Source organism: Zea mays, chromosome 5, assembly GCF_902167145.1.
Source record: "Zea mays cultivar B73 chromosome 5, Zm-B73-REFERENCE-NAM-5.0, whole genome shotgun sequence".
In the NCBI taxonomy this organism is placed as follows: Eukaryota; Viridiplantae; Streptophyta; class Magnoliopsida; order Poales; family Poaceae; genus Zea; species Zea mays.
This window is the reverse complement of record NC_050100.1, coordinates 3,831,139-3,902,804: the sequence shown is the minus strand read 5'-3', so window position 1 is coordinate 3,902,804 and position 71,666 is coordinate 3,831,139. Positions and strand designations below refer to the sequence as shown.

At 49.0% G+C, this 71,666-nt stretch overlaps 1 protein-coding gene and 1 pseudogene across 2 annotated transcripts; one reads left to right on the top strand and one right to left on the bottom strand.

The window, feature by feature from the left end:
• Positions 1 to 19,778: 19,778 nt before the first annotated feature.
• Positions 19,779 to 23,243, bottom strand: LOC100286114 (Brain protein 44-like protein). 2 transcript variants are annotated; one of them, XM_020553424.3, is made up of 5 exons: positions 23,069 to 23,243; positions 22,781 to 22,897; positions 20,484 to 20,538; positions 20,252 to 20,387; positions 19,779 to 20,072 (listed from the first exon to the last, which is right to left on the bottom strand). In XM_020553424.3, the coding sequence occupies exons 2-5, from the start codon at positions 22,874 to 22,876 to the stop codon at positions 20,036 to 20,038; spliced, it is 324 nt and encodes a 107-aa protein (XP_020409013.1). In that variant the 5' UTR covers positions 22,877 to 22,897; positions 23,069 to 23,243; the 3' UTR covers positions 19,779 to 20,035. The 2 variants fall into 2 exon arrangements, with proteins under 2 accessions (XP_020409013.1, NP_001152474.1); NM_001159002.1 differs by having other exon boundaries at positions 19,849 to 20,072; positions 22,781 to 22,903; positions 23,069 to 23,237.
• A 1,124-nt stretch (positions 23,244 to 24,367) lies between these two features.
• LOC109939415 (uncharacterized) lies at positions 24,368 to 61,559 on the top strand (annotated as a pseudogene).
• The last annotated feature ends 10,107 nt before the right edge of the window (positions 61,560 to 71,666 follow it).

Here is a 71,666-nt window from a genome sequence, read left to right as displayed (position 1 = left end):
TACAGACTCGATATTATACAACAGGATACATAACCCATTTTACAAAAGTTTACCCTATTTTACAACAGTACATCCTACAATACATTACTCTATTTTTACTACACTACTAGTCCTGCTTCCCATTGCTTTTGGCGGCTTCATTGTCAGGTATGGGAGTCCAGACGTCCGCCAACCTCAAAGAAGGAGGGGGTTCAAACAGATCCAACTCCCCACCCAACGCGCGTCCCGCAACGTGGGAGGGTCCGGCTTCTGCCTCAGCAGGGTAAGCAGGCTCACTAGGGTGCAGTTGCGAATATAACACATGGACTTCCTCGTGCAATGTATTGCAGTAGACCTGCAGGTTATCAACCGATGAACTAAGTTCCCTGATTCGGGCCTGAGCCCTTGCTTCCTTAGCACACACCAACATGTGTGACTGGACTGCCCAGTCAAGTGCTAGGTCCCGGTCGGCCAGCTGATCCCGCAGGTGACGGAGATCCCTTCTCAATTCATTTATCCTATCTCCGTCGGCAATCCACGCATTGGTCCTGTGTCGCAACGTCGCTTGGAGTCGACGCACTTCGGCTTCCAAATCTCCTATGGGATCGTTACTCCCACTGCTACTACTTTCATGGCGAGGGGCCAGTTGGTGCCGAGGTACTCCAATCGGTCCCGTTGACTTGCGTGCCGTTAGCCTCGTGCGTGGCGGCATCTTTTCTAAGGGGGAAAATGTTATTAGAATAGTGCTTAGCATGATGCATGTATAATTACAGAATCAACCTTAGTCGATTCAACCTTCTATATGTTGCACTCTACCTATCTGGTCTTTAAGATAGACTCTTCAGAATACTTAGGTAAGAGGAGAAAAGAATTTTTAGGTAAGACTCTTAAAAATCCTTTTGAAGATGCTTCATAATATCTGCCAAGAAGGGCTACGCTCCGATACCAGCTGTGACGGAACCTCCCAAGTAATTAGGCCCACCTACAGTTGTCCTTGTCTCTCAGACATCAGACAACCCTGTAGGTGCCCCTGAACTACTTGACAAGTTCGGTATCTTTCCTTACCTTACCAGGAACGTTTCACCCGTCTTGCAGACATTACAGATCATCGGAGATAAAGGTATGCGGAAGCGAATTACATAAACTTACATTTATTTCTAAAGTAAGCTCAAGTTAAGTTATTACAGACCAGTTCTAAAAGTGAGTGCATAAAAGTAATAATTATACAAACCAGGGAGACCCAAACTTCTCCCGAGAGACTATAAACAAAGATCCTAGATGGAGGACCGAGTCCTCCCGCACTTCAGTCTTGATGTTCTCCCTTGGGAACCACCTTAGTACAGAAGCAGCAAAAGTCTGCTACTTCCTCACCTAAAAACAACAAAGGGATAAACCCTGAGTATGGAATTACTCAGCAAGTCTTACCCGACTAAGGAAAAGACTCTCAAGGGTATGCTGGTTATATGGGAGTCAAGGTAAGGCTTTTCAATAATCAAAGACTCTGTTTTGCAGAAATGCTTACTAAAGTGGATCCTTAAAAATCCAATTTTATTCGTCAAGTTAGGTAGAATTACCTGTGCTAGAGTTCTTTCTATCCTAGTTCAATCACTGGTCCTACACTAGCCAATTTCTTAACCAAAAACCCATCATCTTTAGTGGAATGCTACGTGTAGGTCAGTGACCAAGTCTTCATAACCGCGAAGGTACGGCGATCCGAATCGATTATACTCAGCTGAGGATCTCCAATCACACGACATATGTAGCACTTAACCCTTGCATATGTCAACCCGCCACCGGGGTTCTTAAGACCGGATCAGGTTCACGCAAACCGAGAGCACAGATACACCACCGTCCAGCCTCTTGCCACGGAGGGTACACGCTACTCTCGCCACCGCTCCACTCCCATTTCGTGTTATCTTATTCCGGCCTTAGTCTGCCCGAGGCAAGGCTTACCCATGACGAGGCATGTGACCAGCTAAAGGGTCCTCGATCATCAAGCCTACATCGAGACGGTCCTTAATCGACTCAGACGGAGACACTACACGAGACTCTCTTTCTCGTGCAAGTCACCCGCCCGGTCTCAGCTTAATCCTTTCAAACCCAAAGTTTGGTACCTGGCAGAGGTACATCTTTTCCGATGTTGAATCCATCACGGCCGTGATGGATTCACCATCAAGTTTTATTTTCGAAAACATCCCTCCCACTTTGCCAAACATCTTTTGTAAAACAAATCCTTTTGTTTTTCTAGAGCAATACTAAGCAAAGTAAAACCTTTTTGTAAAAACAGGATTTCAAGGAGGGTAATCAAAATCAAGGAAGGCAATGCAGGAATTGTTTAATCAATCAACTCCTATCACCTAATGCAGCAAGTAAGTGAGAAAGATTTTTAAAAACTTCAAGGAAGGTGGCAAATGCACCGGGGCTTGCCTTTGTTATCAGAGGTGTCTTGCTCGGATCCACAGATATCAAAATAAAAGCAGTTGTCGGCCTGAGGATCAGAGGTGGGTGGTATCCCTTCTTCGGAAACTTCTTCTTCTTCTTGCTCTAATATAACCATATACATACATAAGGATGGATGTCATGGAATGCTCATGAGGATGCAAAGATAGCATAAACTTGTTATTTATGTCTTGAGTACAACTTTCCTTCACGGTACTCCGAGAACCTAGGGTTTCCGGAATCGGTAAAGGAGTTCATGGAGCAGGAGGGGGGGGTGGTTTTGGGTTTAGTGATCAAACAAGGTCCAAATCAAACCAAACTCTACCCATGGCTTCTAAATAATGTGAAAAGCTCACATAAAAAGTTTGGGGAATTTTGGACTTATTATTTATTTTCTAAAAATCCAGAACCATTGGTTTAGGCTGTTTTAAATATCCTAAAATTCCCTATTCAAACTAAAAATCATAAAACTATTTTTATTAAATACTATGGAAAATAACAAGCCTAGGAAAATTGGTCTCACAATTTTATGATTTTTCTACAGTTTTCTACAAATTTCTAAAGTTTTTCTGAAAAAGAAAAGGAAAAGGGCTAAACAGGACTGGGCCGGATTCAGCCCAGCAGCCCAGGTCCAGAGGGAAAGCGCTCGCGCCCGCGCGCGCGCACTGGCGGCTTTGCAGAAAAGCCCTCGGGGTTTGGCTAATTGGAAAACGAGCTTCTTCACTGTTACACTGTGTCGCTGACAGCTCACGAAAAGACCCCTGGTTTCTGGTCAATTCACAATTACAAGTCCACGACGGCGCTCAGCGCGGCCGCGCTCCGGCGAGCGAGCAGACCGGCCGATTGAGGCAGCGGCAGAGCTCTCCGAGCGGCATACACGAAATTCAACCCCTAAGGAGCATTTCCCCTAACCTAATTGCACTGTTGGTGGCTCATGGAGCTCCGGCCACGGTGACCGTAAGCACAACGGCAAGGTGATCGTGTTCCCGGCGATAGGCGCCGGTCTAGTTCGTTTACAAGGCTCGGCAAGCATCAAGGAGACATGAGCATGCTCAAACGAAGGCGCAGAGGGCAGGAACGGACCTGTGGAGGGCTGACCACGGCGAGCTCACAACACGGCGGCGGAAAACAGGTTTGGGGGCAACGCAAAATTACGGCGAGCTAGTGGACGATTGAGTGCGGGAGCGGGTGCAATAGTTAGCCAAATACATGGCGCAGCCGGGGGGGCTCAATTTATAGGCTCCGAAAGCGGTGGCGATCAATTGGAGCAAATTGCGCTGGCGGCCGGAGACGGGGAAGACGCACTGGCTTCGCGGGTACGTGGCCGCGACGTGGCGGTAACTCCGGTGAGCCACGGAGGGGTCAGAGAAGGTCCTGGCGACACGGTGAAAGTGTAGAGCCACGCGGCACCCGGCCGAGAGGCGGCGGTCGACGGCGAGGTAATCCGCCAGCCGCAAAGTTGAAGGAAGACAGGGGGGGTGAAGTCGTCGGAGTGGTGGCCAGCTCACCGGTGACGAGGCCTTTACCGCGGCAAGCTTATCCGGTGACCGTTGAGCACGAATCTTGGCGAACGACGATCGACGGCGGCAGCAACCGGCGGTGAGGACGAAGGGATCTTCTTCAGTGTATTCGAGCACTGTACCATCAGAACACTGGTTCAGAGTGACTGACAGTCCATGTTTAGCGTTGATTTACTCCGGATTTCACATAAGAACTTCATAAACTCTCAGTAGCAAAGTTGTAGAGTTATAAACCAGCTACAACTCAAATATAGGACTTGATCACATTTGAGCACTGGATCCAAATCAAAATCAAGCTCAAAGTTCACCCCATAGCACTGCAACTCTGAAATTCAGCTCCAACAGTCTGACAGCCAGTTTTGGACTGGGTTTTTCTCCAAATTCTTCATAACAACCATGCTTGCACCCTTTAGCAAAGTTGTTCTCCTATTATTGGTCTTCAACTTTGATGTGGTGACCTAGGGCAAAAACCCTATAGTTTGCAAGTTATAAAGCTCCAAAGTTGAGCCAATTCACTAACTTTCAGACTTAGAAATAAACTCATGTGAGGTCCATTTTGCACTTTAGTCCAAAACTTAGGGTTTGGCTTTCAAGTCCACATATTTGTGATCCAATTGACTTGAAACACTTATTTGGCTTGGTTTTTGCACTTTAGCCCAAAAGTGGGCTAATTTTGCACATAAGCCCCTAGGGTTTTGATTTAGGGTTTTCCAGGGTTCCAATTAGGGTTTCTGGCATCCCAGGGGTATAAATGTGATTCAACTTAGTGTTTGGGGATATTTTATGACTTTTCTCACAAGCCCTAAAGTTTTTCTCAACTTGGGTTAAGTTCTACCCCTTTAACCACTATTTAGGGTTAAGTCCTTAACCCAGGGTCCTGTTTGCAAAACAGTAAAACACTACAACTTGTTTGAAATTTTTGCCTAGTGAATGCACTCTAGGTGTATCAAACATATGCAATGCCCATGCTCATGATGCCATGCTCAAGTTTTAGTTAGAGTAACACCAGGGATGTTACATCCTTCCCCCCATAAAAGAATCTCGTCCCGAGATTTAAAGTCCTAGGGTGAGTAATGGAAAAGGAAATGCGGAATATTTTTATTTCCTTAATTTTGGTACAAGGCAGGGGTGATGTGGGGGTTACTTCTTTATTACAACAGCTATACAGGCTTTACAATTTACATGAGGCTAGGAAGCCTGGGAAATTCTTATCTAAGAAGTCTTGGGTTTCCCATGTAGCCTCCTCTTCCGAATGCTGGTTCCACTGTATCTTATAAAATTTGAGAGTTTTTCTCCGGGTAACCCTGTCCTTTTGATCCAGAACCCGAATGGGATGTTCCGAGTACGTTAAATCTGGCTCCAGGACAACATCAGTCACTTCAACGGTTCGATCGGGAACCCGAAGGCACTTCTTCAATTGTGACACGTGGAACCACGCTGTGACAGCCCTCCCAAGTTATCAGGCCCACATGCACCAATCCTTGCCTTACTGGCCTCAGATGGCTGTGCACGTGTACCGGTAACTTAACAAGGCTATCGAGTTCGCCAACTGGAACTCATCATCCCAAGGATCTCCCACATAACAGGTATATTACAGTAATCACATTTGATACACACACATTGGAGATAGAGCGGAAGACTTTTACAAAGTACACTTTACATTCCAGAACTCAAGTTTTACATGGTAGAATGAGATGTATTTATTACAAGTCCTGATAGTACTCGAAGTGCATAACTTATTACAATAATTGGAAGGGTGAAGCCTTTCCATAAGAGATATATAAAAACCTTCTAAGCTTCAAGTCATCCACATGAAGTAACTAACCCGAAGATAAAGGAATAAAACTTCTCCTACAAAAACAACAAGGGATAAAACCCTGAGTATGCAATTACTCAGCAAGACTTACCCGACTAAAGAAAAGACTCTTAAGGGTATGCTGGCTTTTGGGAATCAAGGTAAAGCTCATCAAAGTTCAAGGACTCATTTTGCAGAAAAGCTTACTAGAAGTGGGTCCTTAAGCCAAGTTTTATTTCACAAGTTAGTTTATTACCTGAATCTTCTAGCCTGAATCTAACAATTTCCTAATCTAGATCATTCACTTGTCCTATACTAACTTTCTTTTAAAATCCAAATTTTGTTTCGCTTGTTATCTACGATGAAGGTCGAAGATCCAGTCTTCATATCCGAGAAGTTCGGCGATCCGAATCGATTAATACCCAGCTGGGGATCTCCAACCACACGACATATGCCTGCCTTAACTCTTTTGCACATGTCTACCATTCCCACGGATCCTCCACCACATGAACAGGTCCGCGCCACTCGAGAGCACACCACCCCTTTTAGGCGGTCCTTTGCCAGGAGGGTACGTGCCACTCTCGCCATCTCTCCACTCCCAGTGCGCGATTGTCTTTTCATGTATGGATTAGCCGGGTTCAGGCTTACCCATGACGAGGTATGTGGCCAGATAAAGGGTCCTAGATCAGCAGGCCAACAATCGGTACGATCCTTAATCGACACAGACGGGCGACTTTTCCTGCTCAGCGTCTGGTCCCATTTTAAACTATTTCAAAATTTTGGCGCCTGGCAGAGGGGCCATGCCTGAATAATGAATTTATCAACGTCTTGATGCCTTCATTATCCCAAGCCCATTTTCTTTTTTGTAAAAACATGAGTCATAGATCAAAAACATTTTTCTTAGTCTATCAGCATGACTAAGCATCTCTAGCTTTTATAAAATAGGTGACAAGGTATGGTAATCAATCTTTCAAGGATGGTAATGCATCAAGTGTTTAATCAATCAACTCCTATCACCTAATGCAGCATATAAGTGATAAAATTTTGTAAACATAAGGAAGGTGGCAAATGCACCGGGGCTTGCCTTATTGCAGGAGAAGGTCCCAAAATTCTTCTACTCTAGTAAGTAGTTAGATGAAACTCCACCACTGGATCAACAGGCACTGAAGTGAACTCCTTCTTCAAACACCACTTCTTCTAGGTGTTCTACAAATCAATTACATGTAGATGAATGCTTGCTATGGTATGGAAATGCATTTCATAAAGAAGGTAACAAACAATACATCATGAGTATACTTTGCTACAAAGTGCACGAAACTAGCCAAAACACTAGAGGATTTCCAAGGGCACTTCAAGACATCTTCACTTACAAATCTCCAGAGAACTAATCCATGTTAGACTTAATCCAAAACTCAAACCTTCTTAAGCAACTTCATTACCTAATTTTCCAAGGGTAAAATCCTCTTTCTTTTTGGGCAACAATCTGTTTACTGAGCAAATCACTTCTAAATAAATTCAAACTTGAACCAAGTGCTCAACTGGTCAATACAAGGTTGCCCAAAAATTTTCATAATTTTTGGAACACAACTTTTATTTCTAAAAATCAAATAGTCCTTCTAAGAACATCTGTTATTCTCTGAAATTTGGTGTATGCTGTAAAAACCCTAAATCCATTTGTAATAGGAAGTATATGATTTTACACACCTTAATCGGGGAACCACGAGGAGACCGGTCGATGGAGAACTGCGATGCGACGACGTACACTGGCGGCGAGCCCTCCGTTCCAATAACCATGGAAAAATTTGGCCACGGTGAGGAGGAGAATTGGTCGGTATGGTCACCATTATTGTCGATACCATGATGACGCCGTGACGACGGCCTAGCGCGGTCGAGCGGTCAGTCGATGGCGCGGCATAACAAGTGGAGCACACAGCGATGCGAGGCTGGACGAGGGATCAATAGTCGACGACCAATGACAAGTGTGCAGCGACACACACCACGGACCGGGAAGAGCCGGAGATGACGTGCGTGAACCCCAGGGGATTCGCGGCGTGGACTACACGCGGGCGAGGTCCGAGAATGCCGACGAAATTCTGGACGTCGAGAACGGTGGATCAGGGACGAGCACCGGGGAGCTCACGCGTGTGAAGAAGCTCGACACCAATCTGCTGCTGTTCTGGCGTCGAGAGGCGAGGCGATGGAGAGCCGGCGTGAGGGATGGATGAACGCGAGCGACGGTGATGAAGACCGGGCGTCGGTGAGGTGACAGGAGTTGGTATACAGGGCCTGGCAAACTTGGAGATAAGAACGATCCCTTCCTTTCCCCCCTCCGGCTACTCTTTATATGGATACAGAAAAGCTCCAGCAGTGGCTGGTTTCAGGGAATAAACAGCGAAGGATACTTAGGAGATGTGGGCAACTGCATGGGCGTGAGTGCGTGGCGAAATTTCAAGGATCCACGCCCAACTCTGAAGTACAGCAAAGCAATGACCAAGGCAGATTTTTACCACGGCAAGGGATACAGATAAGGCTGTCTAGATAGATGCTCTCCAGTTCACCTGGGATATTTCAGTGTTGGCTAAAGTTCTAAACACCCGTGCAATTCATCTCATCTCTATCTCCACTTCAAACCAAAATAAGATACGACAAGGAGAAGAAAATCAGTGGTAGATATTTCTGATCAATAGTATCTACAACATTCGACTGACTCCTCCCTGTTCAGCCACTCTTTTCTCTTTACCTTGATTAAGAACAGATCAGTCTCTATTAACAAAACTTGTTCACTAATCAAAGATCTTCAAAGTCACTGTAATATGCATGTATGGTGGGAGATCCTTGGTATGATGGGTTCAAGTTGTTGAACTCGTGATAGCCTTGTTAAGTTACCTGGTACACGTGCATAGCCATCTGAGGCCATCAAGGCAAGGATTGGTGCACGTGGGCCCGATAACTTGGGAGGGCTGCCACACCCCACGTCGCCCTGCCTAGGGCACAGACCGCCACGTCAACAGGAGGCGCCATCATCATCCCACCCCGAATCGACTCGGGTCACGGAGAACAAGACCGGCGTCTCATCCGGCCAGCTCCGCCAGAGGGGCAATGATGGCGCTCCACAAGCTCTATGACGACGGCGGCCCCCAGCTCTCTTACGGAAGCAGGACAACGTCAGCAGGGACTCGACCGCTCCAACAGCTGTCCCTCCGTCAGGCTCCGCCGCACCTCCGACAGCCACGACATCACGCCAGCAGGGTGCCCAGATCTCTCCGGCTGCCACATTGGCTTGTACCTAGGGCGCTAGCTCTCCCTCCGCTAGACACGTAGCACTCTGCTACATCCCCATTGTACACCTGGATCCTCTCCTTACGACTATAAAAGGAAGGACCAGGGCCTTCTCAGAGAGGGTTGGCCGCGCGGGACCGAGGACGGGACAGGCGCTCTCTTGGGGCCGCTCGCTTCCCTCACCCGCGTGGACGCTTGTAACCCCCCTACTGCAAGCGCACCCGACCTGGGCGCGGGACGAACACGAAGGCCGCGGGACTTCCACCTCTCTCACGCTCGACTCCGGCCACCTCGCCTCTCCCCCCTTCGCGCTCGCCCACGCGCTCGACCCATCTGGGCTGGGGCACGCAGCACACTCACTCGTCGGCTTAGTGACCCCCCTGTCTCGAAACGCCGACAGTTGGCGCGCCAGGTAGGGGACTGCTGCGTGCTGACGAACAGCTCCCCGTCAAGCTCCAGATGGGCAGTCTCCAGCAACCTCTCCGGCCCGGGACGGTGCTTCGTTTCGGGACTCTTGAGCTCATGTCCTTCGACGGCAGCTACGACATGACACTTCTTCCACCGCCGCGCAACTACGACAATGGCGGCCGACAACCCGCCCGCCGGCGGCGGAATCGACGACGTCTTCCCCGCGTGGTGGAAGAGCAACATTCGGGCTCGCTCCGTTCTCTCCCCCGCCAACGGAGGAGGAGGCGGAGCCGTCAAGGCCAGACGGGAGGCCGCGCTTCGTCGGCCGTCGAGCGAATCGACGCCCCCGACGCCCCGACGGAAGGCACGCCGGACGTCGACCTCGCGTTCGAGACGGAGACAAGCGCCGTCCCCCCGCGGCACGCTGACCTTGAGCAAGAAGACGACGCCGGCGCGCTCGCGGAAAGCCTGCAGGACGTCGCCCTCGAACCAGAGATGACGGCGCAACCAGTCCCCGATGTGACTACGTCGCTCCTCGTCGACCAAAAGGTAACGACTAACTCCCATCTTGCGTCATTTCGACTCGGCCTCAACCCGCCAAACGACCTCGTTTTGGCGGGCGCTCTCATTGAGGCGAGTGCAACCCCACTAAGGTTCTGTATGCGGTCGCCTTGGGACCGACTGACGGACGTCTCGACCTACGGGCCCTCTGGGTCCGAGGAAGATGACGATCCCAGCATCGGTTGGGATTTCTCCGGGCCTGGCAACCCCAGTGCCGTGCGGGACTTCATGACCTCATGTGACTACTGTCTATCCGACTGTTCCGATGGAAGCCGCAGCCTTGGCGACGAGAGCTGCGGCCCAAGCCGCGAATGTTTCCACATCGAGCTAGGGGATCCCACCGAAGGCAACCGTCTTGGCATGCCGGAGGATGGTGATCTCCCTAGGCCGGTGCCTCGCGCCGACATCCCACGGGAGCTAGCTGTGGTCCCCGCTCCGGCGGGGGGTTACGACCCACAACTCGAGCAAGTCCGCGAGGCGCAGGCCAGGCTCAACAAGGGAACAGGAGCGCTTGAGCCGATCCGTCGGGACGTCGGACAGGCATGGGTGGGCCAACCCCTGGCCGGAGAAATACGTCATCTGCCCCAAGGTCTCCAGCACCGCGTCGCCAACGATGTCAGGATCAGGCCGCCGCCCGCATCCAGCGGGGTCGGTCAGAACCTGGCAACCGCAGCAATGCTCATCCGCGCGATGCCGGAGCCGTCAACCACCGAGGGTCGGCGAATCCAGGGAGAACTCAAGAATCTCCTGGAAGGCGCTGCGGCCCGGCGGGCCGAGAGCACTGCATCCCGGAGGCAAGGATATCCCTCGGAACCTCATGCCGCGACTTCCCGATTCATGCGGGAAGCCTCGGTCTACACCGGGCGCACGCGCAACACCGCGCCTGCGGCCCCGGGCCACCTCGGCAACGAGCACCATCGACGCGACCGTCGGGCTCACCTCGACGAAAGGGTGCGCCGAGGCTACCACCCCAGGCGTGGGGGGCGCTACGACAGCGGGGAGGATCGGAGTCCCTCGCCCGAACCACCCGGTCCGCAGGCCTTCAGTCGGGCCATCCGACGGGCGCCATTCCCGACCCGGTTCCGACCCCCGACTACTATCACGAAGTACTCGGGGGAAACGAGACCGGAACTGTGGCTCGCGGACTACCGCCTTGCCTGCCAACTGGGTGGAACGGACGACGACAACCTCATCATCCGCAACCTCCCCCTGTTCCTCTCCGACACTGCTCGCGCCTGGTTGGAGCACCTGCCTCCGGGGCAGATTTCCAACTGGGACGACTTGGTCCAAGCCTTCGCTGGCAATTTCCAGGGCACATACGTGCGCCCCGGGAATTCCTGGGACCTTCGAAGCTGCCGGCAACAGCCGGGGGAGTCGCTCCGGGACTACATCCGGCGATTCTCGAAGCAGCGCACCGAGCTGCCCAACATCACCGACTCGGATGTCATCGGCGCGTTCCTCGCCGGCACCACTTGCCGCGACCTGGTGAGCAAGCTGGGTCGCAAAACCCCCACCAGGGCGAGCGAGCTGATGGACATCGCCACCAAGTTCGCCTCTGGCCAGGAGGCGGTCGAGGCTATCTTCCGAAAGGACAAGCAGCCCCAGGGCCGCCCATCGGAAGAGGCTCCCGAGGCGTCTGCTCCGCGCGGCGCCAAGAAGAAAGGCAAAAAGAAGTCGCAATCGAAACGCGACGCCGCCGACGCGGACCTTGTCGCCGCCGCCGAGTATAAGAACCCTCGGAAGCCCCCCGAAGGTGCAAACCTCTTCGACAAGATGCTCAAGGAGCCGTGCCCCTACCATCAGGGGCCCGTCAAGCACACCCTCGAGGAGTGCGTTATGCTTCGGCGTCATTTCCACAGGGCCGGGCCACCCGCCGAGGGTGGCAGGGCCCGCGACGACGACAAGGACGAAGATCACCCAGCAGGGGAGTTCCCCGAGGTCCGCGACTGCTTCATGATCTATGGAGGGCATGCGGCGAATACCTCGGCTCGGCACCGCAAGCAAGAGCGCCGGGAGGTCTGCTCAGTGAAGGTGGCGGCGCCAGTCTACCTAGACTGGTCCGACAATCCCATCACTTTCGACCGGGCCGACCACCCCGACCATGTGCCGAGCCCGGGGAAATACCCGCTCGTCGTCGACCCCGTTGTCGGCGATGTCAGGCTCACCAAGGTCCTGATGGACGGGGGCAGCTGCCTCAACATCATCTACGCCGAGATCCTCAAGCTCCTGCGCGTCGATCCGTCCTCCGTCCGAGCAGACGCTGCGCCCTTCCACGGGATCATCCCTGGGAAGCGCATCCAGCCCCTCGGGCGACTCGACCTCCCAGTCTGCTTCGGGACGCCCTCCAACTTCCGAAGGGAGACCCTGACGTTCGAAGTGGTCGGGTTCCGAGGAATCTACCACGCCGTGCTAGGGAGGCCATGCTACGCGAAGTTCATGGCCGTCCCCAACTACACCTACCTGAAGCTCAAGATGCCGGGCCCCAACGGGGTCATCACCGTCGGCCCCACGTACAAACACGCGTTCGAATGCGACGTGGAGTGCGTGGAGTACGCCGAGGCCCTCGCCGAGTCCGAGGCCCCCATCGCCGACCTGGAGAACCTCTCCAAGGAGGTTCCGGACGTGAAGCGCCATGCCGGCAACTTCGAGCCAGCGGAGACGGTCAAGGCCGTCCCCCTCGACCCCAGCGGCGACATCACCAAGCAGATCCGGATCGGTTCCGGGCTCGACCCCAAACAGGAAGCAGTGCTCGTCGACTTTCTCCGCGCAAACGCCGACGTCTTTGCGTGGAGTCCCTCGGACATGCCCGGCATACCGAGGGATGTCGCCGAACACTCGCTGGATATTCGGGCCGGGGCCCGATCCGTCAGGCAGCCTCTGCGCCTCGATCATCGAGGAAGGGTCGGCCTCGCCATGGCGGAGCCCGACCCTCCCTCGGGGGGCTAAAAAGGGGGAACCCCTCTGCGTCAAGATCTTTTTAAATCAAAAAGGGGGGGGGCTCTTGCGTTCTCCCAGCTACGTTCTCCTAGCTATGTCAGAAGCCGGGTCTCGAGGAGCGAACGCGGGTTCATGAAAATGGCAAGGCCGATTGAGCCGAGGAACTCCCGTACCTCCGGGTTAGGGATACCTCACTCATCACCTGCCACGAAGAATGGCCCAACTCGAGAAGCCACTCTATTATTGACGAGCTAGGACGAACATGCAGACGGAAAGAAAGGACAGTACGACTCCATGCAAGAAAGACAAAAGTGTTCAGGCCTCAGCGGCCGTGGTAAGACACACGTTCAACAAGAAACTGTTCAAACAAGAATCAGGTGCCGCCTTGGGAAGGAGCCGCGCCTTCAACTCCACCCCCGCCATCGGTGGGGTCCATCTCGGCCTCCGGTGACGTCGCAGGAGGAAGGACCTCCGCCTCAAAGGTGGTCGCCAGCACCGCGCTCGGGCCGGCGGCAACCGCGTCAAGCCGCTGCACCTCCGCCAGAGCAGCATCGTCTTCGTCAGGAAGACAGTACCCCTCACTAACCCGCTCCAGATCCACAACGTAGTGAGAAGCGAGCACGGCGAAGGCCCGCCTGACGCCATGGTGTAGCGCTTCGCGGACTCTGCCGCGGGCGTGACCACCCAAGGCTCGAAGGCGGCTCTGAGGGGAGCTTCCTGAAGGGACGTCATCAAAGCCGAGGGCACGGTAAAAGTCCGAGACGGCCTCGGACATGGCCGCAAGGTCCGCCTCCCTCTGCTCGGCGGCTCCGGCAAGCGCCTCAGCAAGCGCCTTGGCGGACTCATCAAGGGCGGACTCAAGCTCTGCAAGTAGCCAGGAGAAATACCTCAAGCACAAGCAAGGGAAACGGACAAGAAAAAGAACTAGGGGGGACCAAGACGTACTCCCAGCTCGGGCACGGTGCTCCGAGGCCGCGACTTGGGTCGCAGCTAAGTCGGCCGCGAGGGTCTCGGCTCGGCCTTCGGCCTCGGCAGCCCGGCCTTGAAGTCGGTTCCGTTCCTCGATGACCTGGGCGAGCTCCGATCGCTGCTGTTGCGCCTCCGCACGCGCCGCTGCCGCCTCGGCTCTCAGGTCGGCGCATAGCAGCTGGAGATCCGCCACCTTGGCATCTTGCTGAGAAAGGCGCGTGGTAGCCCCGGCGAGCGAAGACCTCAGGGATCGCAGCGAGCCCCAGACATCAACCTCACGGCGGATGAACGACGACTTAGCGGCGCTCCGGTCCGTCAGATCCTGGGAAAGGGAAACAGGGCGTCACAGCGAGTATCACACAGAAGGAAAAAAGGGATGCCCGAAACCGCTACCTGGAGGATTTTTGGGACGTCTCTGCAGAAAACCTCCAGCGACGCCCGGAGCGACCCCACCGTCGCCTCTGCGCACTCGCGGAGCTCACCCCAGGACTGGTCCTCCTGCTCATCATCAAGAACGAAGACGGGGTCCGAGGCCTCGCGGGTCCGGAATCGGAGCAACGGGCGCCGGGCCTCGGGGCTCCGCCGCACAGCGATGAGGCTGTCGCCCGGCTGGACGGATTGCGCGACCGCGCCCACCTCTTCAGGGGTCTTGGGCACCGACGCATCAGCCATCCCGGCGCTGGCGGCGGCTGGACACCCTTCGACAAGGACGGCGGCAGCCTCGGCGGTGGCAGGCGCCGGCATGACCGGCACGACAGGCGATCTCAGAGCCGTGTGGGCGTCAGCCGCCTCCTCAACCACGATCGCCGCCTCGGCTGAAGAGCCGGCCTCGGGAGCCCACTCCTCCGAGATTGGCGACGCCCGAGCCCCCGATGTCGGGGTACCCCGCGAGAGGGTCGGCTGAATGGCGCTGGCCGCACAGTTCGGCGCCGTCTTGAGGGCCTTCCGGGGTGCCAGGTCAGTCTGGCCGTGACTTCGCTTGCTGGATAAAAAAGGAAGGGGATCACAACCGAAACATACGAATGGGAGGCCAAGACGAAGACATTCCGAGGTACTCACCCACTCCGGGCCATGATCCACCGCGCCTGGGGAGAGCCTTCTTGGACCCCGGCTCTCGAAGCGGCCGCCGAGGTCCGCTTCGCCGGCGCTTGGGGCGCCCGGGAGGCAGGTTCCCCGGGCACGACAGCGACGACCTGAGGGTCACTCCCATCCTCCACCAGCGCAAGCGGCGACCTCTGGGAAACAGACGCCTTGGTCTGGACCTCCGGAACTACTTCAGCTCCTCCGGCGGAGGGGTCAGGTGCCCTCTCGGTTCGCCCCCGCGCCTCGGGTCGGGAGCCCGGCGCCCCGACTTCGGGGGCTGACGGAGTCGGTTCACTCGGGGGCTGGCTGGACGGCTCCTGGCCACACCCCAGGCCGAGGCTGAGGCCGAGACGGGCGGCCATGTCGTCGTCATCATCATCATCGTCGTCGTCATCGTCGTCGGGCGTCTCTGGCGACGGCTCCCTCGGGAGTCCGTCCCTCTCCTGCTGGCGGCGGCGCTTCTCCAAGGCGTCCCGAGCCCGCCTCCGCTCGCGGGCCCGGGCTTTCTCCGCGTCCTTCTTTTTCTTCTTCTCCTCCGCGGCGACCCGCCGCGCTGCACGGTCCACCGCGTCCTCCGGGACCCGTGGCCGGGAGGGTTTGTGACACCCCACATCCTAAAAAAGGAGGGGAGAAGGGAACCCGATCATAAGGATCTGGAGCAACCAGATATACGAAGAAGGGAGGAGCAAACGCTCACCAAAGTCACGCACCCCTGGTCGGGGCGCATCCGAAGCTGGGAGTATGCGTGGGGGTCCGGCTTCCCCATCGCAGCCGACACCCGCCATTGGAGGGCGTCGAAGGGAAGAGGGTCAGGCGACATTCGTGAGCCCTCCCAGTCGGCTTCCGGGGTCATCTCCCAGAGTGACAGCCGCCGCTCCGCCAATGGGAGCACCCTCCGACGGTGGATGGCGGCGATCACTCCCGCGGCGGTAAGTCCCCCCTCCCGCAACTCCTTCAGGGCCTGGAGAAGGGGCTCGAGATTTTTCTGCCTCTCGTGCGGGGTCCCGTGGCGCCAGGCGTCGGTGGCAGCCGTAACCACTCGCTGGGAAAACGGTGGGAGCAACTCACCGTCATTCCGGAGGTAGAACCACCGGCGCTGCCACCCCTTGTTCGAAGACGCGAGAATGGCAGGAATATACTGCAACGCCCGCGACTGCCTCAACAAGAGAATGCAGTCGCCGGCCCGCACCGCTGCACGGATCCTCCTCTCCCCCGTCGACAAGGCGAAAGGCTCGGCGAGAAAGAAGTAAGTCCACAGATCCCAATGAGGAGCGATCCCCAAGTACCCTTCGCATAACGCTACGAAAATAGCGGCCTGCGAAATGGAGTTGGGGGAGAGGTTGTGCAACTCCACCCCATAGTGGAATAGAATGGCCCGCATAAAGCGGCCCGTCGGCGCGCCAAATCCCCGCTCATGGAAGGAGACGAAGCTCACGACATACCCCGGCGGCGGGGACGGAGCGGCTCCGCCCACGGGAGGAATCCACTCCGGCCGCTGCTTGTCGGTGAGGGGGCGGAGCAAACCTTCGCCGACCAGTTCCTCCAGATCACTCGCCGTCACCGTGGAGAAGGGCCACGGATCGCGCGGGGGGATTATGGTCACTCGATCCGCCATCACCAAGATGGAGAAGATGGCGGCGCGGGGGGCAGGGAGGGCGGTTTCTCTCTCCTCCGACTAAAGCTTCCCGGGTTGCAAAAACCTAAAGGAAAAAGAAGGGAGCAGGGCGAAGAACCGTCACCGGACCCCCTCTCAAGTATATGAAGGCCAAGGCGAAACCGTTTCCAGCACGCCGCCTGGACCGGACGCAGGATTCGAAAAGCGCGAAGCGGCACGGCCGTTCCTCGAAACGGCTCGCGCACACGTAACGGCCGCCCCGCCAACCACTCGCCCCGTCGCATTAACTCCGCGACGGGACACGCGGCGCCTCTGGCAGGAGGAGCGCGCGACGCTTCACCTTCGCCGTAATAACCGCGTCAGAAAAGGTACGCCACGTCGTCCGATTTCGTATCCTTTTCCGTTTTCCTCTTTCTCTATCTCTTGCAACAGGGACCGGGAAAGGGGGATACCCCGAAAGGGATCCTTCTCCGCGAAGGAACCGGGCTCCGAGCCCCCCATTACTGATCAGGGGTTCGAAGGCTGGCCCCCCGAGGGTTCAACAGTCGCCTCAGATCGCGTGGGCCCGACACCCACTACTGGTCAGGGGTTCGAAGGCCAGCCCCCCGAAGGGCTCCATGGCCGCCCCAGGCTACTCGGGCTCCGCGCCCATTACTGATCAGGGGTTCGAAGGCTGGCCCCCGAAGGGTTCACAGTCGCCTCAGACACCGAGCAAGGGATGACCAGGGGTACGTTCGATACATAACCGAGCCTCGGGCTGCGCTCCCGAGGTACCCTAGGACATTTCCGAGACCAGCGGGAACGATCTTGTAACGGAATCCCATCGGAGGGAGGCATCGAGCCCTCGGACCCCGTCGCCAGGGGACCGGGTCCGGCAAATCACCCGCAGGTACTTTTGGGCGTGCCTCTGGGCCCCTAGCCGACCCCCAACGAACGGGGCACGGACGTCCACTTGGATTACCCGCTTGCAGCTCACCGGAGACACCATGTTCGGTGCCCATCGAGGGTAACATGGCGCACTCCCCCCCTCCTCCTTGCGGAAAGGCGACGTAGGGGCGTATGTAAAAAGTCGAGTCTGTCCCTGATCGTCCTCTCGTCCTGTGCAGAGGCTCGGGGGCTGCTCTCGCAAAAACTGGCTCCGACCAAATCGTTGACAGCGTCAACATACCAGCCCGAGAACTTGGGCCCCGACCGTGCACCCGGGCTACGGCCAGTTCGCATGAGGGAACGACCAGACCAGCCGAAGCGTTAAGCGAAGTATTAAGACCTCGAAGGAGTGTAACCACTCCTCCGAGGCCTCGGGGGCTACACCCGGCGGGTGCGCTCGCGCGCACCCGCCGGAACGAAATGCAACCGAGAAAGGCTGGTCCCCTTGCAAAAAAGTGCGACAAAAGCCTCCAAGCGAGTGCTAACACTCCCTTCGAGGCTCGGGGGCTACTGTCGGGGACCATAATTAGGGGTACCCTCAAGACGCCTAATTCTCAGCTGGTAACCCCCATCAGCATAAAGCTGCAAAGGCCTGATGGGTACGATTAAGTCAGGGATCAGTCCACACGAGTGACTCGATCACGCTTCACCCGAGCCTAGCCTCGGCCAAAGGCAGCCGACCTCGAGAGACTTCCGTCTCGCCCGAGGCCCCCTTTTTATGGCGGACACATCACCGGCTCGCCCAAGGCCTTGGCTTCGCTCGGAAGCAACCTTGACTGAATCACCACACCGACTGACCAAATTGCAGGGGCATTTAACGCAAAGGTGGCCTGGCACCTCTATCCTGACACGCGCCCCCGGCAGAGCCGAAGTGACCGCCGTCACTCCACCGCTCCGCTGGCCAGTCTGACAGAAGGACAGTGCCGCCTGCGCCACTCCGACTGCAGTGCCACTCGACAGAGTGAGTCTGACAGGCAATCAGGCCTTGCCAAAGGCGCCACGGCGAACTCCGCTCCACCCGACCCCAGGGCTCGGACTCGGGCTAAGACCCGGAAGACGGCGAACTCCGCTCCGCCCGACCCCAGGGCTCGGACTCGGGCTAAGACCCGGAAGACGGCGAACTCCGCTCCGCCCGACCCCAGGGCTCGGACTCGGGCTAAGACCCGGAAGACGGCGAACTCCGCTCCGCCCGACCCCAGGGCTCGGACTCGGGCTAAGACCCGGAAGACGGCGAACTCCGCTCCACCCGACCCCAGGGCTCGGACTCGGGCTAAGACCCGGAAGACGGTGAACTCCGCTCCGCCCGACCCCAGGGCTCGGACTCGGGCTAAGACCCGGAAGACGACGAAACTCCGCCTCGCCCGACCCCAGGGCTCGGACTCCGCCCTGGCCTCGGACGAACGACTTCCGCCTCGCCCGACCCCAGGGCTCGGACTCCGCCCTGGCCTCGGACGAACGACTTCCGCCTCGCCCGACCCCTTGGCTCGGGCTCGGCCACGGCAACAGAAGGCAGACTCGACCTCGGCTTCGGAGGAACCCCCACGTCGCCCTGCCTAGGGCACAGACCGCCACGTCAACAGGAGGCGCCATCATCATCCCACCCTGAATCGACTCGGGTCACGAAGAACAAGACCGGCGTCTCATCCGGCCAGCTCCGCCAGAGGGGCAATGATGGCGCTCCACAAGCTCTATGACGACGGCGGCCCCCAGCTCTCTTACGGAAGCAGGACAACGTCAGCAGGGACTCGACCGCTCCAACAGCTGTCCCTCCGTCAGGCTCCGCCGCACCTCCGACAGCCACGACATCACGCCAGCAGGGTGCCCAGATCTCTCCGGCTGCCACATTGGCTTGTACCTAGGGCGCTAGCTCTCCCTCCGCTAGACACGTAGCACTCTGCTACATCCCCATTGTACACCTGGATCCTCTCCTTACGACTATAAAAGGAAGGACCAGGGCCTTCTCAGAGAGGGTTGGCCGCGCGGGACCGAGGACGGGACAGACGCTCTCTTGGGGCCGCTCGCTTCCCTCACCCGCGTGGACGCTTGTAACCCCCCTACTGCAAGCGCACCCGACCTGGGCGCGGGACGAACACGAAGGCCGCGGGACTTCCACCTCTCTCACGCTCGACTCCGGCCACCTCGCCTCTCCCCCCTTCGCGCTCGCCCACGCGCTCGACCCATCTGGGCTGGGGCACGCAGCACACTCACTCGTCGGCTTAGGGACCCCCCTGTCTCGAAACGCCGACAATCCCTATCCAGGATGACATTGCCGAGGACCGGACCAAAATTTTGCAACGACTGGTCTTTTACAAAGCACTATGGGCACATGAGCCAGGTAAAACGAAAATAGTGCCCAAACTCATTGCGTGTTTGGGGGAAACTCATTGCATAACGCATTGTAAAAACCAAATGCACAGAAAAGTAAGCAAGCAGAAGCTTGTAACGGCGCTAGGTATATGAAATCTCCTCGGCATACTGCATGGTCACTAAAGGAACAAGTCACTGCAGTGTTGCATACCCTCTTTACTGTTGTGTCTCTGGCTCTTTCTTCTCCAGGTACCTGCGAAAATCAAGCAGCTTTTTTATGCGCTAGCTTCAGTACTATCAAAAGGAAGAAAAAAAATAGTACAGGAACTGGAACTGAAGGGTAAAAAAATGTGGAAGGAAAACAGTTAGCACAGCAAAAACTTGGTGCTGAACTATTATGCCCAAGGAACAAATTCACTTCACAAGCCTTACCCCTGAGCCCTAGCCCAGCGAGACAGCTGATAGAGCTGAACACTCTCGTTGGAAGCATGGCATGCTAGAAGCAAATAATTCCGGGGCTGTACCATCCATGCAAACCTCATGAACAGTCCAGAATACACGCACATGGCTGCGTATAATATAAAAACATATAAGCATCAACGGCAGTTTGATTTGACCCATCAAACATGCACTGTGAGACGACGATCCCTGGTAATCCTCCTACCTGCTGTCATGTTGCCAGATATCATTTCAGGAGGCTTGTTCATGTCAACCAAGCCCTGCAAAAAAATAATACAGAATCAAAAGAGGTATAGTTTAGTTGGCGTAAAAAAAATCAGAGAGTTCAATGAAAGCACACGCAACTTAGAGTGTAATAATGGAAGCTAAATGTGAAGTGCTAACTGTATACATAAATATATTGGTTGATGTGTCCGTCGGAGGGATTTAACTAGAAATCTAATAACTTTTGCGGGTTAGGGTGGAGTTAGAGAGTCAAAGTTTAATAATTGGAATTTAGGGCGGTTTAGTTGGAACAAGAAAAATGATCAGGTCGAACATTTGTTACTTAGCACCCGTGAGAAAATGATCCGTTATAGGTAGTTGCTGAATATGGAGTAACTCAGAATGATAACTACCACTGCAGTTTTGAGAAATTTGTCATTATAGAAGTCCTTAGATGTGGCTTCGACGATTTGGAGACGTAAGCGAGGGATTATCTGTTATGGAAAGGCAGGGAATAGGTCACACTCTAAAACGGACAAAACCACTCCATTACCAGTAGTGAACGACGATTAGTGTCGTTGATACAGCCATCGTCCCGGCGCCGTGAGTTCTCCGCTGCTTTCCGCCGCCCAAAAACCGCTGGGAAGGCAAAAAAGATACGCCCTTTGCGGCGAAGCTCCGGGGGGCCTTGTGGCCCTCGGCTGCTGCCTCTTCCTCCTCCCGCTGCTGTCCCGCGGCGCGGACATGCCGCTGGGGTCGACCCTCTCGCCGGGCAACTCGGCGACGTGGACGTCGCCCAACAGTACCTTCTCGCTCGGCTTCACGGCGTCCGCGTCCTCCCCGTCGCTCTTCGTCGCCGCCATCACCTACGCCGACGGCGTGCCCGTCTGGTCTGCGGGCAACGGCGCCGCCGTTGACTTGGGGAGCTCGCTCCGCCTCTCGTCCAACGGCGACCTCCAGCTCGTCAACGGATCCGGGGCCGTGCTCTGGTCCTCCAACACGGTGGGCCAGAACGTGTCCGCCGCGGCCGTCCAGGAGAGCGGCAACCTCGTGCTCAAGGACAACCTCGGGGCAGCAACGCCGCCACAGAGGAGTGGTCGGCCGTGGCGGACCAGTGCCAGGTGTTCAGCTACTGCGGCAGCATGGGCGTGTGCAGCTACAACGGCACGTCGCCGGTCTGCGGGTGCCCGTCGCTCAACTTCCAGCTGCGCGTCGGCTGCACGCGCAAGGTCGAGCTCGCCAGCTGCCCCGGCAACTCCACCATGCTCGAGCTCGACAACACGCAGTTCCTCACCTACCCGCCGGAGATCACCACGGAGCAGTTCTTCGTCGGCATCACCGCCTGCCGCCTCAACTGCCTCTCCGGCGGCTGCTTTTTCGCGAATCCGGCTCCCAACTTTTTCAATAACTGCGAGCCTGTATAGCATCAGATTCTGGTGGATTCTGCGTTCCGTAGGCTGTAGCAATTGAACATGCGGGATGCGGCTCAATAACTCCATGCTTTTTCTGCATTAAGATGTTCTGCTCCACTACGCACTACGTGCTCATTTACAGCAAGCCATTCATATGATTCTTGATTGCAAAGCAGCAACAAGAAGCTTAGATTTTCAGAACAATTTCTTTCCGCGATGCAACTTGAGAACCAGTAGCTGAGCCGGCCCGCTTTGTTGTATATTATTGCGTGCAGTGACGGAGCTGGTGGAAGGGGACTCGTCGCGGAAGATCGTGGACATCAACTGCCTCTCCGGCGGCTCCTGCGTCGCGTCCACCGCGCTCTCCGACGGCTCTCGCCTCTGCTTCCTCAAGGTCAGCGGAGAACTCACGGCGCTCGGACGGCGGCTGTATCAACGGCACTAATCGTCGTTCACTACTGGTAATGAAGTGGTCTTGTCTGTTTTAGAGTGTGGCCTATTCCCTGCTTTTCCATAACAGATAATCTCTCGCCTACGCTTCCAAATCGTCGAAGCCGCACCGGCGGCCTTCCATAATGGCAAATCTCTCTGCAGTTTTAGGCCAGCTCACCCCCACCGCCAGAAGGAACGATTTACAGTGTTCCAAGGCAGTCAAACATTATCAAAGTATTAATGCACAAAAGGAAGATCTCCCTTTCAAATGTAGAAAAGGTGCTCGATGCGAATCACCCTATAAACAGATTAAAGCCGTTCTCGACTTGGGAGAACTCCAGTGCCGCTAGCATCAATATAATTGCAAAAATTACGTTGCGTGCGTTGTTGAAGTCCGCGAATCGCACAGATTTGCGTAAGCGTAAGAACCCAAGCATGAACTGCAGAGGCGTACCGCGACGACGAAGCCCCAGTTGGCAACAGGGCCCCAGAAGTGGGTGGTCTTGGGGCCAACGGGGCTGTTCAAGAACGACTTGAGCGCGGTCGCCATGAGGGAAGCAGCCGAAATCACCTGTCCCTGTCACGCGTACCGAATCAATACCACAACGAATTCGATAACATTGGCAACAAAATCGGGAGGGGGGGAGTGGGGTGTTGGCGGCGATCTCGACAGGACGTATGACCAGCCGTAGCGTTCCGCGAGAAGATCCACCAGCCCGTAGGAGGAGGCAGAGAGGAATACCTAGCGGCTAACGCAGCTCTCGTCGACGGCGGCAGTGGAAGAGGCTCACGGGTCACGGGTCGACGAGGGCGAGGAGTTCAGTGGAGAACGGAACGGGGGAGACAAAGAGGAGCAGCAGTTGCAGTTAGAAGGAATGGCTTAGCCTGCGGCCCGCTATCAAATATGTCATGGTCTCATCAATATGTCATTTACAGCTAACTATATAGTCATGTCATATAAATAAATTTATTATTTTATTAGCTCAAAACATTAAACAGTTCTTACTAGCGTCAGCTCTATAGTATTATTCTCTTATCATATATTTTGGGATCTATACTACAACGAGCTATAAGTCATCTGATAATTAGCAAAGCTACTTAGCATGCTTATGTCGTTCTAATATACTCGCTCTTAAAGAATGAGCATCAATTGTAGTGCAAGTGGACCCAATGATATATTCGCATCCAACTATGAAAAGAGCAAAATACAAATTCTAGTTCAAATTTCAAGTTTTTTTTTCGAATTTACTGCATACTTCTTCTCTTCTACTATATCATTTTCAAATCATAAGTTGTTACAACTTTGTTCTAAGTTAAAATTTTCCAGCTTCAAATTTCTTCTTATTAGACCGTTGCAGCTCGACGGCCAACCAGACTGTCCACGTCACCTAAAAAATCGGCTCTGTTCCCTCCATTCTTTGCCTTGCAATGCAACAAAACATATATGACTGCATACCGTGAGTCTGGTTACCTATACGTGGGCAACTAATCAGGCCGCAAAATCGGCTCTGTTCCCTCCATTCTTTGCGATTGCGCCTTCGCGGAGTGGACCCAACAGCAGACCATATGGGCCGAGCCCAACCTTTCGGTCGGATTTAGGCCCACCGAACCGGGTCATTTTCGTGTTTGTTGGCCACTTTTTCTTTCTGATTGGGCTGTTCGCCTGTTCCGGAAACCCAGAAAGATGCCGCTGCGGTGCTGCCGTCGTGGGCCCTGTTAGAAAACCTTCCATGTGATCTAATTCCAAGGGATACGACCCTTCGTGGTGTCTCTTCACTATATATATATATATATATATATATATATATATATATATATATATATATATATATATATATATATATATATATATATATATATATATATATATATACATCTCATGAGATCAATAGAACTGTCACTTTCTCTCTACATTTCTGTGTCTCGTTTTTACTGCGTTCCAATGCGTTCCAACACATTATCAGCACTGCTCAAGAGAAAACGGAGAGAAGTTGCTGGTGGGAAGAAAACAGATCGCTCCTAGTTGGAGAAGGATGATGGTATGGAACCTACTCTTCCTCTCCGCTTTCACTGTATGCGTGAAATTTCTCTGTCGTCGGTGGCCACAACTATACCACACCGGACGGCGCCGCCACGGCAAGGCTCGGCGCGGACAAGCCCTGGCCCCAGCGCACAGACGGTGCGGGCCATGCACAACAAGGCCATGCGCAGAGCAGCTGATAGTCGCCTAGAGGGGGGGTGAATAGGGCGAAGCTGAAATTTACAAATATAAACACAACTACAAGCCGGGTTAGCGTTAGAAATAGAAACGAGTCCGCGAGAGAGAGGGTGCAAAACAAATCGCAAGCAAATGAAGAGTGTGACACGCGGATTTGTTTTACCGAGGTTCGGTTCTCGCAAACCTACTCCCCGTTGAGGAGACCACAAAGGTCGGGTCTCTTTCAACCCTTCCCTCTCTCAAACGGTCCCTCGGACCGAGTGAGCTTCTCTTCTCAAATCACTTGGGAATCAAACTTCCCGCAAGGACCACCACACAATTGGTGTCTCTTGCCTTGATTACAAGTGAGTGTTTGATCACAAGAAAGAATGTCAAAGAAAAGAAGTGATCCAAGCGCAAGAGCTCAAATGAACACTACAAATCACTCTCTCTAGTCACTAATGCTTTGTGTGGAGTTGGGAGAGGATTTGATCCCTTTTGGTGTGCTTTGTAATGAATGCTAGCTCTTGTATAGTGGTTGGAAGCTGGAAAACTTGGATACCATGAATGGTGGGGTGGTTGGGGTATTTATAGCCCCAACCACCAAACATGACTGTTGGTGGAGGCTGTCTATCGTATGGTGCACCGGACAGTCCGGTGCACACCGGACATGTCCGGTGCGCCAGCCACGTCACCAATGTCGTTGGATTCCGACCGTTGGAGCTTCTGTCTTCTGGGCCCGCCTGGATGTCCGGTGCACACCGGACATGTACTGTTCAATGTCCGGTGCGCCAGTATGGGTGTGCCTGACTTCTGCGCGCTTCTGGCGCGCATTGAATGTGCCTGCAGTGACCGTTGGCGCGAAGTAGTCGTTGCTCTGCTGGTTCACCGGACAGTCCGGTGTACACCGGACATGTCCGGTGAATTATAGCGGAGCAGCCGCTGCGTTTTCCCGAGGCAGGCGAGTTCCGGAGGCCGCTCTTTCTTGGAGCACCGGACACTGTCCGGTGTACACCGGACAGTCCGGTGAATTATAGCAGAGTGCCTCCAGAAATTCCCGAAGGTGGCAAGTTTGAGTTGGAGTCCTCTGGTGCACCGGACACTGTCCGGTGTACACCGGACAGTCCGGTGCCCCAGACCAGAGGTGCCTTCGGTTGTCCCTTTTCTCCTTTGTTGAATCCAATACTTGGTCATTTTATTGGCTGAGTGTGAACCTTTTACACCTGTAAAACTTATACACTAGAGCAAACTAGTTAGTCCAATTATTTGTGTTGGGCAATTCAACCACCAAAAATATTTAGGAACTAGATGTAAGCCTAATTCCCTTTCAATCTCCCCCTTTTTGCTGATTGATGCCAACACAAACCAAAGCAAGTATAGAAATGCATAATTGAACTAGTTTGCATAATATAAGTGCAAAGGTTGCTTGGAATTGAGCCAATATAAATACTTACAAGATATGCATGGATCGTTTCTTTCATTCTTAATATTTTGGACCATGCTTGCACCACATGTTTTGTTTTTGCAAACTCTTTTGTAAATCCTTTACAAAGTTCTTTTGCAAATAGTCAAAGGTAAATGAATAAGATTTTGCAAAGCATTTTCAAGATTTGAAATTTTCTCCCCCTGTTTCAAATGCTTTTCCTTTGACTAAACAAAACTCCCCTAAATGAGATCCTCCTCTTAGTGTTCAAGAGGGTTTTGATATATCATTTTTGAAATACTACTTTCTCCCCCTTTTGAACACAATAGGATACCAATTGAAAATACTCTTTGAAAAACTTAGTTTTTGAAATTGGTGGTGGTACAGTCCTTTTGCTTTGGGCTCATACTTTCTCCCCCTTTGGCATGAATCGCCAAAAACGGAATCGTTAGAGCCCTCGAAGTACTTTCTTCCCCTTTGGTCAAACAAATAAATGAGTTAAGATTATACCAAAGACGAAGTCCTTTTGCTTGGTGCTCATGCTTTCTCCCCCAAAAATGGAGAGTCGCTTGGAGTGACGGCGAAGGAAGAGTTACGGAGTGGAAGCCTTTGTCTTCACCGAAGACTCCAATTCCCTTTCAATACACCTATGACTTGGTTTGAAATAGACTTGAAAAACACATTAGTCATAGCATAGGAAATAGACATGATCAAAGGTATATAAAAGAGCTATGTGTGCAACTTAACAAAAGAAGTTCCTAGAATCGAGAATATTTAGCTCATGCCTAAGTTTGTTAAAAGTTTGTTCATCAAGAGGCTTGGTAAAGATATCGGCTAATTGATCTTTGGTATTAATGTATGAAATCTCGATATCCCCCTTTTGTTGGTGATCCCTAAGAAAATGATACCGAATGGCTATGTGTTTAGTGCGGCTATGCTCGACGGGATTATCCGCCATCTTGATTGCACTCTCATTATCACATAGCAAAGGGACTTTGGTTAATTTGTAACCGTAGTCCCGCAGGGTTTGCCTCATCCAAAGCAATTGCGCGCAACAATGGCCTGCGACAATGTACTCGGCTTCGGCGGTGGAGAGAGCGACCGAATTTTGCTTCTTTGAAGCCCAAGACACCAAGGATCTTCCCAAGAACTGGCAAGTCCCCGATGTGCTCTTCCTATTGATTTTACACCCCGCCCAATCGGCATTCGAATAACCAATCAAATCAAATGTGGATCCCCTAGGATACCAAAGCCCAAACTTAGGAGTGTAAGCCAAATATCTCAAGATTCGTTTTACGGCTGTAAGGTGAGATTCCTTAGGGTTGGATTGGAATCTTGCACACATGCATACGGAAAGCATAATATCCGGTCGAGATGCACATAAATAGAGTAAAGAACTTATCATCGACCGGTATACCTTTTGATCCACGGACTTACCTCCCGTGTCGAGGTCGAGATGCCCATTGGTTCCCATGGGTGTCTTGATGGGCTTGGCATCCTTCATCCCAAACTTGTTTAGAATGTCTTGAGTATACTTCGTTTGGCTAATGAAGGTGCCTTCTTGGAGTTGCTTCACTTGAAATCCTAAGAAATACTTCAACTCCCCCATCATAGACATCTCGAACTTCTTTGTCATGATACTACTAAATTCTTCACTTGTAGATTCGTTAGTAGACCCAAATATAATATCATCAACATAAATTTGGCATACGAACAAATCATTGTCAAGAGTTTTAGTGAACAAAGTAGGATCGGCCTTGCCGACTTTGAAGCCATTTGCAATAAGAAAATCTCTAAGGCATTCATACCATGCTCTTGGGGCTTGCTTGAGCCCATAAAGCACCTTAGAGAGCCTATAAACATGGTTAGGGTACTCACTATCTTCAAAGCCGGGAGGTTGCTCAACATAGACCTCCTCCTTGATTGGTCCACTGAGGAAGGCACTCTTCACGTCCATTTGGTAGAGCTTGAAGCCATGGTAAGTAGCATAGGCCAATAATATACGAATTGACTCTAGCCTAGCTACGGGTGCATAGGTTTCACCAAAATCCAAACCTTCGACTTGTGAATACCCCTTGGCCACGAGTCGAGCTTTGTTCCTTGTCACCACACCATGCTCGTCTTGCTTGTTGCGGAAAACCCACTTGGTTCCTACAACATTTTGGTTAGGACGTGGAACTAAATGTCATACCTCATTTCTAGTGAAGTTGTTGAGCTCCTCTTGCATCGCCATCACCCAATCCGAATCTTGAAGTGCTTCCTCTACCCTGTGTGGCTCAATAGAGGAAACAAAAGAGTAATGCTCACAAAAATGTGCAACACGAGATCGAGTGGTTACCCCCTTATGAATGTCGCCGAGAATGGTGTCGACGGGGTGATCTCGTTGGATTGCTTGATGAACTCTTGGGTGTAGTGGCCTTGGTTGTTCATCCTCCTTGTCTTGATCATTTGCATCTCCCCCTTGATCGTTGCCGTCATCTTGAGAAGGCTCATCTCTTTGATTTTCCCCTTCATCAACTTGAGCCTTGTCCTCATTTTGGGTTGGCGGAGATGCTTGCGTGGAGGAGGATGGTTGATCTTGTGCATGTGGAGGCTCTTCGGATTCCTTGGGACACACATCCCCAATGGACATGTTTCTTAGCACGATGCACGGAGCCTCTTCAATACCTATCTCATCAAGATCAACTTGCTCTACTTGAGAGCCGTTAGTCTCATCAAACACAACGTCACAAGAAACTTCAACTTGTCCAGTGGACTTGTTAAAGACTCTATATGCCCTTGTGTTTGAATCATATCCTAGTAAAAAGCCTTCTACAGTCTTAGGAGCAAATTTAGATTTTCTACCTCTTTTAATAAGAATGAAGCATTTGCTACCAAAGACTCTAAAATATAAAATGTTGGGCTTTTTACCGGTTAGGAGTTCGTATGATGTCTTCTTGAGGATTCGGTGTAGATATAATCGGTTGATGGCGTAGCAAGCGGTGTTGACCGCCTCCACCCAAAACCGATCCGAAGTCTTGTACTCATCAAGCATGGTTCTAGCCATGTCCAATAGAGTTCGATTCTTCCTCTCCACTACATCATTTTGTTGAGGGGTGTAGGGAGAAGAGAACTCATGCTTGATGCCCTCCTCCTCAAGGAAGCCTTCAATTTGAGAGTTCTTGAACTCCGTCCCGTTGTCGCTTCTTATTTTCTTGATCCTTAAGCCGAACTCATTTTGAGCCCGTCTCAAGAATCCCTTTAAGGTCTCTTGGGTTTGAGATTTTTCCTGCAAAAAGAATACCCAAGTGAAGCGAGAATAATCATCCACTATTACAAGACAATACTTACTCCCGCCGATGCTTATGTAGGCAATCGGGCTGAATAGATCCATGTGGAGTAGCTCAAGCGGCCTGTCGGTCGTCATGATGTTCTTGTGTGGATGATGGGCACCAACTTGCTTCCCTGCTTGGCATGCGCTACAAATCCTATCTTTCTTAAAATGAACATTGGTTAGTCCTAAAATGTGTTCTCCCTTTAGAAGCTTGTGAAGATTCTTCATCCCAACATGGGCTAGTCGGCGATGCTAGAGCCAACCCATGTTAGTCTTAGCATTTAAGCATGTGTCGAGTTCAGCTCTATCAAAATCTACTAGGTATAGCTGACCCTCTAGCACACCCTTAAATGCTATTGAATCATCACTTCTTCTAAAGACAGTGACACCTACATCAGTAAAGAGACAGTTGTAGCCCATTTTGCATAATTGTGATACGGAAAGCAAATTGTAATCTAATGAATCTACAAGAAAAAACATTGGAAATAGAATGGTCAGGAGATATAGCTATTTTACCCAAACCTTTGACCAAACCTTGATTTCCATCCCCGAATGTGATAGCTCGTTGGGGATCTTGGTTTTTTTCATAGGAGGAGAACATTTTCTTCTCCCCTGTCATGTGGTTTGTGCACCCGCTGTCGATGATCCAACTTGAGCCCCCGGATGCATAAACCTACAAAACAAGTTTAGTTCTTGACTTTAGGTACCCAAATGGTTTTGGGTCCTTTGGCATTAGACACAAGAACTTTGGGTACCCAAACACAAGTCTATGACCCCTTGTGCTTGCCCCCAACATATTTGGCAACTACCTTGCCGGATTTGTTAGTTAAAACATAAGATGCATCAAAAGTTTTAAATGAAAGACTATGTTCATTTGATGCACTAGGGGTTCTCTTCTTAGGCAACTTAGCACGAGTTGGTTGCCTAGAGCTAGATGTCTCACCCTTATACATAAAAGCATGGTTAGGGCCAGAGTGAGACTTCCTAGAATGAATTCTCCTAATTTTGTCCTCGGGATAACCGGCAGGGTATAAAATGTAACCCTCGTTATCCTGAGGCATGGGAGCCTTGCCCTTAACAAAGTTAGACAATCTTTTAGGAGGGGCATTAAGTTTGACATTGTCTCCCCTTTGGAAGCCAATGCCATCCTTGATGCCAGGGCGTCTCCCATTATAAAGCATGCTACGAGCAAATTTAAATTTTTCATTCTCTAAGTTATGCTCGGCAATTTTAGCATCTAATTTTGCTATGTGATCATTTTGTTGTTTAATTAAAGACATGTGATCATGAATAGCATTAATATCAACATCTCTACATCTAGTACAAATAGAAGTGTGCTCAATAGTAGATGTAGAGGGTTTGCAAGATTTTAATTCTACAACCTTAGCATGTAGCATATCATTCTTAGTTCTAAGGTCGGAAATAGTAGCATTGCAAACATCAAAATCTTTAGCCTTAGCAAGCAATGTTTCATTTTCAATCCTGAGGCTAGCAAGATAAATGTTCAATTCTTCAATCCTAGCAAGTAAATCATCATTATTATTTCTAGAATTGGTAATTGAAACATTACAAACATGAGAATCAACCTTAGCTAACAAATTAGCATTTTCATTTCTAAGGTTGTCTATTGTCTCATGGCAAGTGCTTAGCTCACTAGATAATTTTTCACATTTCTCAATTTCTAGAGCATAAGCATTTTTAACCTTAACATGCTTTTTATTTTCCTTGATTAGGAAGTCCTCTTGAGAATCCAAAAGGTCATCCTTTTCATGAATAGCACTAATTAATTCATTTAATTTTTCCTTTTGTTCCATGTTAAGGTTGGCAAAAAGGGTACGCAAATTATCTTCCTCATCACTAGCATTATCATCACTAGAGGACTCATATCTAGTGGAGGATTTAGATTTAACCTTCTTCTTTTTGCCGTCCTTTGCCATGAGGCACTTGTGGCCGACGTTGGGGAAGAGGAGTCCCTTGGTGACGGCGATGTTGGTGGCGTCCTCATCGTCGGAGGAGTCGATGGAGCTCTCGTCGGAGTTGAAAGGGAAATGTGCCCTTGGGCCATTTCTAAGTATTTTGGTGATTGAGTGCAAACACAAGGGCTTAAATGTGAAGATATGCTCATGGATGAACAAAGTGCAAATCACAAGTAAAGGTATGTTTCTAAGCCTTAGTACATTAGTTTTGTGTACTAACATCTTGTCTAAGTGTTAGAAACAGGAGAAAGAAGAAAAGAAAAGAAGTGGAGAGTGGCTGTGTACAGCCAAAGTCTGCTTCGGGCTGGGGCACCGGACTGTCCGGTGTGCACCGGACAGTGTCCGGTGCGCCAGACTAGCGCGGAGCAAACCAGCCGCTCTCGGGTTTTTCTCCGGCGACTTCGGCTAAAATTCACCGGACTGTCCGGTGTGCACCGGACTGTCCGGTGAGCCATCGGTCGGCCGGGCCAACGGTCGGCCGCGCGATCGGCGCGCGACACGTGGCCGAGCCAACGGTCGGAAAGATACATCGGACTGTCCGGTGTGCACCGGACATGTCCGGTGCGCCAACTGTGCGCAGATCTGCATCAGAAAGCAACGGTCGGATGAGCTTGTTATGGAAACAAATCGGGCACCGGACAGTGTCCGGTGTGCACCGGACTGTCCGGTGCGCCCGACGACAGAAGGCGTGGATAGCCTTCCTGATGTGTTCTCAACGGCTCCTAGCTGCCTTGGGGCTATAAAAGGGACCCCTAGGCGCATGGAGGAGTACACCAAGCATTCCTACAACTCTTCTAAGCACCAAGACATCAATCTCACGCATTCGTTTCATTGTGATAGCATATAGAGCTCTTGTAGAGTTGTGAACTCTTTGTGTTGCGTTGCGAGCTCTTGTTGCGACTTGTGTGCGTGTTGTTGCTCTGATTTTCGAGTCTTGTGTGCGTTGCTCATTCCCATCTTACTCCGTATTTCTTTGTGAACTCAATTGTAAGGGAGAGAGACTCCAAGTTGTGGAGATTCCTCGCAAACGGGAAAAGATCAAAGGAAAGAAAAAACACCGTGGTATTCAAGTTGATCATTGGATCACTTGAGAGGAGTTGAGTGCAACTCTCGTCCGTTGGGACGCCACAACGTGGAGTAGGCAAGTTTTGTACTTGGCCGAACCACGGGATAACCACCGTGTCAACTCTGTGATTGCTTTCTTGTGGTTATCGTGTTTTGAGTCCTCTCTAGCCACTTGGCCATACTTGTGCTAACCCTTAACAAGTTTTTGTGGCTTAAGTTTTGAAGTTTTACAGGATCACCTATTCACCCCCCCCCCCTCTAGGTGCTCTCAATTGGTATCAGAGCCGTTCTCTTCAAGAAAGGGACTAACCGCCCGGAGAGATGGATCCTAAGGGGAAGGGAATTGTGATCAACGACAAGGAGAAGGAGTCCTTCGTCAACGAGCCAAGGGATGACAAGTCCAATGACTCGGGCTCGGGCCACAAGCGAAGAGATGGGAAGAAGAAGAAGACAAGACGCATCAAGGAGATCGTCTACTACGACAGCGATGAGTCCTCTTCTCCCCAAAAGGACGACGACTACGACAAACAAAGGAAACCGGTTAATTCTAACTTTTCTTTTGACTACTCTCGTATTCCGCAAAGTTCAAATTCACATTTGCTTTCCATTCCACTCGGCAAGCCCCCACACTTTGATGGGGAGGACTACGGATTTTGGAGCCACAAAATACGTAGTCACCTATTCTCTCTCCATCCTAGCATATGGGAGATTGTAGATAGTGGAATGCACTTTAATAGTTCGGATAGTCCTATATTCATTAATGAGCAAATCCATAAGAATGCACAAGCTACTACTGTTCTTCTAGCCTCATTGTGCAGGGATGAATATAATAAAGTGAGTGGCTTGGATAACGCCAAGCAAATCTGGGATACCCTCAAGATCTCTCATGAGGGAAATGACGCTACCTTGCTCACCAAAATGGAGTTGGTGGAGGGCGAGCTTGGACGGTTCGCGATGATAAGGGGCGAGGAGCCAACTCAGACATACAACCGGCTCAAGACCCTTATCAACAAAATAAGGAGCTACGGAAGCACGCGATGGACGGACCACGACGTCGTCCGACTAATGCTCAGGTCCTTTACCGTTCTTGATCCTCATTTGGTGAATAATATTCGTGAGAATCCCAGATACACCAAAATGTCTCCCGAAGAAGTCCTAGGAAAATTCGTCAGCGGGCGAATGATGATCAAGGAGGCAAGGTATGTGGACGACGCCTTGAATGGACCGATCAACGAGCCGCAACCTTTTGCTCTCAAAGCCACAGGGAACAAGGAGGCGCTACCCAGCAAGGTGGCGCAAATTGAGGCGGCCGGTCTTAATGAAGAAGAAATGGCCCTCATTATCAAGAGATTCAAGACGGTGCTAAAGGGTCGCAATGGACAACCAAGCAAGACTAAGACCAAGGGGAAGCGATCATGCTTCAAATGCGGTAAGCTTGGTCATTTTATTGCTAACTGTCCCGATAATGATAGTGACCAGGAAAAGGGAAACAAGAGGGAAAAGAAGAAGCATTACAAGAAAGCAAAGGGCGAGGCGCATCTAGGCAAGGAGTGGGACTCGGATTGCTCCTCGTCCGACTCCGACAATGAAGGACTCGCCGCCACCGCCTTCAACAAATCAACCCTCTTCCCCAACGAGCGTCACACATGCCTTATGGCAAGGGAGAAGAAGGTATGTACTCGCAACTCTACCTATGCTTCTTCAAGTGAGGACGAATCTAGTGATGAGGATGAAGTAGATTATTCATGTTTGTTCAAGGGTTTAGATAGATCTAAGATAGACAAAATTAATGAATTAATTGATGCCTTGAATGAAAAGAATATACTTTTAGAAAAGCAAGAGGATTTGTTGTATGAAGAGCATGATAAATTTGTTGAGGCACAAAAATCCTATGCTTTAGAAGTTAAGAGAAATGAAATGCTTTCTTTTGAACTATCTACTTGTCATGAAACCATTTCTACTTTGAAAGGTGTCAACAATGATATAAATGCTAAATTAGAAGTAGCAAATAAATCCAATTCTTGTGTAGAACATGTTGAAATTTGTACTAGGTGTAAAGATTTTGACATTAATGCTTGTAGTGAACACCTAGTTTCAATTTCCAAGCTTAATGATGAACTGGCTAGTCTTAATGCTCAACTTAAGACTAGCAAGAATAATTTCGATAAGCTAAAATTTGCAAGGGATGCCTACACAATTGGTAGACACCCCTCAATTAAGGATGGACTTGGCTTCAAGAGAGAAGCTAAGAACTTAACAAGCCATAAGGCTCCCATTCCCGCCAAGGAGAAAGGGAAGGCCCCTATGGCTAGTAATGTGCAAAAGAACCATGCTTTTATGTATTATGATAGGAGACAAACTATAAATGCTTATAGGAGTTATAATGCTTTTGATGATTTTGACTCTCATGCCATGTTTGCTTCTAGTTCTTCCTATATGCATGGTAGAAATATGTCTAGGAGAAATATTATTCATCATGTGTCTAGAAAGAATGCTATTCATGCTCCTAGGAAAGTAGTGAATGAACCTTCCACAATTTATTATGCTTTAAATGCTTCCTTTGCTATTTGTAGAAAGGATAAGAAAATTGTTGCTAGGAAATTAGGGGCAAAATGCAAGGGAGACAAAACTTGCATTTGGGTCCCTAAGGACATTTGCACTAACCTTGTAGGACCCAACATGAGTTGGGTACCTAAGACCCAAGCCTAAATTTGCCTTGCAGGTTTATGCATCCGGGGGTACAAGCTGGATTATTGATAGCGGATGCACAAACCATATGACGGGGGAGAAGAAGATGTTCACCTCCTACGTCAAGAATAAGGATTCCCAAGATTCAATCATATTCGGTGATGGGAATCAAGGCAAGGTAAAAGGGTTAGGTAAAATTGCAATTTCTAATGAGCACTCTATCTCTAATGTGTTTTTAGTAGAGTCACTAGGATATAATTTACTATCTGTTAGTCAATTGTGCAATATGGGATATAACTGTCTGTTTACAAATATAGATGTGTCTGTCTTTAGAAGAATTGATGGTTCACTAGCTTTTAAGGGTGTATTAGACGGCAAACTTTATTTAGTTGATTTTGCAAAAGAAGAGGCCGGTCTAGATGCATGCTTAATGGCTAAGACTTGCATGGGCTGGCTGTGGCATCGCCGCTTAGCACATGTGGGGATGAAGAACCTTCACAAGCTTCTAAAGGGAGAACATGTGATAGGTCTAACCAATGTTCATTTCGAAAAAGATAGACCTTGTGCAGCTTGTCAAGCAGGGAAACGGGTGGGAGGAGCGCATCACAGCAAGAATGTGATGACCACTTCAAGACCCCTGGAGCTGCTGCATATGGACCTCTTCGGACCCGTCGCCTATCTAAGCATAGGGGGAAGTAAGTATGGTCTAGTTATTGTTGATGAATTTTCCCGCTTCACTTGGGTGTTCTTTTTGCAGGATAAGTCTGAAACCCAAGGGACCCTCAAGCGCTTCCTCAGGAGGGCTCAAAATGAGTTTGAGCTCAAAGTGAAAAAGATAAGGAGCGACAACGGGTCCGAGTTCAAGAACCTTCAAGTGGAGGAGTTCCTTGAAGAAGAAGGGATCAAGCACGAGTTCTCCGCTCCCTACACACCACAGCAAAATGGTGTGGTAGAGAGGAAGAACAGGACGCTCATCGACATGGCGAGGACGATGCTAGGAGAGTTCAAGACCCCCGAGTGCTTTTGGACGGAAGCCGTGAACACGGCTTGCCATGCCATCAACAGGGTCTACCTTCATCGTCTCCTCAAGAAGACGTCGTATGAGCTACTAACCGGTAACAAACCCAATGTATCGTACTTTCATGTATTTGGGAGTAAATGCTACATTCTAGTGAAGAAAGGTAGAAATTCTAAGTTTGCTCCCAAAGCTGTAGAAGGGTTTTTGTTAGGTTATGACTCAAATACAAAGGCGTATAGAGTCTTCAACAAATCATCGGGTTTGGTTGAAGTCTCTAGCGACGTTGTATTTGATGAGACTAATGGCTCTCCAAGAGAGCAAGTTGTTGATTGTGATGATGTAGATGAAGAAAATGTTCCGACGGCCGCTATACGGACCATGGCGATTGGAGAAGTACGGCCACAGGAACAAGATGAACGAGATCAACCTTCTTCCTCAACAATGGTGCATCCCGCAACCGAAGATGACGAACAGGTACCTCAAGTGGAGGCGCTTGATCAAGGGGGAGCACAAGATGATCGAGTGATGGAGGAAGAAGCGCAACCGGCACCTCCAACCCAAGTTCGAGCGATGATTCAAAGGGATCATCCCGTCGACCAAATTCTGGGTGACATCAGCAAGGGAGTAACTACTCGTTCTCGATTAGTTAATTTTTGTGAGCATTACTCTTTTGTCTCCTCTATTGAGCCTTTCAGGGTAGAGGAGGCCTTGCTAGATCCGGACTGGGTGTTGGCCATGCAGGAGGAGCTCAACAACTTCAAGAGAAATGAAGTTTGGACGCTGGTGCCTCGTCCGAAGCAAAATGTTGTGGGAACCAAGTGGGTGTTCCGCAACAAACAGGACGAGCACGGGGTGGTGACGAGAAACAAGGCTCGACTTGTGGCAAAAGGTTATGCCCAAGTCGCAGGTTTGGATTTCGAGGAGACTTTTGCTCCTGTGGCTAGGCTAGAGTCAATTCGAATCTTGCTAGCATATGCCGCTCACCATTCTTTCAGGTTGTACCAAATGGATGTGAAGAGCGCTTTCCTCAACGGGCCAATCAAGGAGGAGGTGTACGTGGAGCAACCCCCTGGCTTCGAGGATGAACGGTACCCCGACCATGTGTGTAAGCTCTCTAAGGCGCTCTATGGACTTAAGCAAGCCCCAAGAGCATGGTATGAATGCCTTAGAGACTTTTTACTTGCTAATGCTTTCAAGGTTGGGAAAGCCGATCCAACTCTTTTTACTAAGACTTGTGATGGTGATTTGTTTGTGTGCCAAATTTATGTCGATGACATAATATTTGGTTCTACAAACCAAAAGTCTTGTGAAGAGTTTAGCAGGGTGATGACGCAGAAATTCGAGATGTCGATGATGGGCGAGTTGAACTACTTCCTTGGGTTCCAAGTGAAGCAACTCAAGGACGGCACCTTCATCTCCCAAACGAAGTACACACAAGATCTGCTAAAGCGGTTTGGGATGAAGGACGCCAAGCCCGCAAAGACTCCGATGGGGACCGACGGACACACCGACCTCAACAAAGGAGGTAAGTCCGTTGATCAAAAAGCATACCGGTCAATGATAGGTTCTTTGCTTTACTTATGTGCTAGTAGACCGGATATTATGCTTAGCGTATGCATGTGTGCTAGATTTCAATCCGATCCTAAGGAGTGTCACTTAGTGGCGGTGAAGCGAATTCTTAGATATTTGGTTGCTACGCCTTGCTTCGGGCTCTGGTATCCAAAGGGGTCTACCTTTGACTTAGTTGGATACTCAGACTCCGACTATGCTGGATGTAAGGTCGATAGGAAGAGTACATCGGGGACGTGCCAATTCTTAGGAAGGTCCCTGGTGTCATGGAACTCTAAGAAACAAACATCCGTTGCCCTATCCACCGCTGAGGCCGAGTATGTTGCTGCAGGACAGTGTTGCGCACAACTACTTTGGATGAGGCAAACCCTCCGGGACTTTGGCTACAATCTGAGCAAAGTCCCACTCCTATGTGATAATGAGAGTGCTATCCGCATGGCGGAAAATCCTGTTGAACACAGCCGCACAAAGCACATAGACATCCGGCATCACTTTTTGAGAGACCACCAGCAAAAGGGGGATATCGAAGTGTTTCATGTTAGCACCGAGAACCAGCTAGCCGATATCTTTACCAAGCCTCTAGATGAGAAGACCTTTTGCAGGTTGCGTAGTGAGCTAAATGTCTTAGATTCGCGGAACTTGGATTGAATTGTAGCATACATGTACTTATGCTTTTGATCATGTTCCTTTTTGCATTTTGTTGCTTATTATGGTGGTCAAGGTGTACAAACACTCCCTGGACCTCACAAGTCCGTTGCAAAGTGATGCACATGTTTAGGGGGAGATGTGTTACAACTTGACCCTTTGAGACTAACCATGTGCTTGAGTTTGATAATTTAGTCTCGAAGGAGGATTGAAAGGGAAAGGTGGACTTGGACCATGAAAGACTTCCACTGCACTCCGATGAGAGGGTAACTAATTCCAAGTTCATCTCATGAAATCTTATTGCCATTTGCTCTTAATTGAAGCCTTTGGTGAGGCAATGGGGTTAAAAGGCCAAGATTAATCCCGTTTTGGTGCTTGATGCCAAAGGGGGAGAAAATAAAGGCCAAAGTGATAAATGGATCAGCTACCACTTGAGAGATTTTGAAAATAGTAGAATAGAGAAAATAAAGGCCAAAGTGATAAATGGATCAGCTACCACTTGAGAGATTTTGAAAATAGTAGAATAGAGTTTTTGTTTTGTCAAAAGCTTTTATTGTCTCTTATTGTCTCTATTGTCAAAAGTTGGCTTCTTGTGGGGAGAAATGCGGATTATGGGAAAAAGGGGGAGTTTTTGAAATCCGTGGTCAAATTTCTTTGGAATGACTCTCTTTATGCTTCAACATGTGTGTTTGACTTAGAGATAGAGATTTGAGTTTGATTTGCAAAAACAAACCAAGTGGTGGCAAAGGATGATCCATATATGCCAAAATTGAATCAAAACCAATTTGAGTTTTTATTTGAAGTGATTTTGCACTTGTTCTAGTTGCTTTATGTTGTGTTGGCATAAATCACCAAAAAGGGGAAGATTGAAAGGGAAATGTGCCCTTGGGCCATTTCTAAGTATTTGGTGATTGAGTGCAAACACAAGGGCTTAAATGTGAAGATATGCTCATGGATGAACAAAGTGCAAATCACAAGTAAAGGTATGTTTCTAAGCCTTAGTACATTAGTTTTGTGTACTAACATCTTGTCTAAGTGTTAGAAACAAGAGAAAGAAGAAAAGAAAAGAAGTGGAGAGTGGCTGTGTACAGCCAAAGTCTGCTTCGGGCTGGGGCACCGGACTGTCCGGTGTGCACCGGACAGTGTCCGGTGCGCCAGACTAGCGCGGAGCAAACCAGCCGCTCTCGGGTTTTTCTCCGGCGACTTCGGCTAAAATTCACCGGACTGTCCGGTGTGCACCGGACTGTCCGGTGAGCCATCGGTCGGCCGGGCCAACGGTCGGCCGCGCGATCGGCGCGCGACACGTGGCCGAGCCAACGGTCGGAAAGATACACCGGACTGTCCGGTGTGCACCGGACATGTCCGGTGCGCCAACTGTGCGCAGATCTGCATCAGAAAGCAACGGTCGGATGAGCTTGTTATGGAAACAAATCGGGCACCGGACAGTGTCCGGTGTGCACCGGACTGTCCGGTGCGCCCGACGACAGAAGGCGTGGATAGCCTTCCTGATGTGTTCTCAACGGCTCCTAGCTGCCTTGGGGCTATAAAAGGGACCCCTAGGCGCATGGAGGAGTACACCAAGCATTCCTACAACTCTTCTAAGCACCAAGACATCAATCTCACGCATTCGTTTCATTGTGATAGCATATAGAGCTCTTGTAGAGTTGTGAACTCTTTGTGTTGCGTTGCGAGCTCTTGTTGCGACTTGTGTGCGTGTTGTTGCTCTGATTTTCGAGTCTTGTGTGCGTTGCTCATTCCCATCTTACTCCGTATTTCTTTGTGAACTCAATTGTAAGGGCGAGAGACTCCAAGTTGTGGAGATTCCTCGCAAACGGGAAAAGATCAAAGGAAAGAAAAAACACCGTGGTATTCAAGTTGATCATTGGATCACTTGAGAGGAGTTGAGTGCAACTCTCGTCCGTTGGGACGCCACAACGTGGAGTAGGCAAGTTTTGTACTTGGCCGAACCACGGGATAACCACCGTGTCAACTCTGTGATTGCTTTCTTGTGGTTATCGTGTTTTGAGTCCTCTCTAGCCACTTGGCCATACTTGTGCTAACCCTTAACAAGTTTTTGTGGCTTAAGTTTTGAAGTTTTACAGGATCACCTATTCACCCCCCCCCCCTCTAGGTGCTCTCAGGAGTCCCACTCGCGGCACACGTGGGCATCGCCGCCCCTCTTCTTGTGGTACCTCTTCTTTTCTCTCCTCTTGCCCTTCTTGTCGTTATCCCTGTCACTGTCACTTGATAATGGACATTTAGCTATAAAGTGACCGGGCTTACCACACTTGTAGCAAACCTTCTTGGAACGGGATTTGTAATCCTTCCCCTTCCGTTGCTTGAGGATTTGCCGAAAGCTTTTGATGATTAAGGCCATCTCCTCATTGTCGAGCTTGGAGGCGTCAATTGGTTGTCTACTTGGTGTAGACTCCTCCTTCTTCTCCTCCGTCGCCTTAAACGCCACCGGTTGGGCCTCGGACGTGGAGGGCTCATCAAGCTCGTTGATCTTCTTTGAGCCTTTAATCATACATTCAAAGCTCACAAAATTCCCGATAACTTCCTCGGGGGTCATTAGTGGGTATCTAGGATTACCACGAATTAATTGAACTTGAGTGGGGTTAAGGAAAATAAGAGCTCTTAGAATAACCTTAACCACCTCGTGGTCGTCCCACTTCTTACTCCCGAGGTTGCGCACTTGGTTCACCAAGGTTTTGAGCCGGTTGTACATATCTTGTGGCTCCTCCCCTTGGCAAAGACGCAAGCGACCGAGCTCCCCTCGATTGTTTCCCGCTTGGTGATCTTGGTGAGTTCATCACCCTCGTGCACGGTCTTGAGTAGGTCCCAAATCTCCTTTGCATTCTTCAACCCTTGCACCTTGTTGTACTCCTCCTTGCTTAGAGAGGCGAGGAGTATGGTTGTAGCTTGAGAGTTGAAGTGCTCGATTTGGGCCACTTCGTCCGAATCGTAGTCTTCATCCCCTACGGATGGTACCTGTGCTTGAGAGCACCTAGAGGGGGGGGTGAATAGGTGATCCTGTAAAACTTCAAAACTTAAGCCACAAAAACTTGTTAAGGGTTAGCACAAGTATGGCCAAGTGGCTAGAGAGGAGTCAAAACACAATAACCACAAGAAATCAATCACAGAGATGACACGGTGGTTATCCCGTGGTTCGGCCAAGTACAAAAACTTGCCTACTCCACGTTGTGGCGTCCCAACGGACGAGAGTTGCACTCAACTCCTCTCAAGTGATCCAATGATCAACTTGAATACCACGGTGTTCTTGCTTTTCTTTTCTCAATCCTGTTTGCGAGGAATCTCCACAACTTGGAGCCTCTCGCCCTTACAAAAGATGTTCACAGAGAATCACGGAGCAAAGGAGGGATTAGCAACTCACACACAACACAAAGATCACAGCGAATACGCACACACAAGACCCAGACTTGAGCTCAAAAGACTAGCACACTAGAACGGAGCTCAAATCACTAGAATATCGAACAAGTGTGCAAGATTGATGTGTGAGTGATCAAGAGTGCTCAAGGAATGCTTGGGTGTTCTCCTCCATGCGCCTAGGGGTCCCTTTTATAGCCCCAAGGCAGCTAGGAGCCGTTGAGAACACATCTGGAAGGCTATCCTTGCCTTCTGTCGTCGGGCGCACCGGACAATCCGGTGCACACCGGACAGTGTCCGGTGCCCGATTCCTTTCCTTAAATGGCGAAGCCGACCGTTGCCGACCGTTGCAGATCTGGCGCACCGGACAGTCCGGTGCACACCGGACAGTCCGGTGCCTCCTTCCGACCGTTGGCTCGGCCACGTGTCGCGCGCCGATCGCGCGGCCGACCGTTGGCCCGGCCGACCGTTGGCTCACCGGACAGTCCGGTGCACACCGGACAGTCCGGTGAATTTTAGCCGAAGTCGCCGGAGAAAAACCCGAGAGCGGCCGGTTTGCTCCGCGCTGGTCTGGCGCACCGGACACTGTCCGGTGCACACCGGACAGTCCGGTGCCCCAGCCCGAAGCAGCCTTTGGCTGTACACAGCCACTCTCCACTTCTTTTCTTTTCTTCTTCTTCCTGTTTCTAACACTTAGACAAGATATTAGTACACAAAACCAATGTACTAAGACTTAGAAACATACCTTTGCTCTTGATTTGCACTTTGTTCATTCATGGGCATTGGTTCACATCTAAGCACTTGTGTTGACACTTAATCACCAAAATACTTAGAAATGGGCCAAGGGCACATTTCCCTTTCAATCTCCCCCTTTTTGGTGATTTATGCCAACACAACATAAAGTAGATGGAACAAGTGCAAAATCACTTCAAATAAAAACTCAAATTGGTTTTGATTCAATTTTGGCATATATGGATCATCCTTTGCCACCACTTGGTTTGTTTTTGCAAATCAAACTCAAATCTCTATTTCTATGTCAAACACACATGTTGAGGCATAAAGAGAGTCATTCCAAAAGAGATTGATCAAGGATTTCAAAAACTCCCCCTATTTCCCATAATCACCACTTCTCCCCACAAGAAGTCAACTTTTGATAATAGAGACAATAAGAGACAATAAAAGCTTTTGACAAAACAAAAACTCACAAAAACTCTATTCTACTATTTTCAAAATCTCCCCCTATTTCCCATAATCACCACTTCTCCCCACAAGAAGTCAACTTTTGACAATAGAGACAATAAGAGAAAATAAAAGCTTTTGACAAAACAAAAACTCACAAAAACTCTATTCTACTATTTTCAAAATCTCTCAAGTGGTAGCTGATCCATTTATTACTTTGGCCTTTATTTTCTCCCCCTTTGGCATCAAGCACCAAAACGAGATTAATCTTGGCCTCTTAACCCCATTGCCTCACCAAAGTCTTCAATTAAGAGCAAATGGCAATAAGATTTCATGAGATGAACTTGGAATTTGTTACCCTCTCATCGGAGTGCAGTGGAAGTCTTTCATGGTCCAAGTCCACCTTTTCCCTTTCAATCCTCCTTCGAGACTAAATCATCAAACTCAAGCACATGGTTAGTCTCAAAGGGTCAAGTTGTAACACATCTCCCCCTACACATGTGCATCACTTTGCAACGGACTTGTGAGGTCCAGGGAGTGTTTGTACAACTTGAGCACCATAATAAGCAACAAAATGCAAAAAGGAACATGATCAAAAGCATAAGTACATGTATGCTACAATTCAATCCAGGTTCCGCGAATCTAAGACATTTAGCTCACTACGCAACCTGCAAAAGGTCTTCTCATATAGGGGCTTAGTGAAGATATCGGCTAGCTGGTTCTCGGTGCTAACATGAAACACTTCGATATCTCCCTTTTGCTGGTGGTCTCTCAAAAAGTGATGCCGGATGTCTATGTGCTTTGTGCGGCTGTGTTCAACAGGATTTTCCGCCATGCGGATAGCACTCTCATTATCACATAGGAGTGGGACTTTGCTCAGATTGTAGCCAAAGTCCCGGAGGGTTTGCCTCATCCAAAGTAGTTGCGCGCAACACTGTCCTGTGGCAACATACTCGGCCTCAGCGGTGGATAGGGCAACGGATGTTTGTTTCTTAGAGTTCCATGACACCAGGGACCTTCCTAAGAATTGGCACGTCCCCGATGTACTCTTCCTATCGACCTTACATCCAGCATAGTCGGAGTCTGAGTATCCAACTAAGTCAAAGGTAGACCCCTTTGGATACCAGAGCCCGAAGCAAGGCGTAGCAACCAAATATCTAAGAATTCGCTTCACCGCCACTAAGTGACACTCATTAGGATCGGATTGAAATCTAGCACACATGCATACGCTAAGCATAATATCCGGTCTACTAGCACATAAATAAAGCAAAGAACCTATCGTTGACCGGTATGCTTTTTGATCAACGGACTTACCTCCTTTGTTGAGGTCGGTGTGTCCGTCGGTCCCCATCGGAGTCTTTGCGGGCTTGGCGTCCTTCATCCCAAACCGCTTTAGCAGATCTTGCGTGTACTTCGTTTGGGAGATGAAGGTGCCGTCCTTGAGTTGCTTCACTTGGAACCCAAGGAAGTAGTTCAACTCGCCCATCATCGACATCTCGAATTTCTGCGTCATCACCCTGCTAAACTCTTCACAAGACTTTTGGTTAGTAGAACCAAATATTATGTCATCGACATAGATTTGGCATACAAACAAATCACCATCACATGTCTTTGTAAAAAGAGTTGGATCGGCCTTCCCAACCTTGAAAGCATTAGCAAGTAAAAAGTCTCTAAGGCATTCATACCATGCTCTTGGGGCTTGCTTAAGTCCATAGAGCGCCTTAGAGAGCTTACACACATGGTTGGGGTACCGTTCATCCTCGAAGCCAGGGGGTTGCTCTACGTATACCTCCTCCTTGATCGGCCCGTTGAGGAAAGCGCTCTTCACATCCATTTGGTACAACCTGAAAGAATGGTGAGCGGCATATGCTAGCAAGATTCGAATTGACTCTAGCCTAGCCACAGGAGCAAAAGTCTCCTCGAAATCCAAACCTGCGACTTGGGCATAACCTTTTGCCACAAGTCGAGCCTTGTTTCTCGTCACCACCCCGTGCTCGTCTTGTTTGTTGCGGAACACCCACTTGGTTCCCACAACATTTTGCTTCGGACGAGGCACCAGTGTCCAAACTTCATTCCTCTTGAAGTTGTTGAGCTCCTCCTGCATGGCCAACACCCAGTCCGGATCTAGCAAGGCCTCGTCTACCCTGAAAGGCTCAATAGAAGAGACAAAGGAGTAATGCTCACAAAAATTAACTAATCGAGATCGAGTAGTTACTCCCTTGCTAATGTCACCCAGAATTTGATTGTCGGGATGATCCCTTTGAATCATCGCTCGAACTTGGGTTGGAGGGGCCGGTTGCGCTTCTTCCTCCATCACTTGATCATCTTGTGCTCCCCCTTGATCAATCGCCTCCACTTGAGGTACCTGTTTGTCATCTTCGGTTGGGGGATGCACCATAGTTGAGGAAGAAGGTTGATCTCGTTCATCTTGTTCCTGTGGCCGTACTTCTCCAATCGCCATGGTCCGTATAGCGGCCGTCGGAACATCTTCTTCATCTACATCATCACAATCAACAACTTTCTCTCTTGGAGAGCCATTAGTCTCATCAAATACAACGTCGCTAGAGACTTCAACCAAACCCGATGATTTGTTGAAGACTCTATACGCCTTTGTATTTGAGTCATAACCTAATAAAAACCCTTCTACAGCTTTGGGAGCAAACTTAGAATTTCTACTCTTCTTCACTAGAATGTAGCATTTACTCCCAAATACACGAAAGTACGATACATTGGGTTTGTTACCGGTCAGTAGCTCATACGACGTCTTCTTGAGGAGGCGATGAAGGTAGACCCTGTTGATGGCGTGGCAAGCAGTGTTAACGGCTTCCGTCCAAAAGCACTCGGGGGTCTTGAACTCTCCTAGCATCGTCCTCGCCATATCGATGAGCGTCCTGTTCTTCCTCTCTACCACACCATTTTGCTGTGGTGTGTAGGGAGCGGAGAACTCGTGCTTGATCCCTTCCTCTTCAAGGAATTCCTCCACTTGAAGGTTCTTGAACTCGGATCCGTTGTCGCTCCTTATCTTCTTCACTTTGAGCTCAAACTCATTTTGAGCTCTCCTGAGGAAGCGTTTGAGAGTCCCTTGGGTTTCGGACTTTTCCTGCAAAAAGAACACCCAAGTGAAGCGGGAAAAGTCATCAACAATAACTAAACCATACTTACTTCCTCCTATGCTCAGATAGGCGACGAGTCCAAAAAGGTCCATATGCAGCATCTCCAAGGGTCTTGATGTCGTCATCACATTTTTGGTGTGATGAGAGCCTCCCACCTGTTTCCTGCTTGACAAGCTGCACAAGGTCTATCTTTTTCGAATTGAACATTAGTTAGACCTATCACGTGTTCTCCCTTTAGAAGCTTGTGAAGGTTCTTCATCCCCACATGTGCTAAGCGGCGATGCCACAGCCAGCCCATGCTAGTCTTAGCTATTAAGCATGCATCTAGACCGGCCTCTTCTTTTGCAAAATCTACTAAATAAAGTTTGCCGTCTAATACACCCTTAAAAGCTAGTGAACCATCACTTCTTCTAAAGACAGACACATCTACATTTGTAAATAGACAGTTATATCCCATATTGCATAATTGACTCACAGATAGTAGATTATATCCAAGAGACTCAACTAAAAACACATTAGATATGGAGTGCTCATTAGAAATTGCAATTTTACCTAAACCTTTTACCTTGCCTTGATTCCCATCACCGAATATAATTGAATCTTGGGAATCCTTATTCTTGACGTAGGAGGTGAACATTTTCTTCTCCCCCGTCATATGGTTTGTGCATCCGCTGTCGATAATCCAGCTTGAACCCCCGGATGCATAAACCTTCTTCTCCCTTGCCATAAGGCATGTGTGACGCTCGTTGGGGAAGAGGGTTGATTTGTTGAAGGCGGTGGCGGCGAGTCCTTCATTGTCGGAGTCGGAAGAGGAGCAATCCGAGTCCCACTCCTTGCCTAGATGCGCCTCGCCCTTTGCCTTCTTGTAATGCTTCTTCTTTTCCCTCTTGTTTCCCTTTTCCTGGTCACTATCATTATCGGGGCAGTTAGCGATAAAATGACCAATCTTACCGCACTTGAAGCATGAGCGCTTCCCCTTCATCTTGGTCTTGCTTGGCTGCCCCTTGTGACCCTTTAGCACCGTCTTGAAGCGTTTGATGATGAGAGCCATCTCTTCATCATTAAGTCCGACCGCCTCAATTTGTGCCACCTTGCTAGGTAGCGCCTCCTTACTTCTTGTTGCTTTGAGAGCAAGAGGTTTTGGTTCGTTGATCGGTCCATTCAAGGCATCGTCCACGTACCTTGCCTCCTTGATCATCATTCGCCCGCTGACGAATTTTCCCAAGACTTCTTCGGGCGACATTTTGGTGTACCTGGGATTCTCACGAATATTATTCACCAAATGAGGATCAAGAATGGTAAAGGACCTTAGCATTAGTCGGACGACGTCGTGGTCCGTCCATCACGTGCTTCCGTAGTTCCTTATTTTGTTGATAAGGGTCTTGAGCCGGTTGTATGTTTGAGTTGGCTCCTCGCCCCTTATCATCGCAAATCTTCCAAGTTCGCCCTCTACCAACTCCATCTTGGTGAGCATGGTGACGTCGTTGCCCTCGTGAGAGATCTTGAGGGTGTCCCATATCTGCTTGGCATTGTCCAAGCCGCTCACCTTATTGTATTCTTCCCTGCACAAAGATGCTAAAAGAACAGTAGTAGCTTGTGCATTTCTATGGATTTGTTCATTTATAAGCATAGGACTATCCGAGCTATCAAATTTCATTCCATTCTCTACAACCTCCCATATGCTTGGATGAAGAGAGAATAAGTGACTACGCATTTTGTGACTCCAAAATCCGTAGTCCTCCCCATCAAAGTGTGGAGGTTTGCCGAGAGGAATGGAAAGCAAATGCGAATTCGAACTATGTGGAATACGAGAATAATCAAATGAAAAGTTCGAATTGACCGTCTTCCTGTAGTCGTTGTCGTCGTCCTTTTGGGAAGAAGAGGATTCGTCGCTGTCGTAGTAGACGATCTCCTTGATGCGCCTTGTCTTCTTCTTCTTCCCATCTTTGTGCTTGTGGCTTGAGCCCAAGTCGGTGGACTTGTCATTCTTCGGCTCGTTGAAGATAGACTCCTTCTCATTGTCGACCACCATCCCCTTTCCCTTAGGATCCATCTCTTCGGGCGATTAGTCCCTTTTTGAAGAGAACGGCTCCGATACCAATTGAGAGCACCTAGAGGGGGGGGGGGTGAATAGGTGATCCTGTAAAACTTCAAAACTTAAGCCACAAAAACTTGTTAAGGGTTAGCACAAGTATGGCCAAGTGGCTAGAGAGGAGTCAAAACACAATAACCACAAGAAATCAATCACAGAGATGACACGGTGGTTATCCCGTGGTTCGGCCAAGTACAAAAACTTGCCTACTCCACGTTGTGGCGTCCCAACGGACGAGAGTTGCACTCAACTCCTCTCAAGTGATCCAATGATCAACTTGAATACCACGGTGTTCTTGCTTTTCTTTTCTCAATCCCGTTTGCGAGGAATCTCCACAACTTGGAGCCTCTCGCCCTTACAAAAGATGTTCACAGAGAATCACGGAGCAAAGGAGGGATTAGCAACTCACACACAACACAAAGATCACAGCGAATACGCACACACAAGACCCAGACTTGAGCTCAAAAGACTAGCACACTAGAACGGAGCTCAAATCACTAGAATATCGAACAAGTGTGCAAGATTGATGTGTGAGTGATCAAGAGTGCTCAAGGAATGCTTGGGTGTTCTCCTCCATGCGCCTAGGGGTCCCTTTTATAGCCCCAAGGCAGCTAGGAGCCGTTGAGAACACATCTGGAAGGCTATCCTTGCCTTCTGTCGTCGGGCGCACCGGACAGTCCGGTGCACACCGGACAGTGTCCGGTGCCCGATTCCTTTCCTTAAATGGCGAAGCCGACCGTTGTCGACCGTTGCAGATCTGGCGCACCGGACAGTCCGGTGCACACCGGACAGTCTGGTGCCTCCTTCCGACCGTTGGCTCGGCCACGTGTCGCGCGCCGATCGCGCGGCCGACCGTTGGCCCGGCCGACCGTTGGCTCACCGGACAGTCCGGTGCACACCGGACAGTCCGGTGAATTTTAGCCGAAGTCGCCGGAGAAAAACCCGAGAGCGGCCGGTTTGCTCCGCGCTGGTCTGGCGCACCGGACACTGTCCGGTGCACACCGGACAGTCCGGTGCCCCAGCCCGAAGCAGCCTTTGGCTGTACACAGCCACTCTCCACTTCTTTTCTTTTCTTCTTCTTCCTGTTTCTAACACTTAGACAAGATATTAGTACACAAAACCAATGTACTAAGACTTAGAAACATACCTTTGCTCTTGATTTGCACTTTGTTCATTCATGGGCATTGGTTCACATCTAAGCACTTGTGTTGACACTTAATCACCAAAATACTTAGAAATGGGCCAAGGGCACATTTCCCTTTCAGTGCTCCAAACTCAACAACATTCCATATACTTTTGTGGAGTGAGGTTAGATGAAATTTCATTAAATCACTCCACCTAGCATAATCTTCGCCATCAAAAGTTGGCGGTTTGCCTAATGGAACGGAAAGTAATGGAGTATGTCTAGATGTACGAGGATAGTGTAAGGGGATCTTATTAAACTTCTTGCGCTCTTAGCGCTTAGAAGTTACGGACGGCGCATCGGAGTCGGAGGTCGATGTTGATGAAGTGTCGGTCTCGTAGTAGACCACTTTCCTCATCCTCTTGTGCTTGTCGCCTTTCCGAGGCGACTTGTGGGAAGAATATCTTTCCTTCTTCTCTTTGTGGTGTGAGGAAGAAGATCTTTTCTCCTTCCGTTTGGAGGAGTCCTTCTTCTTCTCCTACTCTTGGTGCGGGACTCTTCCGATGAAGTGCTCCCTTGGCTCGTAGTGGGCTTGTCGCCGGTCTCCATCTCCCTCTTGGTGTGATCTCCCGACATCACTTCGAGCGGTTAGGCTCTAATGAAGCACCAGGCTCCGATACCAATTGATAGTCGCCTAGAGGGGGGGGTGAATAGGGCGAAGCTGAAATTTACAAATATAAACACAACTAAAAGCCGGGTTAGCGTTAGAAATAGAAACGAGTCCGCGAGAGAGAGGGTGCAAAACAAATCGCAAGCAAATGAAGAGTGTGACACACGGATTTGTTTTATCGAGGTTCGGTTCTCGCAAACCTACTCTCCGTTGAGGAGGCCACAAAGGCCGGGTCTCTTTCAACCCTTCCCTCTCTCAAACGGTCCCTCGGACCGAGTGAGCTTCTCTTCTCAAATCACTTGGGAATCAAACTTCCCGCAAGGACCACCACACAATTGGTGTCTCTTGCCTTGATTACAAGTGAGTGTTTGATCACAAGAAAGAATGTCAAAGAAAAGAAGCGATCCAAGCGCAAGAGCTCAAATGAACACTACAAATCACTCTCTCTAGTCACTAATGCTTTGTGTGGAGTTGGGAGAGGATTTGACCCCTTTTGGTGTGCTTTGTAATGAATGCTAGCTCTTGTATAGTGGTTGGAAGCTGGAAAACTTGGATACCATGGATGGTGGGGTGGTTGAGGTATTTATAGCCCCAACCACCAAACATGACCGTTGGTGGAGGCTGTCTGTCGTATGGTGCACCGGACAGTCCGGTGCACACCGGACATGTCCGGTGCGCCGGCCACGTCACCAATGCCGTTGGATTCCGACCGTTGGAGCTTCTGTCTTCTGGGCCCGCCTGGATGTCCGGTGCACACCGGACATGTACTGTTCAATGTCCGGTGCGCCAGTATGGGCGTGCCTGACTTCTGCGCGCTTCTGGCGCGCATTGAATGAGCCTGCAGTGACCGTTGGCGCGAAGTAGCCGTTGCTCTGCTGGTTCACCGGACAGTCCGGTGTACACCGGACATGTCCGGTGAATTATAGCGGAGCAGCCTGATAGTCGCCTAGAGGGGGTGAATAGGGCGAAACTGAAATTCTTAAAAATAATCACAACTACAAGTCGGGTTAGTGTTAGAAATATAAACGAGTCCGCGAGAGAGGGTGCAAAACAAATCGCAATCAAATAAAGAGTGTGACACGCGGATTTGTTTTACCGAGGTTCGGTTCTCGCAAACCTACTCCCCGTTGAGGAGGCCACAAAGGCCGGGTCTTTTTCAACCCTTTCCCTCTCTCAAACGGTCCCTCGGACCGAGTGAGTTTCTCCTTCTCAATCAAACGGGAACAAACTTCCCCGCAAGGACCACCACACAATTGGTGTCTCTTGCCTTGGTTACAATTGAGTTGTTCGCAAGAAAGAATGAAAGAAAGCACGATTGCAAAAGCCAAGCGACAAGAGCGGCAAATAACACACGGATCCTTCTCTCTCTCAAGTCACTAATCACTAATGATCACTTGTCTCAATTTTGGAACTTGGAGAGATTGGAGGCTTTGAATGTGTCTTGGAATGGATTGCTAGCTCTTGTATTGAATGTTAAAGGTTGGAATGCTTGGGTGAAGTGAATGAAGGTGGTTGGGGTTGTATTTATAGCCACCAACCACTTCCTAGCCGTTACTCCATTCTGCTGAGCGCGGACGGTCCGCCCGCCTGGTCCGGACGGTCCACCCGCCTGGTCCGGACGGTCCGCCCCTGTAGATCAACGGCTGAAAACGCAACGGTCAGCAGTAACGGCTATATCAACGGTTATATTGCATTTAATGTGTCGTCAGATGTCAGATAAAGCCAGTCGCGGACGGTCCGGTCGTGCACCCCGGACGGTCCGCGCGACCGCTATAATTCATTTTTCCGAACCCGTCACCTTCGGGTTTTTCGGTTTCTCACCTACCGGATGGTCCGCGCCTGAGGCCGGACGGTCCGCGCGAGGGCTCGGACGATCCTTGCTTTTCCTTCGGACAGTCCATAGTGGAGACTTGTATTTTTGCATTGGTTCTGTCCGAAGGTTATCCTGGTGTCGCGGACGGTCCGCCGCAGGGGCCCGGACGGTCCGCGCTTGGCCTGTTCTTCCAAAAAGCTTCTCCTGTCCGGAATAATCTACGGTATTCCGGACAGTCGATTTAGTACAGTTGTAGATGAACCTTTGGCACCTGTAGAATATAATCTAGAGCCGACTAGTTAGTCCAATTATTTGTGTTGGGCAATTCAACCACCAAAATCAATTAGGAAATAGGTGTAAGCCTAATTCCCTTTCAATCTCCCCCTTTTTGGTGATTGATGCCAACACAAACCAAAGCAAATATAAAAGTGCATAATTGAACTAGTTTGCATAATTGTAAGTGCAAAAGGTTACTTAGAATTGAGCCAATATAAATACTTATAAATTATGCATGGATTGTTACTTTCATTCTTAACATTTTGGACCACGTTTGCACCACATGTTTTGTTTTTGCAAATTCTTTTGTAAATCCTTTTCAAAGTCCTTTTGCAAATAGTTAAAGGTAAATGAATAAGATTTCGAGAAGCATTTTCAAGATTTGAAATTCTCCCCCTGTTTCAAATGTTTTTCCTTTGACGTAAACAAAACTCCCCCTAAGTGAAATCCTCCTCTTAGTGTTCAAGAGGGTTTTGAGATATCAATTTTGAAATGCTACTTTCTCCCCCTTTGGAACATAATAGGATACTAATTTGAAATTCCTAATTGAAAATCATTTTAAAAATAAGAATGAGGTGGTGGTGTGGTCCTTTTGCTTTGGGCTAATACTCTCTCCCCCTTTGGCATGAATCGCCAAAAACGGAGTCATTAGAGCCCTTGACATTACTCTCTCCCCCTTTGGTCATAAATAAATGAGTGAATATTATACCAAAGACGGAGTGTTGCTCAGAGTGATGGCGAAGGATGAGTTACGGAGTGGAAGCCTTTGTCTTCGCCGAAGACTCCAATTCCCTTTCAACATACCTATGACTTGGTTTGAAATAGACTTGAAAACACATTAGTCATAGCATGTGAAAGAGACATGATCAAAGGTATATAACTGAGCTATGTGTGCAAATCAACAAAAGAAGTTCCTAGAATCAAGAATATTTAGCTCATGCCTAAGTTTGTTGAAAGTTTGTTCATCAAGAGGTTTGGTAAAGATATCGGCTAATTGATCTTTAGTGTTAATATATGAAATCTCGATATCTCCCTTTTGTTGGTGATCCCTTAAGAAGTGATACCGAATGGCTATGTGTTTAGTGCGGCTATGCTCGACGGGATTATCCGCCATCTTGATTGCACTCTCATTATCACATAGCAAAGGGAATTTGGTTAATTTGTAACTGTAGTCCCGCAGGGTTTGCCTCATCCAAAGCAATTGCGCGCAACAATGGCCTGCGGCAATGTACTCGGCTTCGGCGGTGGAAAGAGCAACCGAATTTTGCTTCTTTGAAGCCCAAGACACCAAGGATCTTCCCAAGAACTGGCAAGTCCCCGATGTGCTCTTCCTATTGATTTTACACCCCGCCCAATCGGCATCCGAATAACCAATTAAATCAAATGTGGATCCCCGAGGGTACCAAAGCCAAAACTTAGGAGTATAAGCCAAATATCTCAAGATTCGTTTTACGGCCGTAAGGTGAGATTCCTTAGGGTCGGATTGGAATCTTGCACACATGCAAACGGAAAGCATAATGTCCGGTCGAGATGCACATAAATAGAGTAATGATCCTATCATCGACCGGTATACCTTTTGATCCACGGACTTACCTCCCGTGTCGAGGTCGAGATGCCCATTTGTTCCCATGGGTGTCTTGATGGGTTTGGCATCCTTCATTCCAAACTTGCTTAGAATATCTTGAGTGTACTTTGTTTGGCTTAAGAAGGTGCCTTCTTGGAGTTGCTTCACTTGAAATCCTAAGAAATACTTCAACTCCCCCATCATAGACATCTCGAACTTTTGTGTCATGATCCTACTAAATTCTTCACATGTAGACTCGTTAGTAGACCCAAATATAATATCATCAACATAAATTTGGCATACAAACAAGTCATTTTCAAGAGTTTTAGTGAATAAAGTAGGATCGGCCTTTCCGACTTTGAAGCCATTAGCGATAAAGAAATCTCTAAGGCATTCATACCATGCTCTTGGGGCTTGCTTGAGCCCATAAAGCGCCTTAGAGAGTTTATAGACATGGTTAGGGTACTCACTATCTTCAAAGCCGGGAGGTTGCTCAACATAGACCTCTTCCTTGATTGGTCCATTGAGGAAGGCACTCTTCACGTCCATTTGGTAAAGCTTGAAGCCATGGTAAGTAGCATAGGCCAATAATATACGAATTGACTCAAGCCTGGCTACGGGTGTATAGGTTTCACCGAAATCCAAACCTTCGACTTGAGAGTGTCCTTTGGCCACAAGTCGAGCTTTGTTCCTTGTCACCACACCATGCTCATCTTGCTTGTTGCGGAACACCCATTTGGTTCCTACAACATTTTGGTTAGGACGTGGAACTAAATGCCATACCTCATTCCTAGTGAAGTTGTTGAGCTCCTCTTGCATCGCCACCACCCAATCCGAATCTTGTAGTGTTTCCTCTATCCTGTGTGGCTCAATAGAGGAAACAAAGGAATAATGTCCACAGAAACGAGCAACACGAGATCTAGTAGTTACCCCCTTATGAATATCGCCGAGGATGGTGTCAACGGGGTGATCTCGTTGGATTGCTTGGTGGACTCTTGGGTGTGGCGGCCTTTGTTCTTCATCCTCCTTGTCTTGATCATTTGCATCTCCCCCTTGATCATTGCCGTCATCTTGAGGTGGCTCATTTGCTTGATCTTTTATTTCATCATCTTGAGCTTCATCCTCATTTTGAGTCGGTGGAGATGCTTGCGTGGAGGAGAATGGTTGATCTTGTGCATTTGGAGGCTCTTCGGATTCCTTAGGACACACATCCCCAATGGACATGTTCCTTAGCGCGATGCATGGAGCCTCTTCATTACCTATCTCATCAAGATCAACTTGCTCTACTTGAGAGCCATTAGTCTCATCAAACACAACGTCACAAGAAACTTCAACTTGTCCAGTGGATTTGTTAAAGACTCTATATGCCCTTGTGTTTGAATCATATCCTAGTAAAAAACCTTCTACAGTCTTAGGAGCAAATTTAGATTTTCTACCTCTTTTAACAAGAATAAAACATTTGCTACCAAAGACTCTAAAATATGAAATATTGGACTTTTTACCGGTTAGGAGTTCATAGGATGTCTTCTTGAGGATTTGGTGAAGATATAACCGGTTGATGGCGTAGCAGGCGGTGTTGACCGCCTTGGCCCAAAACCGATCCGAAGTCTTGTACTCATCAAGCATGGTCCTTGCCATGTCCAATAGAGTTCGATTTTCCCTCTCCACTACACCATTTTGTTGTGGCGTGTAGGGAGAAGAGAACTCATGCTTGATGCCCTCTTCCTCAAGGAAGCCTTCGATTCGAGAGTTCTTGAACTCCGTCCCGTTGTCGTTTCTGATTTTCTTGATCCTTAAGCCGAACTCATTTTGAGCCCGTCTCAAGAATCCCTTTAAGGTCTCTTGGGTTTGAGTTTTTTCCTGCAAAAAGAATACCCAAGTGAAGCGAGAATAATCATCCACTATTACAAGACAATACTTACTCCCGCCGATGCTTATGTACGCAATCGGGCCGAATAGATCCATGTGGAGTAACTCAAGCGGCCTGTCGGTCGTCATGATGTTCTTGTGTGGATGATGGGCACCAACTTGCTTTCCTGCTTGGCATGCGCTACAAATCCTGTCTTTCTCAAAATGAACATTTGTTAGTCCTAAAATGTGCTCTCCCTTTAGAAGCTTATGAAGATTCTTCATCCCAACATGGGCTAGTAGGCGGTGCCAGAGCCAACCCATGTTAGTCTTAGCAATTAAGCATGTGTCGAGTTCAGCTCTATCAAAATCTACTAAGTATAGCTGACCCTCTAACACACCCTTAAATGCTATTGAATCATCACTTCTTCTAAAGACAGTGACACCTACATTAGTAAAGAGACAGTTGTAGCCCATTTTGCATAATTGAGATACAGAAAGCAAATTGTAATCTAATGAATCTACAAGAAAAACATTGGAAATAGAATGGCCAGGAGATATAGCTATTTTACCAAGACCTTTGACCAAACCTTGATTTCCATCCCCGAATGTGATAGCTCGTTGGGGATCTTGGTTTTTCTCGTAGGAGGAGAACATTTTCTTCTCCCCTGTCATGTGGTTTGTGCACCCGCTGTCGATGATCCAACTTGAGCCCTCGGATGCATAAACCTACAAAACAAGTTTAGTTCTTGACTTTAGGTACCCAAATGGTTTTGGGTCCTTTGGCATTAGATTCAAGAACTTTGGGTACCCAAACACAAGTCTTTGACCCCTTGTGTTTGCCCCCAACATATTTGGCAACTACTTTGCCGGATTTGTTAGTCAACACATAAGATGCATCAAAAGTTTTAAACGAAATGCTATGTTCATTTGATGCACTAGGAGTTTTCTTCTTAGGCAACTTAGCACGAGTTGGTTGCCTAGAGCTAGATGTCTCACCCTTATACATAAAAGCATGGTTAGGGCCAGAGTGAGACTTCCTAGAATGAATTTTCCTAATTTTGTACTCGGGATAACCGACAGGGTATAAAATGTAACCCTCGTTATCCTGAGGCATGGGAGCCTTGCCCTTAACAAAGTTAGACAATCTTTTAGGAGGGGCATTAAGTTTGACATTGTCTCCCTTTTGGAAGCCAATGCCATCCTTGATGCCAGGGCGTCTCCCATTATAGAGCATACTTCTAGGAAATTTAAAATTTTCATTTTCTAAGTTATGCTCGGCAATTTTAGCATCTAATTTTGCTATATGATCATTTTGTTGTTTAATTAAAGACATGTGATCATGAATAGCATTAATATCAACATCTCTACATCTAGTACAAATAGATACATGCTCAACGATAGATGTAGCGGGTTTGCAAGATTTTAATTCTACAACCTTAGCATGTAACATGTCATTCTTAGTTCTAAGGTCGGAAATAGTAGCATTGCAAACATCAAAATCTTTAGCCTTAGCAAGCAATTTTTCATTTTCAATCCTAAGGCTAGCAAGAGAAATGTTCAATTCTTCAATCCTAGCAAGTAAATCATCATCATTATTTCTAGAATTGGTAATTGAAACATTGCAAACATGAGAATCAACCTTAGCTAACAAATTAGCATTTTCATTTCTAAGGTTGTCTATTGTCTCATGGCAAGTGCTTAGCTCACTAGATAGTTTTTCACATTTCTCAATTTCTAGAGCATAAGCATTTTTAACCTTAACATGTTTCTTATTTTCCTTAAGTAGGAAGTCCTCTTGAGAATCCAAAAGGTCATCCTTTTCATGAATAGCACTAATTAATTCATTTAATTTTCCTTTTGTTCCATGTTAAGATTTGCAAAAAGGGTACGCAAATTATCTTCCTCATCACTAGCATTATCATCACTAGAGGACTCATATCTAGTGGAGGATTTAGATTTAACCTTCTTCTTTTTGCCGTCCTTTGCCATGAGGCACTTGTGGCCGACGTTGGGGAAGAGGAGTCCCTTGGTGACGGCGATGTTGGCGGTGTCCTCGTCGTCGGAGGAGTCGGTGGAGCTCTCGTCGGAGTCCCACTCGCGGCATACGTGGGCATCGCCACCCCTCTTCTTGTGGTACCTCTTCTTTTCTCTCCTCTTGCCCTTCTTGTCGTTATCCCTGTCACTGTCACTTGATAATGAACATTTAGCAATAAAGTGACTGAGCTTACCACACTTGTAGCAAACCTTCTTGAAACGGGATTTGTATTCCTTCCCCTTCCGTTGCTTGAGGATTTGGCGAAAGCTTTTGATGATTAAAGCCATCTCCTCGTTGTCGAGTTTTGAAGCGTCGATTGGTTGTCTACTTGGTGTAGACTCCTCCTTCTTCTCCTCCGTCGCCTTGAAAGCCACCAGTTGTGCTTCGGATGTGGAGGGATCATCAAGCTCGTTGATCTTCTTTGAGCCCTTGATCATACATTCAAAGCTCACAAAATTCCCGATAACTTCCTCGGGAGTCATTAGTGTGTATCTAGGATTACCACGAATTAATTGAACTTGAGTGGGGTTAAGGAAGATGAGTGATCTAAGAATAACCTTAACCACCTCGTGGTCATCCCATTTCTTGCTCCCGAGGTTGCGCACTTGGTTCACCAAGGTCTTGAGTCGGTTGTACATATCTTGTGGCTCCTCCCCTTGGCGAAGACGGAAGCGACCGAGCTCCCCCTCGATCGTTTCCCGCTTGGTGATCTTGGTGAGTTCATCACCCTCGTGTGCGGTCTTGAGTAGATCTCAAATCTCCTTCGCATTCTTCAACCCTTGCACCTTGTTATATTCTTCTCTACTTAGAGAGGCGAGGAGTATGGTCGTGGCTTGGGAGTTGAAGTGCTCGATTTGGGCTACTTCATCCTCATCATAGTTTTCATCCCCTAAGGATGGTACCTGTGCTCCAAACTCAACAACATTCCATATACTTTTGTGGAGTGAGGTTAGATGAAATTTCATTAAATCACTCCACCTAGCATAATCTTCGCCATCAAAAGTTGGCGGTTTGCCTAATGGAACGGAAAGTAATGGAGTATGTCTAGATGTACGAGGATAGTGTAAGGGGATCTTACTAAACTTCTTGCGCTCTTGGCGCTTAGAAGTTACGGACGGCGCATCGGAGTCGGAGGTCGATGTTGATGAAGTGTCGGTCTCGTAGTAGACCACCTTCCTCATCCTCTTGTGCTTGTCATCTTTCCGATGCGACTTGTGGGAAGAAGATTTTTCCTTCTTCTCTTTGTGGTGTGAGGAAGAAGATCTTTTCTCCTTCCGTTTGGAGGAGTCCTTCTTCTTCTCCTTCCTCTTGGTGCGGGACTCTTCCGATGAAGTGCTCCCTTGGCTCGTAGTGGGCTTGTCGCCGGTCTCCATCTCCCTCTTGGTGTGATCTCCCGACATCACTTCGAGCGGTTAGGCTCTAATGAAGCATCGGGCTCTAATACCAATTGATAGTCGCCTAGAGGGGGGGTGAATAGGGCGAAACTGAAATTCTTAAAAATAATCACAACTACAAGCCGGGTTAGTGTTAGAAATATAAACGAGTCCGCGAGAGAGGATGCAAAACAAATCGCAATCAAATAAAGAGTGTGACACGCGGATTTGTTTTACCGAGGTTCGGTTCTCACAAACCTACTCCCCGTTGAGGAGGCCACAAAGGGCGGGTCTTTTTCAACCCTTTCCCTCTCTCAAACGGTCCCTCGGACCGAGTGAGCTTCTCCTTCTCAATCAAACGGGAACAAACTTCCCCGCAAGGACCACCACACAATTGGTGTCTCTTGCCTTGGTTACAATTGAGTTGTTCGCAAGAAAGAATGAAAGAAAGCACGATTGCAAAAGCCAAGCGACAAGAGTGGCAAATAACACACGGATCCTTCTCTCTCTCAAGTCACTAATCACTAATGATCACTTGTCTCGATTTTGGAACTTGGAGAGATTGGAGGCTTTGAATGTGTCTTGGAATGGATTGCTAGCTCTTGTATTGAATGTTGAAGGTTGGAATGCTTGGGTGAAGTGAATGGAGGTGGTTGGGGTTGTATTTATAGCCACCAACCACTTCCTAGCCGTTGCTCCATTCTGCTGAGCGCGGACGGTCCGCCCGCCTGGTCCGGACGGTCCGCCCCTGTAGATCAACGGCTGAAAACGCAACGGTCAGCAGTAACGGCTATATTGCATTTAATGCGTCGTCAGATGTCAGATAAAGCCAGTCGCGGACGGTCCGGTCGTGCACCCCGGACGGTCCGCGCGGCCGCTATAATTCATTTTTCCGAACCCGTCACCTTCGAGTTTTTCGGTTTCTCACCTACCGGACGGTCCACGCCTGAGGCCGGACGGTCCGCGCGAGGGCTCGGACGGTCCTTGCTTTTCCTCCGGACAGTCCATAGTGGAGACTTGTATTTTTGCATTGGTTTTGTCCGAAGGTTATCCTGGTGTCGCGGACGGTCCGCCGCAGGGGCTCGGACGGTCCGCGCTTGGCCTGTTTTTCCAAAAAGCTTCTCCTGTCCGGAATAATCTACGGTATTCCGGACAGTCGATTTAGTACAGTTGTAGATGAACCTTTGGCACCTGTAGAATATAATCTAGAGCAGACTAGTTAGTCCAATTATTTGTGTTGGGCAATTCAACCACCAAAATCAATTAGGAAATAGGTGTAAGCCTAATTCCCTTTCACAGCCGCTGCGTTTTCCCGAGGCAGGCGAGTTCCGGAGGCCGCTCTTTCTTGGAGCACCAGACACTGTCCGGTGTACACCGGACAGTCCGGTGAATTATAGCGGAGTGCCTCCAGAAATTCCCGAAGGTGGCAAGTTTGAGTTGGAGTCCTCTGGTGCACCGGACACTGTCCGGTGGTGCACCGGACACTGTCCGGTGTACACCGGACAGTCCGGTGCCCCAGACCAGAGGTGCCTTCGATTGTCCCTTTTCTCCTTTGTTGAATCCAATACTTGGTCATTTTATTGGCTGAGTGTGAACCTTTTACACTTGTAAAACTTATACACTAGAGCAAACTAGTTAGTCCAATTATTTGTGTTGGGCAATTCAACCACCAAAAATATTTAGGAACTAGATGTAAGCCTAATTCCCTTTCAGCAGCGCACCTCGGCCATGCGCAGTGCGTCTGCCTGCCTACACAGGACCATGCGGCTCATGCACAGGGAGGACCATGCAGGCTCCCCACACGGATCCATGCGGCCAACCCACCGGCCAAGGCACTGGCCGCTGCGAGCCCTTGGCCGCATGTGCCCAGGTGCACTTCGGCGCGGGTGAGGCACGACCCCGGTCAGTCCAATGAACACGGCACGGTCGTTGCGAGCCCTTGGCCGCTCGCGACCAGGCGCGGTCCGGCAAGAACCGACCACGGCGAGGGACAGCCTCGGTTACGCGCGGTTGAGCCCCAGTGCGGGCAAGCCCCGGCCGCCGAGCGCCCCGGCGCGGGCACGCTGCGGCCGTCCCCCGGCTCGGACGCGGCCAGTTGCCAGCGTGGGCACGGACGCTCGGCCGTCAACGGGTGGGCGCCTGAACGGGTGCTCTGCTTCTCTACGCAAGCGGGCACGTCCCTGCCACGCCGACCGCCGGTGCGGATCCGGCAACGTCGGGCGCGGCCGGCCCCTCGCGGAGTTCGGCGTGGCCGCCTCCTGGTGCGGGGTTGGCTGACACCGGCGCGCATGACGAGGACGCCCAGACGCTGCTGCTCTTGGCGCCGGATGGAGCAGACTGCGGCGGCCCGGCGGAGGCCGTGGTGGCTCTCCAAGGCGGTCGCGGACCGCGATGCATGGCGAGCGCCTGGATCCCGGCGAGGGCGCGGTCGCCCCTTGCCTGGTCGCGGCTACCAGCCCCAGCCAAGGCGCAGTCCGGCCTCAGACGGGGCGGCGACTCCCTGGTGGCGGCTACTGCTGGAGCTATGGGCGGTTAGGGTTTGAAACCCTAGCCGCCCCTCATAATAGGCGTTTTGGATCCTTGTTGGGCCTCCTGGGCCGGCCAGCCAGGCTGGGCCGGCGTGCAGGCCGCCAGGCCGCTGTCTGGTCCGCCTGACAGCTTGGGCTGTTTTCCAGGGTCCAGAATAGTCTATTTTACCATTTTTAAATTTTAAATTTAAGTATAAGTTAATTTCAGTTCAAATATATCTTAAGCATCTAGATTCATTATTTAGATTGCTAAAGATATATGTAATTGTACATATTTGTCCATTTTATTATGGAAATTACAGACTTATTAGTGAATTATATTTTCTATTTACATTTATAATTCACAATTTTTCGACTTGATTTTGTTTTTGCATTCTTTATGTTTGCATGGAAAACATAGCACATAATTAAGTCGAAACTAATGGTCCTTATGCAAAATAATCTTGCATTTTTTGGGAAAAACATAGGGTGATGGAGTCCTAAGCACTGGCTGCGCTAAATTCTTTATAGAGTTTAGTAGCCCAGAGACCGTGCTTTAGGCCGCATTTGAAATGCCTATCACTATGAGGTCTACATCTTTTGAGATGATTACCTATACGTGCTAACCCAAAAAGATCACGGACCACACAGGCGTCGCGGGCTATGGAGCCAGGCTGGACGTTGTGGTCATGCTGTCAACTCAAAGAATTCTTTTAATTAAGTTCTACTTAATTAAATGGTGAATTCTTGCAAAATATGATACATATATTTGACTTGGGATTATTCAACACATGAGGGAGATCTAGGCTTTGGCTGCAATAAGTTCTTGGAATTTATTTGCCCTGAGACCAAGCTTTTAGACAGCAAAATGTTATTTGCTCATCAGTAAGAGGTCTACATCATATGAGGATGATGATTACCTATGTGTTATCCCAAGTAGATATGTAGGAGACTTGATGTTTGGTTATTCACCTTTATGGTGATTACCATTTTGTTTTTTGAAAATTTGGTCAAGCACAGGGTAGTGGAGTCCTAAGCATTGTCTGCGGTATGTTCCTTGAATATATCAGCCCAGAGACCATGCTTTCAGGCAGCAAAAGTTTTGCCCACTACTGGGAGATCTACTCCATTGTTTCATTACATGGAGATTATCTACGTTGTGTCCACCAAATTTTTCAAAAATATGTTGGTACTGATAGTCGCCTAGAGGGGGGGTGAATAGGGCGAAACTGAAATTTACAAATATAAACACAACTACAAGCCGGGGTTAGCGTTAGTAATAAAGAAACGAGTCCGCGTGAGAGGGCGCAAAGCAAATCTCAAGCGAATGAGCAAGTGAGACACGGAGATTTGTTTTACCGAGGTTCGGTTCTTGCAAACCTACTCCCCGTTGAGGAGGCCACAAAGGCCGGGTCTCTTTCAACCCTTCCCTCTCTCAAACGGTCCCTCGGACCGAGTGAGCTTCTCTTCTCAAATCAAAGCCGGGAACAAAACTTCCCCGCAAGGGCCACCACACAATTGGTGCCTCTTGCCTTGATTACAATGGAGTTGTGATCTCGAGAACAAGTGAGAAAGAAAAGAAGCAATCCAAGCGCAAGAGCTCAAATGAACACGGGAAATCACTCTCACTAGTCACTAGGGCTTTGTGTGGAATTGGAGAGGATTTGATCTCTTTAGTGTGTCTAGAATTGAACGCTAGAGCTCTTGTAGTAGTTGAGAAGTGGAAAACTTGGATACAATGAATGGTGGGGTGGTTGGGGTATTTATAGCCCCAACCACCAAACTTGACCGTTGGCTGGAGGCGTCTGCTCGATGGCGCACCGGACAGTCCGGTGCACACCGGACAGTCCGGTGCCCCTGCCACGTCATCACTGCCGTTGGATTCTGACCGTTGGAGCTTCTGACTTCTGGGCCCCCTTGGGTGTCCGGTGCACACCGGACATGTACTGTTTGATGTCCGGTGCACCGGTATGGGCATGTCTGACGTCTGCGCGCGCTGCGCGCGCATTAAATGCACCGCAGAGAGCCGTTGGCGCCGAAAAGAGCCGTTGCTCCGCTGGTTCACCGGACAGTCCGGTGCACACCGGACAGTCCGGTGAATTTTAGCGGAGCGGCTGCCACGCGAACCCGAGGCTGGTGAGTTCCGGAGACCGCGCTTCCTTGGAGCACCGGACATGTCCGGTGCACACCGGACAGTCCGGTGAATTATAGCGCGCCGGCTTCCGAGAAATCCCGAGGGTGAAGAGTTTGAGTCTGAGTCCCCTGGTGCACCGGACAGGTACTGTTCACTGTCCGGTGGCACACCGGACAGTCCGGTGCGCCAGACCAGGGGTGCCTTCGGTTGCCCCTTTGCTCCTTTATTGAATCCAAAACTTGGTCTTTTTATTGGCTGAGTGTGAACCTTTTACACCTGTATAATCTATACACTTGGGCAAACTAGTTAGTCCAAAGATTTGTGTTGGGCAATTCAATCACCAAAATTATTTAGGACTTAGGTGTAAGCCTAATTCCCTTTCAATCTCCCCCTTTTTGGTGATTGATGCCAACACAAACCAAAGCAAATATAGAAGTGCATAATTGAACTAGTTTGCATAATGTAAGTGTAAGGGTTGCTTGGAATCTAGCCAATATAACTACTTACAAGATATGCATGGAATGTTCCTTTCTATTTAGTATTTTGGACCACGTTTGCACCACATGTTTTGTTTTTGCAAAATTTTTGTAAATTTATTTTAAAGATCTTTTGCAAGAAGTCAAAGGTAAATGAATAAGAGTTTGCAAAGCATTTTCAAGATTTGAAATTTTCTCCCCCTGTTTCAAATGCTTTTCCTTTGACTAAACAAAAACTCCCCCTAAAAAAAGATCCACCTCTTAGTGTTCAAGAGGGTTTTGATATACCATTTTTGAAATACTACTTTCTCCCCCTTTTGAACACAATAGGATACCAAATGATAAATACTTTTGTAAAGCACTAAGTTTTTGAATCTGGTGGTGGTGGTGCGGTCCTTTTGCTTTGGGCTCATTTCTCCCCCTTTTTGGCATGAATCGCCAAAAACGGAATCATTAGAGCCCTCGAAGTAATTTCTTCCCCTTTGGTCATAAGTAAATGAGTTAAGATTATACCAAAGACGAAGTCCTTTTCTTTGATGCTCATTTCTCCCCCAAAGAGTAGAGAGATGCTTGGAGTGATGGCGAAGGATGAGTAGTAGAGTATAGTGGAAGCCTTGTCTTCGCCGGAGACTCCAATTCCCTTTCAATATACCTATGACTTGGTTTGAAATAGACTTGAAAACACATTAGTCATAGCATATAAAAGAGATATGATCAAAGGTATTCAAATGAGCTATGTGTGCAAGCTAGCAAAAGAAATTTCTAGAATCAAGAATATTGAGCTTATGCCTAAGTCTGGTAAAAGATTGTTCATCAAGTGGCTTGGTAAAGATATCGGCTAATTGATCTGTAGTATTAATGTAAGAAATCTCGATATCCCCCTTTTGTTGGTGATCCCTAAGAAAATGATACCGAATGGCTATGTGCTTAGTGCGGCTATGCTCGACGGGATTGTCGGCCATTTTGATTGCACTCTCATTATCACATAGCAAAGGGACTTTGGTTAATTTGTAACCGTAGTCCCGCAGGGTTTGCCTCATCCAAAGCAATTGCGCGCAACAATGACCTGCGGCAATGTACTCGGCTTCGGCGGTGGAAAGAGCGACCGAATTTTGCTTCTTTGAAGCCCAAGACACCAAGGATCTTCCCAAGAACTGGCAAGTCCCCGATGTGCTCTTCCTATTGATTTTACACCCCGCCCAATCGGCATCCGAATAACCAATCAAATCAAACGTGGATCCCCGAGGGTACCAAAGCCCAAACTTAGGTGTATAAGCCAAATATCTCAAGATTCGTTTTACGGCCGTAAGGTGGGATTCCTTAGGGTCGGATTGAAATCTTGCACACATGCAAACGGAAAGCATAATGTCCGGTCGAGATGCACATAAATAGAGCAATGAACCAATCATCGACCGGTATACCTTTTGATCCACGGACTTACCTCCCGTGTCGAGGTCGAGATGCCCATTAGTTCCCATGGGTGTCTTGATGGGTTTGGCATCCTTCATCCCAAACTTGGTTAGAATGTCTTGAGTGTACTTCGTTTGGCTGATGAAGGTGCCCTCTTGGAGTTGCTTGACTTGGAATCCTAGAAAATACTTCAACTCCCCCATCATCGACATCTCGAATTTCTGTGTCATGATCCTACTAAACTCTTCACATGTAGACTCGTTAGTAGACCCAAATATAATATCATCAACATAAATTTGGCATACAAACAAGTCATTTTCAAGAGTTTTAGTAAAGAGTGTAGGATCGGCCTTGCCGACTTTGAAGCCATTAGCAATAAGGAAATCTCTTAGGCATTCATACCATGCTCTTGGGGCTTGTTTGAGCCCATAAAGCGCCTTAGAGAGCCTATAAACATGGTTAGGATACTCACTGTCTTCAAAGCCGGGAGGTTGCTCAACATAGACCTCTTCCTTGATTGGTCCATTGAGGAAGGCACTTTTCACGTCCATTTGATAAAGCTTAAAGCCATGGTAAGTAGCATAGGCCAATAATATGCGAATTGACTCAAGCCTAGCTACGGGTGCATAGGTTTCACCGAAATCCAAACCTTCGACTTGGGAGTATCCCTTGGCCACAAGTCGAGCTTTGTTCCTTGTCACCACACCATGCTCATCTTGCTTGTTGCGGAAGACCCATTTGGTTCCTACAACATTTTGGTTAGGACGTGGAACTAAATGCCATACCTCATTTCTAGTGAAGTTGTTGAGCTCCTCTTGCATCGCCACCACCCAATCCGAATCTTGAAGTGCTTCCTCTACCTTGTGTGGCTCAATAGAGGAAACAAAAGAGTAATGTTCACAAAAATGAGCAACTCGAGATCTAGTGGTTACCCCCTTATGAATGTATCCGAGGATAGTGTCGACGGGGTGATCTCGTTGGATTGCTTGGTGGACTCTTGGGTGTGGCGGTCTTGGTTCTTCCTCATCCTCCTTTTCTTGATTATTTTCATCTCCCCCTTGATCATTGCCATTATCTTGAGGTGGCTCATCTTCTTGATTTTGCCCTTCATCAACTTGAGCCTCATCCTCATTTTGAGTTGGTGGGGATGCTTGCATGGAGGAGGATGGTTGATCTTGTGCATTTGGAGGCTCTTCGGATTCCTTAGGACACACATCCCCAATGGACATGTTCCTTAGCGCGATGCATGGAGCCTCTTCATTACCTATCTCATCAAGATCAACTTGCTCTACTTGAGAGCCGTTAGTTTCATCAAACACAACGTCACATGAGACTTCAACTAGTCCAGTGGACTTGTTAAAGACCCTATATGCCCTTGTGTTTGAGTCATAACCAAGTAAAAAGCCTTCTACAGTTTTAGGAGCAAATTTAGATTTTCTACCTCTTTTAACAAGAATAAAGCATTTGCTACCAAAAACTCTAAAGTATGAAATGTTGGGCTTTTTACCGGTTAGGAGTTCATAGGATGTCTTCTTGAGGATTCGGTGAAGATATAACCGATTGATGGCGTAGCAGGCGGTGTTGACCGCTTCGGCCCAAAACCGGTCCGGTGTCTTGTACTCATCAAGCATGGTTCTTGCCATGTCCAAAAGAGTTCGATTCTTCCTCTCCACTACACCATTTTGTTGAGGTGTGTAGGGAGAAGAGAACTCATGCTTGATGCCCTCCTCCTCAAGGAAGCCTTCAATTTGAGAGTTCTTGAACTCCGTCCCGTTGTCGCTTCTAATTTTCTTGATCCTCAAGCCGAACTCATTTTGAGCCCGTCTCAAGAATCCCTTTAAGGTCTCTTGGGTTTGAGATTTTTCCTGCAAAAAGAATACCCAAGTGAAGCGAGAATAATCATCCACTATTACAAGACAATACTTACTCCCGCCGATGCTTATGTAAGCAATCGGGCCGAATAGATCCATGTGGAGTAGCTCAAGCGGCCTGTCGGTCGTCATGATGTTCTTGTGTGGATGATGGACTCCAACTTGCTTTCCCGCCTGGCATGCGCTACAAATCCTGTCTTTCTCAAAATGAACATTTGTTAATCCTAAAATGTGCTCTCCCTTTAGAAGCTTATGAAGATTCTTCATCCCAACATGGGCTAGTCGGCGATGCCAGAGCCAACCCATGTTAGTCTTAGCAATTAAGCAAGTGTCGAGTTCAGCTCTATCAAAATCTACCAAGTATAGCTGACCCTCTAACACTCCCTTAAATGCTATTGAATCATCACTTCTTCTAAAGACAGTGACACCTACATCAGTGAGTAGACAGTTGTAGCCCATTTGACATAATTGGGAAACAGAAAGCAAGTTGTAATCTAAGGAATCAACAAGAAAAACATTGGAAATAGAATGGTCAGGAGATATAGCAATTTTACCAAGTCCTTTGACCAAACCTTGATTTCCATCCCCGAATGTGATAGCTCGTTGGGGATCTTGGTTTTTCTCATATGAGGAGAACATTCTTTTCTCCCCAGTCATATGGTTTGTGCACCCGCTGTCGAGTATCCAACTTGAGCCCCCGGATGCATAAACCTACAAAACAATTTTAGTTCTTGACTTTAGGTACCCAAACGGTTTTGGGTCCTTTGGCATTAGACACAAGAACTTTGGGTACCCAAACACAAGTCTTGGAACCCTTGTGTTTGCCCCCAGCAAATTTGGCAACTACCTTGCCGGATTTGCTAGTAAGCACATAAGATGCATCAAAAGTTTTAAATGAAATGGCATGATTATTTGATGCATTAGGAGTTTTCTTTCTAGGCAACTTGGCACGGGTTGGTTGCCTAGAGCTAGATGTCTCACCCCTATACATAAAAGCATGGTTAGGGCCAGAGTGAGACTTCCTAGAGTGAATTCTCCTAATTTTGCTCTCGGGATAACCGGCAGGGTACAAAATGTAACCCTCGTTATCCTGAGGCATGGGAGCCTTGCCCTTAACAAAGTTAGACAAATTTTTAGGAGGGGCATTAAGTTTGACATTGTCTCCCCTTTGGAAGCCAATGCCATCCTTAATGCTAGGGCGTCTCCCATTATAAAGCATGCTACGAGCAAATTTAAATTTCTCATTCTCTAGGTTGTGCTCGGCAATTTTAGCATCTAATTTTGCTATATGATCATTTTGTTGTTTAATTAAAGCCATATGATCAAGAATAGCATTAACATCAACATCTCTACATCTAGTGCAAATAGAAACATGCTCAACATTAGATGTAGAGGGTTTGCAAGATTTAAGTTCTACAACCTTAGCATGCAACATTTCATTCTTAGTTCTAAGGTCGGAAATGGTAGTATTGCAAACATCAAAATCTCTAGCCTTAGCAATCAAATTTTCATTCTCTAATCTAAGACTAGCAAGAGAAATGTTTAATTCTTCAATCCTAGCAAGCAAATCATCATTATTATTTCTAGGATTGGGAATTGAAACATTACAAACATGAGAATCAACCTTAGCACTTAAAATAGCATTTTCATTTCTGAGGTTGTCAATCATCTCACGACAAGTGCTTAGCTCACTAGATAATTTTTCACATTTCTCAATTTCAAGAGCATAAGCCTTTTTAACTTTAACATGTTTTTTGTTTTCTTTAATTAGACAATCCTCTTGGGAATCCAAAAGGTCATCCTTTTCATGAATAGCACTAACCAATTCATTCAATTTTTCCTTTTGAGCTACGTTAAGGTTGGCAAAGAGGGAACGCAAATTATCTTCCTCATCACTAGCATTGTCATCACTAGAGGATTCATATTTAGTGGAGGATTTAGATTTAACCTTCTTTTTGCCGTCCTTTGCCATGAGGCACTTGTGGCCGACGTTTGGGAAGAGGAGTCCCTTGGTGACGGCGATGTTGGCGGCGTCCTCGTCGTCGGAGGAATCGCTTGAGCTCTCGTCGGAATCCCATTCCTGACAAACATGGGCATCGCCGCCCTTCTTCTTGTAGTACCTCTTCTTCTCCTTTCTTCTCCCCTTCTTGTCGTTGCCTCGGTCACTGTCACTAGATATAGGACATTTAGCAATAAAATGACCGGGCTTACCACATTTGTAGCAAACCTTCTTGTAGCGGGACTTGTAGTCTTTCCCCCTCCTTTGCTTGAGGATTTGGCGGAAACTCTTGATGACGAGCGCCATTTCCTCATTGTCAAGTTTGGAGGCGTCGATTGGTTGTCGACTTGGTGTAGCCTCCTCCTTTTTCTCCTCCGTTGCCTTGAATGCAACGGGTTGGGCTTCGGATGTGGTGGCATCGTCAAGCTCGTTGATCTTCCTCGAGCCTTCGATCATGCACTCAAAACTTACAAAATTCCCGATAACTTCCTCGGGGGTCATTTTGGTATATCTAGGATTGCCACGGATTAATTGAACTTGAGTAGGGTTAAGGAAAATAAGTGATCTTAGAATAACCTTAACCACCTCGTGGTCATCCCACTTTACGCTCCCGAGGTTGCGTGCTTGGTTCACCAAGGTCTTGAGCTGATTGTACATGTGTTGTGGCTCCTCCCCTTTGCGAAGCCGGAACCGACCGAGCTCCCCCTCAATCGTTTCCCGCTTGGTGATCTTGGTGAGCTCATCACCTTCATGCGCGGTCTTGAGTAAATCCCAAATCTCCTTGGCGCTCTTCAACCCTTGTACTTTGTTATACTCCTCTCTACTTAGAGAGGCGAGGAGTATTGTTGTAGCTTGAGAGTTGAAGTGCTCGATTTGGGCCACCTCATCCTCATCATAATCCTCATCCCCTACGGATGGTACCTGCGCACCAAACTCAACAACATCCCATATGCTTTTGTGGAGCGAGGTTAGATGAAATCGCATTAAATCGCTCCACCTAGCGTAATCTTCACCATCAAAAGTTGGTGGTTTGCCTAATGGGACGGAAAGTAAAGGTGTATGTTTGGAAATGCGAGGGTAGCGTAGGGGGATCTTACTATACTTCTTGCGCTCTTGGCGCTTAGAAGTGACGGAGGGCGCATCGGAGTCGGAGGTCGATGTTGATGAAGTGTCGGTCTCGTAGTAGACCACCTTCCTCATCCTTTTGTGCTTGTCTCCTCTCCGATGCGGCTTGTGAGAAGAAGATTTTTCCTTCTTCTCTTTGTGGTGAGAAGAGGAAGACTTTTTCTCCTTACGTTTGGAGGAGTCCTTCTTCTTCTCCTTCCTCTTGGTGCGGGACTCTTCCGATGAAGTGCTCCCGTGGCTTGTAGTGGGCTTTTCGCCGGTCTCCATCTCCTTCTTGGCGTGATCTCCCGACATCACTTCGAGCGGTTAGGCTCTAATGAAGCACCGGGCTCTGATACCAATTGATAGTCGCCTAGAGGGGGGGGGTGAATAGGGCGAAACTGAAATTTACAAATATAAACACAACTACAAGCCGGGGTTAGCGTTAGTAATAAAGAAACGAGTCCGCGTGAGAGGGCGCAAAGCAAATCTCAAGCGAATGAGCAAGTGAGACACGGAGATTTGTTTTACCGAGGTTCGGTTCTTGCAAACCTACTCCCCGTTGAGGAGGCCACAAAGGCCGGGTCTCTTTCAACCCTTCCCTCTCTCAAACGGTCCCTCGGACCGAGTGAGCTTCTCTTCTCAAATCAAAGCCGGGAACAAAACTTCCCCGCAAGGGCCACCACACAATTGGTGCCTCTTGCCTTGATTACAATGGAGTTGTGATCTCGAGAACAAGTGAGAAAGAAAAGAAGCAATCCAAGCGCAAGAGCTCAAATGAACACGGGAAATCACTCTCACTAGTCACTAGGGCTTTGTGTGGAATTGGAGAGGATTTGATCTCTTTAGTGTGTCTAGAATTGAACGCTAGAGCTCTTGTAGTAGTTGAGAAGTGGAAAACTTGGATACAATGAATGGTGGGGTGGTTGGGGTATTTATAGCCCCAACCACCAAACTTGACCGTTGGCTGGAGGCGTCTGCTCGATGGCGCACCGGACAGTCCGGTGCACACCGGACAGTCCGGTGCCCCTGCCACGTCATCACTGCCGTTGGATTCTGACCGTTGGAGCTTCTGACTTCTGGGCCCCCTTGGGTGTCCGGTGCACACCGGACATGTACTGTTTGATGTCCGGTGCACCGGTATGGGCATGTCTGACGTCTGCGCGCGCTGCGCGCGCATTAAATGCACCGCAGAGAGCCGTTGGCGCCAAAAAGAGCCGTTGCTCCGCTGGTTCACCGGATAGTCCGGTGCACACCGGACAGTCCGGTGAATTTTAGCGGAGCGGCTGCCACGCGAACCCGAGGCTGGTGAGTTCCGGAGACCGCGCTTCCTTGGAGCACCGGACATGTCCGGTGCACACCGGACAGTCCGGTGAATTATAGCGCGCCGGCTTCCGAGAAATCCCGAGGGTGAAGAGTTTGAGTCTGAGTCCCCTGGTGCACCGGACAGGTACTGTTCACTGTCCGGT

What these genes read in the sequence shown, in the direction of transcription:
- LOC100286114 (XM_020553424.3), bottom strand. Translation starts at nt 22,876, where the DNA reads ATGGCGACCGCGCTCAAGTCGTTCTTGAACAGCCCCGTTGGCCCCAAG. An exon ending in ACTGGGGCTTCGTCGTCGCG is followed by an intron (nt 20,539 to 22,780) that starts GTACGCCTCTGC and finishes ATTTTTTTGCAG; the next exon opens with GGCTTGGTTGACATGAACAA. An exon ending in ATCTGGCAACATGACAGCAG is followed by an intron (nt 20,388 to 20,483) that starts GTAGGAGGATTA and finishes TATTATACGCAG; the next exon opens with CCATGTGCGTGTATTCTGGA.